General features: G+C 45.2%; 1 protein-coding gene across 1 annotated transcript; it reads right to left on the bottom strand.

Moving 5' to 3' along the window:
• Positions 1-5,711: 5,711 nt before the first annotated feature.
• On the bottom strand, positions 5,712-44,943 carry LOC123486330 (calcium/calmodulin-dependent protein kinase type II delta 2 chain-like). The gene is made up of 10 exons (XM_045217619.1): positions 44,934-44,943; positions 44,478-44,671; positions 35,923-35,967; positions 34,971-35,019; positions 34,029-34,127; positions 21,083-21,158; positions 13,364-13,458; positions 9,119-9,181; positions 8,315-8,480; positions 5,712-5,773 (listed from the first exon to the last, which is right to left on the bottom strand). The coding sequence occupies exons 1-10, from the start codon at positions 44,941-44,943 to the stop codon at positions 5,770-5,772; spliced, it is 801 nt and encodes a 266-aa protein (XP_045073554.1). The 3' UTR covers positions 5,712-5,769.
• Positions 44,944-72,089: the final 27,146 nt, after the last annotated feature.

Raw genomic sequence — 72,089 nt, forward strand, 5'->3', positions numbered from 1 at the left:
ATGCCACCTTTCCAGCAAGTCTATGGAGCCTAGTGATCACTGACAGATCCTTCCTTCCTCCTGTCTGCAGTCTAGTGATCACTGACAGATCCTTCCTTCCTCCTGTCTGCAGTATAGTGATCACTGACAGATCCTTCCTTCCTCCTGTCTGCAGTCTAGTGATCACTGACAGATCCTTCCTTCCTCCTGTCTGTAGTCTAGTGATCACTGACAGATCCTTCCCCTTCCTCCTGTCTGTAGTCTAGTGATCACTGACAGATCCTTCCTTCCTCCTGTCTGTAGTCTAGTGATCACTGACAGATCCTTCCTTCCTCCTAGTGATCACTGACAGATCCTTCCTTCCTCCTGTCTGCAGTCTAGTGATCACTGACAGATCCTTCCTTCCTCCTGTCTGCAGTCTAGTGATCACTGACAGATCCTTCCTTCCTCCTGTCTGCAGTCTAGTGATCACTGACAGATCCTTCCTTCCTCCTGTCTGTAGCCTAGTGATCACTGACAGATCCTTCCTTCCTCCTGTCTGCAGTCTAGTGATCACTGACAGATCCTTCCTTCCTCCTGTCTGCAGTCTAGTGATCACTGACAGATCCTTCCTTCCTCCTGTCTGGAGTCTAGTGATCACTGACAGATCCTTCCTTCCTCCTAGTGATCACTGACAGATCCTTCCTTCCTCCTGTCTGTAGTCTAGTGATCACTGACAGATCCTTCCTTCCTCCTGTCTGTAGTCTAGTGATCACTGACAGATCCTTCCTTCCTCCTGTCTGTAGTCTAGTGATCACTGACAGATCCTTCCTTCCTCCTGTCTGCAGTCTAGTGATCACTGACAGATCCTTCCTTCCTCCTGTCTGCAGTCTAGTGATCACTGACAGATCCTTCCTTCCTCCTAGTGATCACTGATAGATCCTTCCTTCCTCCTGTCTGGAGTCTAGTGATCACTGACAGATCCTTCCTTCCTCCTGTCTGGAGTCTAGTGATCACTGACAGATCCTTCCTTCCTCCTAGTGATCACTGACAGATCCTTCCTTCCTCCTAGTGATCACTGACAGATCCTTCCTTCCTCCTAGTGATCACTGATAGATCCTTCCTTCCTCCTAGTGATCACTGACAGATCCTTCCTTCCTCCTAGTGATCACTGATAGATCGCTTCTTCAGCCTCTCCAACTGTGTGTGTGTGTGTCAGTGTGTGTTGGGTACAGCAGAAGATATTCTTTCAAAACAATATTTATTTCTTTATTTTAAGACAGATATTGATGCCATAAGTCAATGGTGCCACCTGTCAATGATTTTAGAGTAATGATGATTTTCTCTGTCCACATCTGTCTACACTTACAGCTATCTGATCACAATGCCCGCCTGACTACCTCCAGAGGTGGGCAGGAAGATCTGATCACAATGCATCTTAATTGTCTAAAATGAATAAATAAAATGTTATTTTGAAAGAATATCTGTCAAATAACAGTCAGAATGTGGACACATGTTAGAAACAAGTATAAACAGGGCTAATGAAACTAGTTGAAGAGAACAGGAAGGAACAGACAGGAGGACTGGTTGAAGAGAACAGGAAGGAACAGACAGGAGGACTGGTTGAAGAGAACAGGAAGGAACAGACAGGAGGACTGGTTGAAGAGAACAGGAAGGAACAGACAGGAGGATTGGTTGAAGAGAACAGGAAGGAACAGACAGGAGGACTGGTTAAAGAGAACAGGAAGGACAGACAGGAGGACTGGTTGAAGAGAACAGGAAGGACAGACAGGAGGACTGGTTGAAGAGAACAGGAAGGAACAGACAGGAGGACTGGTTGAAGAGAACAGGAAGGAACAGACAGGAGGACTGGTTGAAGAGAACAGGAAGGAACAGACAGGAGGACTGGTTGAAGAGAACAGGAAGGAACAGACAGGAGGACTGGTTGAAGAGAACAGGAAGGAACAGACAGGAGGACTGGTTGAAGAGAACAGGAAGGAACAGACAGGAGGACTGGTTGAAGAGAACAGGAAGGAACAGACAGGAGGACTGGTTGAAGAGAACAGGAAGGAACAGACAGGAGGACTGGTTGAAGAGAACAGGAAGGAACAGACAGGAGGACTGGTTGAAGAGAACAGGAAGGAACAGACAGGAGGACTGGTTGAAGAGAACAGGAAGGACAGACAGGAGGACTGGTTGAAGAGAACAGGAAGGAACAGACAGGAGGACTGGTTGAAGAGAACAGGAAGGAACAGACAGGAGGACTGGTTAAAGAGAACAGGAAGGAACAGACAGGAGGACTGGTTGAAGAGAACAGGAAGGACAGACAGGAGGACTGGTTGAAGAGAACAGGAAGGAACAGACAGGAGGACTGGTTGAAGAGAACAGGAAGGACAGACAGGAGGACTGGTTGAAGAGAACAGGAAGGAACAGACAGGAGGACTGGTTGAAGAGAACAGGAAGGACAGACAGGAGGACTGGTTGAAGAGAACAGGAAGGAACAGACAGGAGGACTGGTTGAAGAGAACAGGAAGGAACAGACAGGACCGATGTTCAATATCATTATCAACAAACATCTCAGTGATTCACAAATATAAACAAGATATTCTCATTATTATTATAATAATTATTATTCTATAATCGTACTCCCGATATCCCCGCCCCCAATGCATTCCTACCACTGTGGTCTTTATTTCTCATAATGACGTAATGCCGCATTCTGTTAGTTCTTATTCAATGATATAAAGGCAAACAAACATATCACACTCACTGTGTATCCCAAATAGCACACGATTCCTTTGATAGTGCACTACTTTAGACCAGGGCCCTGTGTAGGGTTGGATATCTCTGCCGTCTACAGGGGGAACCCATCCGCCATCGCTGCTCTCCTCAGAAAGAGCCTGGTCTAAAGTAGTGCACTATAATAATATTTGGGACGGAGGACACTTCCTTTTAGCTGCTGCTGAGCGTCTCTTTACAGATCATTCTGGGTTTGCAAAATACTGTTAGCTTTCCCCAAAATGTGCAGGTTTTTCCAGAAATCCTGGTTGGAGGGTTCCGGATTTCCTGCTTGTTCCCTCCTGATTCTGGGAGTCTTCCAACTGGGATTTCTGGAAACCTGGGAATTGTGAAAATGTTACCGGAATTTTGCAATCCTATGAGTTAAATAAGGAGTACATATTGCACAAACCCAATTCCTCAAATATTAGCAACTAGCTCAACCAAACATTAGCAACTAGCTCAATCAAACATTAACAACTAGCTCAACCAAACATTAACAACTAGCTCAACCAAACATTAGCAACTAGCTCAACCAAACATTAACAACTAGCTCAACCAAACATTAGCAACTAGCTCAACCAAACATTAGCAACTAGCTCAACCAAACATTAGCAACTAGCTCAACCAAACATTAGCAACTAGCTCAACCAAACATTAACAACTAGCTCAACCAAACATTAACAACTAGCTCAACCAAACATTAGCAACTAGCTCAACCAAACATTAGCAACTAGCTCAACCAAACATTAACAACTAGCTCAACCAAACATTAGCAACTAGCTCAACCAAACATTAACAACTAGCTCAACCAAACATTAGCAACTAGCTCAACCAAACATTAACAACTAGCTCAACCAAACATTAGCAACTAGCTCAACCAAACATTAGCAACTAGCTCAACCAAACATTAGCAACTAGCTCAACCAAACATTAGCAACTAGCTCAACCAAACATTAGCAACTAGCTCAACCAAACATTAGCAACTAGCTCAACCAAACATTAGCAACTAGCTCAACCAAACATTAGCACCTAGCTCAACCAAACATTAACAACTAGCTCAACCAAACATTAGCAACTAGCTCAACCAAACATTAGCACCTAGCTCAACCAAACATTAGCAACTAGCTCAACGCAAAGATAAACTTACATACAGTATTTGACGTAATTTCTTAAGTCCTCTGATATAGCAAGAATAGCAATTTAATGTTTATTTTATTTAATTTTTTTTATCAACAATCACAAGATATAACATATATACATTTCACCAGAACAAAAGCAAGCTCGATTTTAACATTCTGATCTTTAAACGTTTCGTATTGCAACACGTAAACACAAATACAAGTTCAAAGGGGAGGAGGGACAGTTAGTAGATTTTTTAAAACATCTCTATACATTTAAAATGCACCAAAACAGTTTAAAAACCAGATAACCAAACGTCAGTAATATGCTCCAGTGATAACGGCCACGGTGTGCTGCAGGCCTCTCAAATGGCACCCTATTCCCTATAGAGTGCACTACTTTAGACCTGGAACCCTATTCCCTATATAGTACACTACTTTAGACCTGGAACCCTATTCCCTATATAGTGCACTACTTTAGACCTGGAACCCTATTCCCTATATAGTGCACTACTTTAGACCTGGAACCCTATTCCCTATATAGTGCACTACTTTAGACCTGGAACCCTATTCCCTATATAGTACACTACTTTAGACCTGGAACCCTATTCCCTATATAGTACACTACTTCTGACCAGGTCCCATAGGCCCTATATAGTGCACTACTTTAGACCTAGAACCCTATTCCCTATATAGTGCACTACTTTAGACCTGGAACCCTATTCTCTATATAGTACACTACTTTAGACCTGGAACCCTATTCCCTATATAGTACACTACTTCTGACCAGGTCCCATAGGCCCTATATAGTGCACTACTTTAGACCTGGAACCCTATTCCCTATATAGTACACTACTTTAGACCTGGAACCCTATTCCCTATATAGTACACTACTTTAGACCTGGAACCCTATTCCCTATATAGTACACTTCTTCTGACCAGGTCCCATAGGCCCTATATAGTACACTACTTTAGACCTGGAACCCTATTCCCTATATAGTACACTACTTCTGACCAGGTCCCATAGGCCCTATATAGTACACTACTTCTGACCTGGAACCCTATTCCCTATATAGTACACTTCTTCTGACCAGGTCCCATAGGCCCTATATAGTACACTACTTTAGACCTGGAACCCTATTCCCTATATAGTACACTACTTCTGACCAGGTCCCATAGGCCCTATATAGTACACTACTTTAGACCTGGAACCCTATTCCCTATATAGTGCACTACTTTAGACCTGGAACCCTATTCCCTATATAGTGCACTACTTTAGACCTGGAACCCTATTCCCTATATAGTGCACTACTTTAGACCTGGAACCCTATTCCCTATATAGTGCACTACTTTAGACCTGGAACCCTATTCCCTATATAGTGCACTACTTTAGACCTGGAACCCTATTCCCTATATAGTGCACTACTTTAGACCTGGAACCCTATTCCCTATATAGTGCACTACTTTAGACCTGGAACCCTATTCCCTATATAGTGCCCTACTTTAGACCTGGAACCCTATTCCCTATATAGTACACTACTTCTGACCAGGTCCCATAGGCCCTATATAGTGCACTACTTTAGACCTGGAACCCTATTCCCTATATAGTACACTACTTTAGACCTGGAACCCTATTCCCTATATAGTACACTACTTTAGACCTGGAACCCTATTCCCTATATAGTACACTTCTTCTGACCAGGTCCCATAGGCCCTATATAGGGAATAGGGTGCCATTGGAGACGCTGACTAGGTGGTTAGGATGACTGACGACCTTTAAGGGTTGATATCCTTGTCCTGTGTGATGTCATGTTCATACAGAGCGGTCCGGGGTTAGAGGTTAAATGGCGACCAGGGGTTGGCTAGTTGATTGGTGCCTGTCTTGGAGTTTAGACTGAAGCTTGATATTCCATTAACTGTAAAATACACACACAGACACACACACACACACACACACACACACACACAGACACACACACACACACACACACACACACACACACACACACACACACACACACACACACACACAGACACACACACACACACACACACACACACACACACACACACACACACACACACACACACACACACACACACACACACACACACACACACACACACACACACACACACACACACACACACACACACACAGGAAAATTAAATGAGCGTCAACCCAGAAACAGAGCGATATACATGTAGTCAGGGTCCGACGGTAGAGGTTGTTTTAGACTAGTGGGAGAGGTAGAGTTGATTCTAACCTAACGTTTCCTCATCCTGGTCCTGGGAACCGTTTCCTCATCCTGGTCCTGGGAACCGTTTCCTCATCCTGGTCCTGGGAACCGTTTCCTCATCCTGGTCCTGGGAACCCGAAGAGGTGCACATTGTGGTTGTTGCCCTAGCACTACACACCTGATTCAGATCATCAAAAGGCTTGATGAGTTGATTAGTTGAATCAAGTGTGTTAATGCTAGGGCAAAAACAAAAAAAAGTGCACCCATTGGGAGTCCCCAGGACCAGGATTGAAACACTGCACTACACATTACAGTAGCATGGTAAGCGTGTACGTGGCGCCCTCCTGTGGTGGAGATGAGTTATTGCACTACTATACCATTTTCTGGGAAGGAAGTCTACACTGGACACTACAGACTGGGAAGGTAGTCTACACTGGACACTACAGACTGGGAAGGTAGTCTACACTGGACACTACAGACTGGGAAGGTAGTCTACACTGGACACTACAGACTGGGAAGGTAGTCTACACTGGACACTACAGACTGGGAAGGTAGTCTACACTGGACACTACAGACTGGGAAGGTAGTCTACACTGGACACTACAGACTGGGAAGGTAGTCTACACTGGACACTACAGACTGGGAAGGTAGTCTACACTGGACACTACAGACTGGGAAGGTAGTCTACACTGGACACTACAGACTGGGAAGGTAGTCTACACTGGACACTACAGACTGGGAAGGTAGTCTACACTGGACACTACAGACTGGGAAGGTAGTCTACACTGGACACTACAGACTGGGAAGGTAGTCTACACTGGACACTACAGACTGGGAAGGTAGTCTACAATGGACATTACAGATTGGGAAGGTAGTCTACACTGGACATTACAGACTGGGAAGGTAGTCTACACTGGACATTACAGACTGGGAAGGTAGTCTACACTGGACACTACAGACTGGGAAGGTAGTCTACACTGGACACTACAGACTGGGAAGGTAGTCTACACTGGACACTACAGACTGGGAAGGTAGTCTACACTGGACACTACAGACTGGGAAGGTAGTCTACACTGGACACTACAGACTGGGAAGGTAGTCTACACTGGACACTACAGACTGGGAAGGTAGTCTACACTGGACACTACAGACTGGGAAGGTAGTCTACACTGGACACTACAGACTGGGAAGGTAGTCTACACTGGACACTACAGACTGGGAAGGTAGTCTACACTGGACACTACAGACTGGGAAGGTGGTCTACACTGGACACTACAGACTGGGAAGGTAGTCTACACTGGACACTACAGACTGGGAAGGTAGTCTACACTGGACACTACAGACTGGGAAGGTAGTCTACACTGGACACTACAGACTGGGAAGGTAGTCTACACTGGACATTACAGACTGGGAAGGTGGTCTACACTGGACACTACAGACTGGGAAGGTAGTCTACACTGGACACTACAGACTGGGAAGGTAGTCTACACTGGACACTACAGACTGGGAAGGTAGTCTACACTGGACACTACAGACTGGGAAGGTAGTCTACACTGGGCATTACAGAGTGTTGGAAGTGAATGTTCTGAAATTGGTGTATTTATAAGCACTATAACTGATTAATACATTAATTAGTTGATTAATAGATGTTTCTTACTGGGATGGTACGCTGGGCGAGCCAGAGCGGTGGAAGTGAATGTTCTGATATTGATTAGTTGATTAATAGATGTTTCTTACTGGGATGGTACGCTGGGCGAGCCAGAGCGGTGGAGGTGAATGTTCTGATATTGATTAGTTGATTAATAGATGTTTCTTACTGGGATGGTACGCTGGGCGAGCCAGAGCGGTGGAAGTGAATGTTCTGATATTGATTAGTTGATTAATAGATGTTTCTTACTGGGATGGTCCGCTGGGCGAGCCAGAGCGGTGGAAGTGAATGTTCTGATATTGATTAGTTGATTAATAGATGTTTCTTACTGGGATGGTACGCTGGGCGAGCCGGAGTGGTGGAAGTGAATGTTCTGATATTGATTAGTTGATTAATAGATGTTTCTTACTGGGATGGTCCGCTGGGCGAGCCAGAGCGGTGGAAGTGAATGTTCTGATATTGATTAGTTGATTAATAGATGTTTCTTACTGGGATGGTACGCTGGGCGAGCCAGAGCGGTGGAGGTGAATGTTCTGATATTGATCAGTTGATTAATAGATGTTTCTTACTGGGATGGTACACTGGGCGAGCCGGAGCGGTGGTAGTGAATGTTCTGCCACTTTCCCTCTCTGCGACACCAGACGCGGGTCTCCTCCGACTGCATGGTGCGAGGCATCCCCCCGCCGTCCATATACTGGCTCAGACGGATGTAGGCGATGCATGCAGCGTTCTCACCTAGATATACCTTTTTTATTACTTAACTTTTCCTTGCTTCAAGTCAAACATCATAAACACAATGTACATAAGTACCAGGGTTGGGATCCATCCGGTTTCAATTCAGGAAGTAGCAGGTAGCTTAGTGGTTAAGAGCGTTGTGCCAGTAACCGAAAGGTCGCTGGTTCTAATCTCTGAGCCGACTAGGTGAAAAATCTGTCTGTGCCATTGAGCAAGGCACTTAACCCTAATTGCTCCTGTAAGTCGCTCTGGATAAAAGTGTCTGCTAAATGACTAAAATGTAAAAAAAAATGTAAGTACACTGAAATTCTATTTTCAACGCTTCAGGACAATTTGGAATGGTAATTTGGTAATTTGAATTTGCTTTACTTTCTGAATTGATATGTACATACAGTGTAGATTTGAATACCAACCATAAACAATATTACATAAAACATAACATAGCTAAAAAAAATCAACATAATGTTCAGTTGGTAAAGCGTGGTGCTTGCAACACCATGATAGTGGGTTCAATTCCCGGGACCACCCATATGGAATATGTACGCACACATGACTGTAAGTCACTTTGGATAAAAGCGTCTGCTAAATGAAAGATATTATAATATTATTATAATCATTAGAAATCGCTGATTTCTTACCAATCAGATGGACGTGAGGGTTGAGGAGGATGGTGTGCACTGGCTTGTTACCTTTAGACAGGGCTGGAAGGAGAGGAGGGAGGAGAGAGAGAGAGAGAGACAGGTCTTAGTTAGCTAGTGGTAGGAGGGAGGAGAGAGAGAGAGAGAGGTCTTAGTTAGCTAGTGGTAGGAGGGAGGAGAGAGAGAGACAGGTCTTAGTTAGCTAGTGGTAGGAGGGAGGAGGAGAGAGAGACAGGTCTTAGTTAGCTAGTGGTAGGAGGGAGGAGGGAGAGAGAGACAGGTCTTAGTTAGCTAGTGGTAGGAGGGAGGAGGAGAGAAAGAGAGACAGGTCTTAGTTAGCTAGTGGTAGGAGGGAGGAGGAGAGAGAGAGACAGGTCTTAGTTAGCTAGTGGTAGGAGGGAGGAGAGAGAGACAGGTCTTAGTTAGCTAGTGGTAGGAGGGAGGAGGAGAGAGAGAGAGAGGTCTTAGTTAGCTAGTGGTAGGAGGGAGGAGAGAGAGACAGGTCTTAGTTAGCTAGTGGTAGGAGGGAGGAGAGAGAGACAGGTCTTAGTTAGCTAGTGGTAGGAGGGAGGAGAGAGAGACAGGTCTTAGTTAGCTAGTGGTAGGAGGGAGGCGAGAGAGAGAGACAGGTCTTAGTTAGCTAGTGGTAGGAGAGAGAGAGAGAGAGACAGGTCTTAGTTAGCTAGTGGTAGGAGGGAGGAGAGAGAGACAGGTCTTAGTTAGCTAGTGGTAGGAGGGAGGAGAGAGAGAGAGACAGGTCTTAGTTAGCTAGTGGTAGGAGGGAGGAGAGAGAGACACAGGTCTTAGTTAGCTAGTGGTAGGAGGGAGGAGAGAGAGACAGGTCTTAGTTAGCTAGTGGTAGGAGGGAGGAGGAGAGAGAGAGAGAGGTCTTAGTTAGCTAGTGGTAGGAGGGAGGAGAGAGAGACAGGTCTTAGTTAGCTAGTGGTAGGAGGGAGGAGGAGAGAGAGACAGGTCTTAGTTAGCTAGTGGTAGGAGGGAGGAGGAGAGAGAGACAGGTCTTAGTTAGCTAGTGGTATGAGAGAGAGAGAGAGACAGGTCTTAGTTAGCTAGTGGTAGGAGGGAGGAGAGAGAGACAGGTCTTAGTTAGCTAGTGGTAGGAGGGAGGAGAGAGAGACAGGTCTTAGTTAGCTAGTGGTAGGAGGGAGGAGAGAGAGAGACAGGTCTTAGTTAGCTAGTGGTAGGAGGGAGGAGGAGAGAGAGAGACAGGTCTTAGTTAGCTAGTGGTAGGAGGGAGGAGAGAGAGAGACAGGTCTTAGTTAGCTAGTGGTAGGAGGGAGGAGAGAGAGAGAGACAGGTCTTAGTTAGCTAGTGGTAGGAGGGAGGAGAGAGAGACAGGTCTTAGTTAGCTAGTGGTAGGAGGGAGGAGAGAGAGACAGGTCTTAGTTAGCTAGTGGTAGGAGGGAGGAGGAGAGAGAGAGACAGGTCTTAGTTAGCTAGTGGTAGGAGGGAGGAGGAGAGAGAGAGACAGGTCTTAGTTAGCTAGTGGTAGGAGGGAGGAGAGAGAGACAGGTCTTAGTTAGCTAGTGGTAGGAGGGAGGAGAGAGAGACAGGTCTTAGTTAGCTAGTGGTAGGAGGGAGGAGAGAGAGAGAGAGACAGGTCTTAGTTAGCTAGTGGTAGGAGGGAGGAGGAGAGAGAGAGACAGGTCTTAGTTAGCTAGTGGTAGGAGGGAGGAGAGAGAGAGAGAGAGACAGGTCTTAGTTAGCTAGTGGTAGGAGGGAGGAGGAGAGAGAGAGACAGGTCTTAGTTAGCTAGTGGTAGGAGGGAGGAGAGAGAGAGAGACAGGTCTTAGTTAGCTAGTGGTAGGAGGGAGGAGGAGAGAGAGACAGGTCTTAGTTAGCTAGTGGTAGGAGGGAGGAGAGAGAGAGAGAGACAGGTCTTAGTTAGCTAGTGGTAGGAGGGAGGAGAGAGAGAGACAGGTCTTAGTTAGCTAGTGGTAGGAGGGAGGAGAGAGAGAGAGACAGGTCTTAGTTAGCTAGTGGTAGGAGGGAGGAGAGAGAGAGACAGGTCTTAGTTAGCTAGTGGTAGGAGGGAGGAGAGAGAGAGAGACAGGTCTTAGTTAGCTAGTGGTAGGAGGGAGGAGGAGAGAGAGAGACAGGTCTTAGTTAGCTAGTGGTAGGAGGGAGGAGAGAGAGACAGGTCTTAGTTAGCTAGTGGTAGGAGGGAGGAGAGAGAGACAGGTTTTAGTTAGCTAGTGGTAGGAGGGAGGAGAGAGAGACAGGTCTTAGTTAGCTAGTGGTAGGAGGGAGGAGAGAGAGAGAGACAGGTCTTAGTTAGCTAGTGGTAGGAGGGAGGAGAGAGACAGGTCTTAGTTAGCTAGTGGTAGGAGGGGAGGAGGAGAGAGAGAGACATGTCTTAGTTAGCTAGTGGTAGGAGGGAGGAGAGAGAGACAGGTCTTAGTTAGCTAGTGGTAGGAGGGAGGAGAGAGAGACAGGTCTTAGTTAGCTAGTGGTAGGAGGGAGGAGAGAGAGACAGGTCTTAGTTAGCTAGTGGTAGGAGGGAGGAGAGAGAGACAGGTCTTAGTTAGCTAGTGGTAGGAGGGAGGAGAGAGAGAGAGACAGGTCTTAGTTAGCTAGTGGTAGGAGGGAGGAGAGAGAGACAGGTCTTAGTTAGCTAGTGGTAGGAGGGAGGAGGAGAGAGAGAGACAGGTCTTAGTTAGCTAGTGGTAGGAGGGAGGAGAGAGAGACAGGTCTTAGTTAGCTAGTGGTAGGAGGGAGGAGAGAGAGACAGGTCTTAGTTAGCTAGTGGTAGGAGGGAGGAGAGAGAGACAGGTCTTAGTTAGCTAGTGGTAGGAGGGAGGAGAGAGAGAGAGACAGGTCTTAGTTAGCTAGTGGTAGGAGGGAGGAGAGAGACAGGTCTTAGTTAGCTAGTGGTAGGAGGGAGGAGGAGAGAGAGAGACAGGTCTTAGTTAGCTAGTGGTAGGAGGGAGGAGAGAGAGACAGGTCTTAGTTAGCTAGTGGTAGGAGGGAGGAGAGAGAGACAGGTCTTAGTTAGCTAGTGGTAGGAGGGAGGAGGGAGAGAGACAGGTCTTAGTTAGCTAGTGGTAGGAGGGAGGAGAGAGAGACAGGTCTTAGTTAGCTAGTGGTAGGAGGGAGGAGAGAGAGAGAGACAGGTCTTAGTTAGCTAGTGGTAGGAGGGAGGAGAGAGAGACAGGTCTTAGTTAGCTAGTGGTAGGAGGGAGGAGGAGAGAGAGAGAGAGACAGGTCTTAGTTAGCTAGTGGTAGGAGGGAGGAGAGAGAGACAGGTCTTAGTTAGCTAGTGGTAGGAGGGAGGAGGAGAGAGAGAGAGACAGGTCTTAGTTAGCTAGTGGTAGGAGGGAGGAGAGAGAGACAGGTCTTAGTTAGCTAGTGGTAGGAGGGAGGAGGAGAGAGAGAGAGACAGGTCTTAGTTAGCTAGTGGGAGTTGTAGTTCTCACTAACAGACACAAACAGACAGAATTATTAATCAATAGCTAATCAATAACTACTAAACAATACCCGGTCATAAATTATACTAATCAATACATCTACTAATCCATAGCTGATCAATACCTCTACTAATCAATACCTCTACTAATCAATAGTTGATCAATACCTCTACTAACCAATAGCTGATCAATACCTCTACTAATCAATAATGATCAATACCTCTACTAATCAATACCTCTACTAATCAATAGTTGATCAATACCTCTACTAACCAATAGCTGATCAATACCTCTACTAATCAATAATGATCAATACCTCTACTAATCAATACCTCTACTAATCAATAGTTGATCAATACCTCTACTAACCAATAGCTGATCAATACCTCTACTTACCAATAGCTGATCGATAGCTCTACCAATCAATAGCTGATCAATACCTCTACTAACCAACAGCTGATCAATACCTCTACTAATCAATAGATGATCAATACCTCTACTAATCAATACCTCTACTAATCAATAGTTGATCAATACCTCTACTTACCAATAGCTGATCGATAGCTCTACCAATCAATAGCTGATCAATACCTCTACTAACCTACAGCTGATCAATACCTCTACTAATCAATAGATGATCAATACCTCTACTAATCAATACCTCTACTAATCAATAGTTGATCAATACCTCTACTAATCAATAGCTGATCAATACCTCTACTTACCAATAGCTGATCGAAAGCTCTACCAATCAATAGCTGATCAATATCTCTAATCAATAACTGTAAATTATCAATGACTCTACTGATGAATGTGTTACCGTTGTGGAAGTAGAAGCGATGGAAGTCATGTCCCTCCACCAGGTTCCCCAGAGCTTCTGGCTCAAACGCCGTCAGACCCGGATCACAGATCTTCCTGTTGGAAACAAACACAGGCTGCTGTGCTAAATGGCACCCTGTTCCCTATATAGGGCACTACTTTAGACCAGAGAATGGCACCCTTTTCCCTATATAGTGCACTACTTTAGACCAGAGAATGGCACCCTATTCCCTATATAGTGCACTACTTTAGACCAGAGAATGGCACCCTATTCCCTATATAGTGCACTACTTTAGACCAGAGAATGGCACCCTATTCCCTATAGTGCACTACTTTAGACCAGAGAATGGCACCCTGTTCCCTATACAGTGCACTACTTTAGACCAGAGAATGGCACCCTATTCCCTATATAGTGCACTACTTTAGACCAGAGAATGGCACCCTGTTCCTATATAGTGCACTACTTTAGACCAGAGAATGGCACCCTATTCCTTATATAGTGCACTAATTTAGACCAGAGAATGGCACCCTATTCCCTATATAGTACTACTTTAGACCAGAGAATGGCACCCTATTCCTTATATAGTGCACTACTTTAGACCAGAGAATGGCACCCTATTCCCTATATAGTGCACTATTTAGACCAGAGAATGGCACCCTATTCCCTATATAGTGCACTACTTTAGACCAGAGAATGGCACCCTATTCCCTATATAGTGCACTACTTTAGACCAGAGAATGGCACCCTATTCCTTATATAGTGCACTACTTTAGACCAGAGAATGGCACCCTATTCCCTATATAGTGCACTATTTAGACCAGAGAATGGCACCCTATTCCCTATATAGTGCACTACTTTAGACCAGAGAATGGCACCCTATTCCCTATATAGTGCACTACTTTAGACCAGAGAATGGCACCCTATTCCCTATATAGTGCACTACTTTAGACCAGAGAATGGCACCCTATTCCTTATATAGTGCACTACTTTATGTCACGAACAGAAGAGGACCCAAGAGCGCAAGTTCAAATTCAGAGTTCTTTATTCAAGGTTACAGGCGGGAAGAGGAGTCCCAGGGGTGTCAGGGGTCTTTCAGGGTCCTCCTGTGGGTACCTGTGCTCCGGGGGTCACCAAATGTCCGGGGGTGTCCAGTCCAAGTGCTTAGTGTGTGTGTTCCCCAGTGATGGAGCGGGCGTATCGGGCTGAGGGTGGTGAAACGTCTGGGCACGCTCATCTGGTGGTCGGAGACCTGGGGGAACACACACACACAACAGCAATATGAATGGCAGGCAGAAGTACAGATCAGGGCTGGGCAAATATCGTGGTGAGAGACAGAAGGCAGAAACGAGTTACCGGAGGGGCTGAAGATCGGAGAGTAGTCGAGGTCCAGAAGGCAGGTTGGGATAGACGGGGCAGTAGAACAAGGAGGCAGTCAAGAAAGGATCGGTATCACAAACAGGGAGTCAGAGCGCAGACAGGCAGGTTACTGGTCCGGGGTTTGAAGACGATCTGACAGGGCTTGGCTGAAAACCAGGGCTTGATATACTGGGAGAGGTAGTGGGGAAATGCAGTTCAGCTGGCAGAGTAATTAGAACAGAGTGAGGCAAGGTGAGGATGGTGAGTGGGAAATGCAGTGCAGCTGGCCAGGTAACAAGAGCAGAGCAGGGGCAGGTGGAGCTAGTTAGGCTGAGTAGAGAGAGGGAGGTGAGCAGAGTGGAAGATAATTGAATGCAATTAATGTTGCTACCAGGGAGAGAGAGAGTGCTCATGACAGGACCCCCCTCCAAGGGACGGCCCCAGAAGTCCCAAGAACAACATCATGCCGGGAGGGTGGAGGGGAGCAGGCGGCGGGTCAGAACTCCTCCGAGCGGTCCGAGTGAATCTCCTCATCCTCAGAAGGAGCTGGAGGGTCACGGTCGGGAGACAGGACAGGCACTGAGACAGGAGCAGGGCGGGCCGGACGGCTAGGAACCCTCTTGGACTGGCCCCTCACGGATTGCAGGCTGATCAGGATGTAGTCGGTGGAAGTCAGTGATAAGGGTCCGGTCCACTATCCTCCTGGCCGGGATCCAGGTCCTCTCCTCTGGACCATATCCCTCCCAATCAACGAGGTACTGGAGACCCCTACCCCTTCGCCTAGAGCGGAGCAGCCGCCGGACGGTGAAGACAGGACCGCCATCTACGAGGCGCGGAGGAGGTGGCGCCGGAGCTGCAGGGACCAGGGGACTTTCATGGACCGGCTTGACCTTGGAGACGTGGAAGGTGGGGTGGACCCGCATGGAAGCGGGCAACTGAAGTCGGACCGCCGTTGGACTGATGACTTTCTGCACAGGAAAAGGACCAATGAAGCGAGGGGCCAGCTTTCGTGATACAACCCGCAGCGGCAGATCCCGGCAGACAGCCAGACCTTCTGACCAACCCGGTAAGTAGGTGCTAGGGTCCTCCGTCCGGTTGGCACCGACGGCGTAGCTGGTTCCAGACTTCAGGAGCACAGTGCGAGCCTGGGCCCAAGTGCGGCGGCAGCGGCGGGCATACGCAAGAGCAGACGGACAGGTGGCATCCGCCTCCTGGCTGGCAAACAGTGGAGGTTGATACCCGTAGACACACTGAAAGGGGGAGAGCCCGGTGGAGGAACTGGTGAGTGAATTATGGGCATATTCCACCCAGAGCAGGTGTTGAGCCCAGGCCCGGGGATTTTGGGAAGCCACACACCTCAGTGCCTTCTCCAGCTCCTGGTTCATGCGTTCAGTCTGGCCGTTTGACTGCGGGTGGAATCCAGACGATAGGCTGGCGGTGGCCCCAAGGAGATGACAGAACTCCTTCCAAAAGGTTGCTGAGAATTGCGGGCCCCGGTCTGACACTATATCCTGGGGTAGGCCATGGATACGAAACACATGTTCCAGGACCACCTGGGAGGTCTCTTTAGCAGAGGGTAGTTTGGGAAGGGGCACGAAGTGGGTCATCTTACTAAAGCGGTCAACAATGGTAAGGATGACTGTGTGTCCGTCAGAGGGCGGAAGGCCCGTAACAAAGTCCAGTGAAACGTGGGACCAGGGCCTCTTGGGTATGAGTAGGGGTTGCAGCAACCCAGCAAGAGGCTGGTTGGGAGTCTTGTTTCGGTTACAAGTGGGACAAGCTCGGATGAATTCTCGGACATCCCGTCTCATCCCCCCGCCACCAGAACCGCTGGCGGACCAGATGAAGGGTGCGAGTGATGCCGGGATGACAGGCCAGACGGGATTCGTGGCCCCCACTGAATCACAGGTGACCTGAGATTTGCTGGAACAAACAGACGGTTGGGGGCGCTGGTGCTTGGACCTGGCTGGTCCCGAAGAGCCTCCATGACCTGCTTCTCGATCTCCCAGGTGAGGGCCGCTACGACCAAGTGGCTGGGAAGAATGGGAGCTGTCATGGCGGTGGTCTCGTCCTTCTGAAACATCCGGGGAAAGAGCATCAGGTTTGATGTTGCGAGATCCCGGGCGGTAGGAGAGCGTGAAATTGAAGCGCGTAAGAACAGAGACCACCGCTGTTGACGGGAGTTCAGCCTCCTGGCTGTTTGGATATACTCCAGGTTCTTGTGGTCTGTCCACACTACGAATGGTTCCTTTGACCCCTCTAACCAGTGCCGCCATTCTTCAAGGGCGAGCTTGACAGCCAACAGCTCGCGGTTCCCAATGTCGTAGTTGCATTCGGCAGGGGTTAGCCGACGGGAGTAGAAGGCACAGGGGTGCATCTTGCCATCCTCAGCTGCTCTTTGAGAAAGCACTGCACCCACTCCCACGTCCGAAGCATCTACCTCCACCACAAACTGCCTTGCTGCATCTGGCATCTGGAGGATGGGAGCAGAAGTGAAACATGTCTTGAGGATATTGAAGGCCTTATCAGCAGCTGATGTCCATTGGTACGGTTGTTTAGTGCTGGTTAGCGCCGTGAGGGGGTGCAGCCACTGTGCTATAGTTTCTGATGAATCTCCTATAAAAGTTGGCAAAGCCCAGGAACTGTTGCAACTTCTTCCGAGACTCAGGAACTGGCCAGGAAGTGACAGCCGACACCTTCGTGAGATCCATCTGAATGCTGCCCTCGGTCACCACATACCCCAGGAATGAAACGGTCTTGGCATGGAACTCGCACTTCTCTGCCTTCACGAAAAGAGAGTTCTCAGCAGGCGGCGCAGGACCAACCGGACGTGGTGCGTGTGTTCTGACAGAGTCTTTGAGAATATTAAAATATCGTCCAAGGTACACAAATACGAACGTATTTAGCATGTCCCTGAGGATATCATTCACTAGGGCTTGAAAAACTGCTGGGGCATTGGTGAGGCCGAAGGGCATGACGAGATATTCATAGTGGCCGGTTGGTGTGTTGAACGCTGTCTTCCATTCGTCTCCCTCCCTCATCCGCACCAGATGGTAGGCATTGCGAAGGTCCAGCTTAGTGAATACAGTGGCTCCCTGCAGCAGTTCGAAGGCAGACGAAAGTAAGGGCAGTGGGTAGCGATTCTTAACCGTGATGTCGTTTCAGACCCCGGTAATCTATGCATGGACGAAGAGAACCGTCCTTCTTGCCGACAAAGAAGAATCCCGCTCCTGCGGGGGAAGACGACAGTCTAATTATCCCCGGAGGCAAGAGAGTCATTAATGTAGTCCTCCATGGCCTTTCTTTCCGGGGCTGACAGTGAATACAGACGACCCTTGGGAGGTGCTGTGCCAGGCAGGAGATCAATCGCGCAGTCATAGGGTCTGTGTGGGGGTAGAGATGTCGCCTTGGATTTGTTGAACACCTCTTTCAGGCTGTGGTAACAGGCCGGAACATTGGATATGTCGGAGGTAGCGCTAGATCCTTCCCGGTGAACGGGCAGGGTGGCCCCCTTAAACAGGTCTGGTGACAACTCCTTCCCCACTCACGGACTGTTCCTGTCTCCCAGTCGATGTGGGGGGTTGTGCTGACGGAGCCACGGGTATCCAAGAATGAGTGGTTGGCCAGGTGAGTGTAGGAGGTGAAACTGGATGGACTCCTGGTGGTTTCCTGACAGCAGGATTGTCACAGGGGCGGAGATCTGAGTGACAGTGCCAAGATGATGCCCATCCAGGGCTCGTGCAGGAATGGGTTGTGTCAGTTGATGATGGTTCACGCCCAGTTGCTGTGCAAGCTCAGGGTCCATGATGTTTGCTTCGGCTCCGGAATCCACAAGGGCGGCCAATGTATGAGTCTTGTCAGAAAGCTGAAGGCGGAGATGAAGCAGGGTCTTTCGGATGGAGGGAGACTGAAGGCTTGTTGAGCTCACCCGGATCTCCCCTACACCTGGTGAGCTGCGGCTTTTGCCGGACAAGTAGCGACACGGTGATTCTCGCCACCACAGTAGAGGCAAAGGTTGGAGCTTAGACGGCGCCGACGCTCCTCGGGAGTCAGAGAGGCACGGCCAATCTCCATGGGCTCAGGCTGATTGAGTTGGCTATGGGACTTGACAGGCAGGGGGCTGGACAGAAGCGGTGATCGACCCGAGTACGGATGGCAGGTTGACTGAGACGGCCCCTTCTCCCTCCTCCGGGTCTGTATACGGCGGTCAATGCGAACGGCAAGGTCAATGGCGGCATCAAGCGTTGAGGGCGGGTCATGGGAAACAAGCTCGTCCTTGATATAGTCCGCCAGGCTATGGAGGAAGGCTTGCACCAGTGCCTCTGGGTTAAACGAGCTTTGACTGGCCAGGGTACGAAAGTCAATGGAGAAGTCTGCCACTGTCCGATTGCCCTGACGGATGGTGAGCAGAGCTTGTGACGCTCGGCTGTTGGCGAGCCTAGGTCAAAGACCTTTAACATCTCCTCCTCAAAGGCACTGAAGGAGGCACAGGCTGGGGGTTTGCCGGTCGAATTCCGCCGTTCCCCACAACCGAGCTCGACCGGTGAGATGTGTGATGACATACCCCACCTTGGCTCCCTCTGTTGAGAAAGTCCTGGGCTGTAGTGCAAACTGGATTCGGCAGCTGCTCAAGAATGGTCTTACTTGCTTCTGGTTGCCATCAAAACGTTCCGGGTTCCCAATCCTTGGTTCAGGAGCGTGGGGATCTGGTGGCAGCACTGCCGGACCTGCAGCATTGGGACCTCCAGCGGAGGGATGAAGGAGTATCGGTGGTACAGGAACAAAAGGACCAGGGGGGTGCAGGTGGAGTAGCCGGGCTTGAGAGTAGTTGCAGGGCTTGGGCTAGCTGTTGTTGCTGCAGTTGGAACTGTTGTTGCTGCTGGTTGAATAGCTGGAGAAGGGAAGGATGTCGCCAGCCATCCGATTTATGTCTCCCTCAGAGCGTTCCAGTCGCTGTAGGGCAGTCCTCTCTGGCTCCTCCTCCATCGTGGTCAGGGAGTGCGCTGGGTCCATGATGGTCAGATCGTTCTGTCACGAACAGAAGAGGACCCAAGAGCGCAAGTTCAAATTCAGAGTTCTTTATTCAAGGTTACAGGCGGGAAGAGGAGTCCCAGGGGTGTCAGGGGTCTTTCAGGGTCCTCCTGTGGGTACCTGTGCTCCGGGGGTCACCAAATGTCCGGGGGTGTCCAGTCCAAGTGCTTAGTGTGTGTGTTCCCCAGTGATGGAGCGGCGTATCGGGCTGAGGGTGGTGAAACGTCTGGGCACGCTCATCTGGTGGTCGGAGACCTGGGGGAACACACACACACAACAGCAATATGAATGGCAGGCAGAAGTACAGATCAGGGCTGGGCAAATATCGTGGTGAGAGACAGAAGGCAGAAACGAGTTAACGGAGGGGCTGAAGATCGGAGAGTAGTCGAGGTCCAGAAGGCAGGTTGGGATAGACGGGGCAGTAGAACAAGGGAGGCAGTCAAGAAAGGATCGGTATCACAAACAGGAGTCAGAGCGCAGACAGGCAGGTTACTGGTCCGGGGTTTGAAGACGATCTGACAGGGCTTGGCTGAAAACCAGGGCTTGATATACTGGGAGAGGTAGTGGGAAATGCAGTTCAGCTGGCAGAGTAATTAGAACAGAGTGAGGCAAGGTGAGGATGGTGAGTGGGAAATGCAGTGCAGCTGGCCAGGTAACAAGAGCAGAGCAGGGCAGGTGGAGCTAGTTAGGCTGAGTAGAGAGAGGGAGGTGAGCAGAGTGGAAGATAATTGAATGCAATTAATGTTGCTACCAGGGAGAGAGAGTGCTCATGACACTTTAGACCAGAGAATGGCACCCTATTCCCTATATAGTGCACTACTTTAGACCAGAGAATGGCACCCTATTCCCTATATAGTGCACTACTTTAGACCAGAGAATGGCACCCTATTCCTTATATAGTGCACTACTTTAGACCAGAGAATGGCACCCTATTCCCTATATAGTCCACTACTTTAGACCAGAGAATGGCACCCTATTCCCTATATAGTGCACTACTTTAGACCAGAGAATGGCACCCTATTCCCTATATAGTGCACTACTTTAGACCAGAGAATGGCACCCTATTCCTTATATAGTGCACTACTTTAGACCAGAGAATGGCACCCTATTCCCAGCTGCAGTGTTAAATTGTTGCTGTATGATCATCAAGGTGATTTGTAGTAGATCAGTGAGCTGGCAGTCAGCTGCAGTGGTGGAACAACAAGCCCAAAGAACCAGAGTTACACACACAGGCACATCTCCTAGCCCTAAATATACACACACACACACACACACACACACACACACACACACACATGTCCTCGCCCTAAACACACACACAGCAGGACTCACGCGTAGGCCTCGAAGTCTCCGTTGTTGATGGATTCGATCAGCAGCTCTGTGACTTTGATAATTTCCTGCTTCCGAGCTGCAACACACAAACACAACCACAACATCACCACAACCTCACCACAACATCACCACAACATCACCACAACCTCACCACAACATCACCACAACATCACCACAACCTCACCACAACATCACCACAACCTCACCACAACATCACCACAACCTCACCACAACATAACCACAACCTCACCACAACCTCAGGTCAACATTAGTCCAACATAGGGGTACAACATTCCGGTAGCTTTCCCGAAATCCTGTTTGGAGGGTTCCATTTTTTTCATGCTTATTCTGGATTTCTGGAAATCCTGGGAATTTTGGGAAAACTACTGGAATTTTGCAGCCTTAAACCAACATCAGCCCAACCTAAGTCTGCTAACCAACAGACGTCTATTCAACGTCAATCTTAATGTCAATATAACCTCAGTACAACGTCAGACAAACATCTACGTATTTAACGTCAGTGGGAAGTCGAATAATCTGACATACATTACCTCATGGCTGCTGGTCCCGTTCCAACATAACCCAATCTGACATACATTAACTCATGGCTGCTGGTCCCGTTCCAACATAACCCAATCTGACATACATTACCTCATGGCTGCTGGTCCCGTTCTAACATAACCCAATCTGACATACATTAACTCATGGCTGCTGGTCCCGTTCCAACATAACCCAATCTGACATACATTACCTCATGGCTGCTGGTCCCGTTCCAACATAACCCAATCTGACATACATTACCTCATGGCTGCTGGTCCCGTTCCAACATAACCCAATCTGACATACATTACCTCATGGCTGCTGGTCCTGTTCCAACATAACCCAATCTGACATACATTAACTCATGGCTGCTGGTCCTGTTCCAACATAACCCAATCTGACATACATTACCTCATGGCTGCTGGTCCTGTTCCAACATAACCCAATCTGACATACATTAACTCATGGCTGCTGGTCCTGTTCCAACATAACCCAATCTGACATACATTACCTCATGGCTGCTGGTCCTGTTCCAACATAACCCAATCTGACATACATTACTTCATGGCTGCTGGTCCTGTTCCAACATAACCCAATCTGACATACATTACCTCATGGCTGCTGGTCCTGTTCCAACATAACCCAATCTGACATACATTACCTCATGGCTGCTGGTCCTGTTCCAATATAACCCAATCTGACATACATTAACTCATGGCTGCTGGTCCTGTTCCAACATAACCCAATCTGACATACATTACCTCATGGCTGCTGGTCCTGTTCCAATATAACCCAATCTGACATACATTAACTCATGGCTGCTGGTCCTGTTCCAACATAACCCAATCTGACATACATTACCTCATGGCTGCTGGTCCTGTTCCAATATAACCCAATCTGACATACATTAACTCATGGCTGCTGGTCCTGTTCCAACATAACCCAATCTGACATACATTACCTCATGGCTGCTGGTCCTGTTCCAACATAACCCAATCTGACATACATTAACTCATGGCTGCTGGTCCTGTTCCAACATAACCCAATCTGACATACATTACCTCATGGCTGCTGGTCCTGTTCCAATATAACCCAATCTGACATACATTACCTCATGGCTGCTGGTCCTGTTCCAACATAACCCAATCTGACATACATTACCTCATGGCTGCTGGTCCTGTTCCAACATAACCCAATCTGACATACATTACCTCATGGCTGCTGGTCCTGTTCCAACATAACCCAATCTGACATACATTACCTCATGGCTGCTGGTCCTGTTCCAACATAACCCAATCTGACATACATTAAAACATGGCTGCTGGTAAACTGTGGTGCAGGATTTAAAGTATTAGGAATGGAATGCACAACATAAGTTATTATAACGTAAAAAATGTATTTCTTATTTTATTTTATTTATGTATTTATTAATATATGAAAGGTATTATTTCAGTTGTCTAAAACTCATAGACTGTAGGATAAAAAAAAATCTGTTAATTTCCCAAAAATTCCCAGATTTTCCAGTAATTACGGATGGAAGATTCCCGGAATAAGGATGGAATATGCAGGAAATCAGAAAATCTGGAAATCCTCCAACCAGGAGTTTCCAATTCTTTTTTTGGGGGGTAGGGGGGGAGTTACGAGAATTCTGCAATCCTAAAATCATCAGGCAAAAGTCTGGCAAGAATGATAACGTTAATAATAACAATAACAATAATATGAATACCAATAATAATACCAATAATAATAACAACAATAATATGAATACCAATAATAATACCAATAATAATAACAACAATAATATGAATACCAATAATAATACCAATAATAACAACAATAACAACTACAATAATAACAATAATAATAATAACAATAACAAAAACAACAACAACAACACTAATACTAATAATAACAATAACAATAAGCCTAATACCCATAACTATAAAAATAATAATAAATCATAATATTAACAATAACAACAGCAATGATAATAATAACAATAATAATAATTACAATAATAATCATAATAACACGTTTACTTTCTTTCCATGACAAAGATTGTTATTCAAATCAAGCACTCAGTGCAGAGAAGGGAACAGATCTAGTGGATGTGCCCCGAACGGCTCCCTATTCCCTATAGTACACTACTTTAGACCAGAGCCCAATGGGCCCTGGCACCCTATTCCCTATAGTACACTACTTTAGACCAGAGCCCAATGGGCCCTGGCACCCTATTCCCTATAGTACACTACTTTAGACCAGAGCCCAATGGGCCCTGGCACCTATTCCCTATAGTACACTACTTTAGACCAGAGCCCAATGGGCCCTGGCACCCTATTCCCTATAGTACACTACTTTAGGACCAGAGCCCAATGGGCCCTGGCACCCTATTCCCTGTAGTACACTACTTTAGACCAGAGCCCAATGGGCCCTGGCACCCTATTCCCTATAGTACACTACTGCTGGTAGGGAAGAGGGTGCCATTTGGGGAGAAAAAAAATGACTATGGGAGTTTGAACCGGGTCGGGGGTCAATTCCATTTCAGTCAATTCAGGACATACAATTCCAATTATTTTCAATAAGGAAAATATGGAACTGGAATTTGGTTTACATTCTGAATTGACTGGAATTGAAATGTAATTGACCCCAACCCTGGTTTGAGTTACCTTTACTGGTGTTAGTGCAGACTGGGAGGGGTGTTAGTGAAAAACAAAACCACTTGTCATCTGCTTAACAAACATATCTATGGCCGTGTTCCAGGCCGACTACATTGCAGACGTTGCACTGCATCAACCAATGGTTGTGGGCATCAGATTACTATATATGATGTGGTTAGCTGATATGTTAAATAGATCATCAGATTACTATATATGATGTGGTTAGCTGATATGTTAAATAGATCATCAGATTACTATATCATATGATGTGGTTATCTGATATGTTAAATAGATCATCAGATTACTATATCATATGATGTGGTTAGCTGATATGTTAAATAGATCATCACATTACTATATCATATGATGTGGTTAGCTGATATGTTAAATAGATCAGATTACTATACCATATGGTGTGGTTAGCTGATATGTTATATATCTATCCAGGTGTTGTGAGATCTGGCAGGAGTCTGCAATGTAGTCAGCCTGGAAATGCGGCCATTGACTTAATCACTTCGCCAGAAATATTATGCGTGTTTATGGTTGATCTTGTCAAGGGACAGGGGGACAGAGACAGGGGGACAGAGACAGGGGGACAGAAACAGGGGGACAGACATGTTTCTCCAGAGTGTTTGAGTGGAGGCCCAGGCGGTACAGGGGACATGTTTCTCCAGAGTGTTTGAGTGGAGGCCCAGGTGGTACAGGGGACTGGTTTCTCCAGAGTGTTTGAGTGGGGGCCCGGGGGGTACAGGGGACTGGTTTCTCCAGAGCGTTTGAGTGGAGGTCCAGGGGGTACAGGGGACTGGTTTCTCCAGAGTGTTTGAGTGGAGGCCCAGGCGGTACAGGGGACTGGTTTCTCCAGAGTGTTTGAGTGGAGGCCCAGGGGGTAAATAGATCATCAGATTACTATATATGATATGGTTAGCTGATATGTTAAGTAGATAATCAGATTACTATATATGATGTGGTTAGCTGATATGTTAAATAGATCATCAGATTACTATATATGATGTGGTTAGCTGATATGTTAAATAGATAATCAGATTACTATATATGATGTGGTTAGCTGATATGTTAAATAGATCAGATTACTATATCATATGATGTGGTTATCTGATATGTTAAATAGATCATCAGATTACTATATCATATGATGTGGTTAGCTGATATGTTAAATAGATCATCAGATTACTATATCATATGATGTGGTTAGCTGATATGTTAAATAGATCATCAGATTACTATATATGATGTGGTTAGCTGATATGTTAAATAGATCATCAGATTACTATATCATGTGATGTGGTTATCTGATATGTTAAATAGATCATCAGATTACTATATCATATGATGTGGTTAGCTGATATGTTAAATAGATCATCAGATTACTATATCATATGATGTGGTTAGCTGATATGTTAAATAGATGAGATTACTATATATGATGTGGTTAGCTGATATGTTAAATAGATCATCAGATTACTATATATGATGTGGTTAGCTGATATGTTAAATAGATAATCAGATTACTATATCATATGATGTGGTTAGCTGATATGTTAAATAGATCAGATTACTATATCATATGATGTGGTTAGATGATATGTTAAATAGATCAGATTACTATATCATATGATGTGGTTAGCTGATATGTTATATATCTATCCAGGTGTTGTGAGATCTGGCAGGAGTCTGCAATGTAGTCAGCCTGGAAATGCGGCCATTGACTTAATCACTTCGCCAGAAATATTGTGCGTGTTTATGGTTGATCTTGTCAAGGGACAGGGGGACAGAGACAGGGGGACAGAAACAGGGGGACAGACATGTTTCTCCAGAGTGTTTGAGTGGAGGCCCAGGCGGTACAGGGGACTGGTTTCTCCAGAGTGTTCGAGTGGAGGCCCAGGGGGTACAGGGGACTGGTTTCTCCAGAGCGTTTGAGTGGAGGCCCAGGGGGTACAGGGGACTGGTTTCTCCAGAGTGTATGAGTGGAGGCCCAGGCGGTACAGGGGACTGGTTTCTCCAGAGTGTTTGAGTGGAGGCCCATGGGGTACAGGGGACTGGTTTCTCCAAAGCGTTTGAGTGGAGGCCCAGGGGGTAAATAGATCATCAGATTACTATATATGATATGGTTAGCTGATATGTTAAATAGATCATCAGATTACTATATATGATGTGGTTAGCTGATATGTTAAATAGATAATCAGATTACTATATATGATGTGGTTAGTTGATACGTTAAATAGATAATCAGATTACTATATATGATGTGGTTAGCTGATATGTTAAATAGATCAGATTACTATATCATATGATGTGGTTAGCTGATATGTTAAATAGATCATCAGATTACTATATATGATGTGCTTAGCTGATTTGTTAAATAGATCATCAGATTACTATATCATATGATGTGGTTAGCTGATATGTTAAATAGATCATCAGATTACTATATATGATGTGGTTAGCTGATATGTTAAATAGATCATCAGATTACTATATCATATGATGTGGTTATCTGATATGTTAAATAGATCATCAGATTACTATATCATATGATGTGGTTAGCTGATATGTTAAATAGATGAGATTACTATATATGATGTGGTTAGCTGATATGTTAAATAGATCATCAGATTACTAAATATGATGTGGTTAGCTGATATGTTAAATAGATCATCAGATTACTAAATATGATGTGGTTAGCTGATATGTTAAATAGATCATCAGATTACTATATATGATGTGGTTAGCTGATATGTTAAATAGATCATCAGATTACTATATATGATGTGGTTAGCTGATATGTTAAATAGATCATCAGATTACTATATCATATGATGTGGTTAGCTGATATGTTAAATAGATCAGATTACTATATCATATGATGTGGTTAGCTGATATGTTAAATAGATCATCAGATTACTATATATGATGTGGTTAGCTGATATGTTAAATAGATCATCAGATTACTATACCATATGGTGTGGTTAGCTGATATGTTATATATCTATCCAGGTGTTGTGAGATCTGGCAGGAGTCTGCAATGTAGTCAGCCTGGAAATGCGGCCATTGACTTAATCACTTCGCCAGAAATATTGTGCGTGTTTATGGTTGATCTTGTCAAGGGACAGGGGGACAGAAACAGGGGGACAGACATGTTTCTCCAGAGTTTTTGAGTGGAGGCCCAGGCGGTACAGGGGACTGGTTTCTCCAGAGTGTTTGAGTGGAGGCCCAGGGGGTACAGGGGACTGGTTTCTCCAGAGTGTTTGAGTGGAGGCCCAGGCGGTACAGGGGACTGGTTTCTCCAGAGCGTTTGAGTGGAGGCCCAGGCGGTACAGGGGACTGGTTTCTCCAGAGAGTTTGAGTGGAGGCCCAGGGGGTACAGGGGACTGGTTTCTCCAGAGTGTTTGAGTGGAGGCCCAGGTGGTACAGGGGACTGGTTTCTCCAGAGTGTTGGAGTGGAGGCCCAGGGGGTAAATAGATCATCATATTACTATATATGATATGGTTAGCTGATATGTTAAATAGATCATCAGATTACTATATATGATGTGGTTAGCTGATATGTTAAATAGATCATCAGATTACTATATCACATGATGTGGTTAGCTGATATGTTAAATAGATCAGATTACTATATCATATGATGTGGTTAGCTGATATGTTAAATAGATCATCAGATTACTATATATGATGTGGTTAGCTGATATGTTAAATAGATAATCAGATTACTATATCATATGATGTGGTTAGCTGATATGTTAAATAGATCAGATTACTATATCATATGATGTGGTTAGCTGATATGTTATATATCTATCCAGGTGTTGTGAGATCTGGCAGGAGTCTGCAATGTAGTCAGCCTGGAAATGCGGCCATTGACTTAATCACTTCGCCAGACATATTGTGCGTGTTTATGGTTTATCTTGTCAAGGGACAGGGGGACAGAGACAGGGGGACAGAAACAGGGGGACAGACATGTTTCTCCAGAGTGTTTGAGTGGAGGCCCAGGCGGTACAGGGGACATGTTTCTCCAGAGTGTTTGAGTGGAGGCCCAGGCGGTACAGGGGACATGTTTCTCCAGAGTGTTTGAGTGGAGGCCCAGGCGGTACAGGGGACACGTTTCTCCAAAGTGTTTGAGTGGATTTCCAGGGGGTACAGGGGACTGGTTTCTCCAGAGTGTTTGAGTGGAGGCCCAGTGGGTACAGGGGACTGGTTTCTCCAGAGTGTTTGAGTGGAGGCCCAGGGGGTACAGGGGACTGGTTTCTCCAGAGTGTTTGAGTGGGGGCCCAGGGGGTACAGGGGACTGGTTTCTCCAGAGTGTTGGAGTGGAGGCCCAGGGGGTAGAGGGGACTGGTTTCTCCAGAGTGTTTGAGTTGAGGCCCAGGCGGTACAGGGGACTGGTTTCTCCAGAGTGTTTGAGTGGAGGCCCAGGGGGTAAATAGATCATCAGATTACTATATATGATGTGGTTAGCTGATATGTTAAATAGATCATCAGATTACTATATATGATGTGGTTAGCTGATATGTTAAATAGATGAGATTACTATATATGATGTGGTTAGCTGATATGTTAAATAGATGAGATTACTATATATGGTGTGGTTAGCTGATATGTTAAATAGATCATCAGATTACTATATCATATGATGTGGTTAGCTGATATGTTAAATAGATCAGATTACTATATCATATGATGTGGTTAGCTGATATGTTAAATAGATCATCAGATTACTATACCATATGGTGTGGTTAGCTGATATGTTAAATAGATCATCAGATTACTATACCATATGGTGTGGTTAGTTGATATGTTATATATCTATCCAGGTGTTGTGAGATCTGGCAGGAGTCTGCAATGTAGTCAGCCTGGAAATGCGGCCATTGACTTAATCACTTCGCCAGAAATATTGTGCGTGTTTATGATTTATCTTGTCAAGGGACAGGGGGACAGAGACAGGGGGACAGAAACAGGGGGACAGACATGTTTCTCCAGAGTGTTTGAGTGGAGGCCCAGGCGGTACAGGGGACACGTTCCTCCAGAGTGTTTGAGTGGAGGCCCAGGCGGTACAGGGGACTGGTTTCTCCAGAGTGTTTGAGTGGAGGCCTAGGGGGTACAGGGACTGTTTTCCAGAGTGTTTGAGTGGAGGCCCAGGCGGTACAGGGGACTGGTTTCTCCAGAGTGTTTGAGTGGAGGCCCAGGGGGTACAGGGGACTGTTTTCTCCAGAGTGTTTGAGTGGAGGCCCAGGGGGTACAGGGGACTGGTTTCTCCAGAGTGTTGGAGTGGAGGCCCAGGGGGTAAATAGATCATCAGATTACTATATATGATATGGTTAGCTGATATGTTAAATAGATCATCAGATTACTATATATGATGTGGTTAGCTGATATGTTAAATAGATCATCAGATTACTATATATGATGTGGTTAGCTGATATGTTAAATAGATCATCAGATTACTATATCATATGATGTGGTTATCTGATATGTTAAATAGATCATCAGATTACTATATCATATGATGTGGTTAGCTGATATGTTAAATAGATCATCAGATTACTATACCATATGATGTGGTTAGCTGATATGTTAAATAGATGAGATTACTATATATGATGTGGTTAGCTGATATGTTAAATAGATCAGATTACTATATCATATGATGTGGTTAACTGATATGTTAAATAGATCATCAGATTACTATATATGATGTGGTTAGCTGATATGTTAAATAGATCATCAGATTACTATATATGATGTGGTTAGCTGATATGTTAAATAGATCATCAGATTACTATATCATATGATGTGGTTATCTGATATGTTAAATAGATCATCAGATTACTATATCATATGATGTGGTTAGCTGATACAGTGGGGAAAAAAAGTATTTAGTCAGCCACCAATTGTGCAAGTTCTCCCACTTAAAAAGATGAGAGAGGCCTGTAATTTTCATCATAGGTACACGTCAACTATGACAGACAAAGTTAGGGAAAAAAATCCAGAAAATCACATTGTAGGATTTTTAATGAATTTATTTGCAAATTATGGTGGAAAATAAGTATTTGGTCAATAACAAAAGTTTCTCAATACTTTGTCATATACGCTTTGTTGGCAATGACACAGGTCAAACGTTTTCTGTAAGTCTTCACAAGGTTTTCACACACTGTTGCTGGTATTTTGGCCCATTCCTCCATGCAGATCTCCTCTAGAGCAGTGATGTTTTGGGGCTGTCGCTGGGCAACACGGACTTTCAACTCCCTCCAAAGATTTTCTATGGGGTTGAGATCTGGAGACTGGCTAGGCCACTCCAGGACCTTGAAATGCTTCTACGAAGCCACTCCTTCGTTGCCCGGGCGGTGTGTTTGGGATCATTGTCATGCTGAAAGACCCAGCCACGTTTCATCTTCAATGCCCTTGCTGATGGAAGGAGGTTTTCACTCAAAATCTCACGGTACATGGCCCCATTCATTCTTTCCTTTACACGGATCAGTTGTCCTGGTCCCTTTGCAGAAAAAACAGCCCCAAAGCATGATGTTTCCACCCCCATGCTTCACAGTAGGTATGGTGTTCTTTGGATGCAACTCAGCATTCTTTGTCCTCCAAACACGACAAGTTGAGTTTTTACCAAAAAATTATATTTTGGTTTCATCTAACCATATAACATTCTCCCAATCCTCTTCTGGATCATCCAAATGCACTCTAGCGAACTTCAGACAGGCCTGGGTATGTACTGGCTTAAGCAGGGGACACGTCTTGCACTGCAGGATTTGAGTCCCTGGCGGCGTAGTGTGTTACTGATGGTAGGCTTTGTTACTTTGGTCCCAGCTCTCTGCAGGTCATTCACTAGGTCCCCCGTGTGGTTCTGGGATTTTTGCTCACCGTTCTTGTGATCATTTTGACCCCACGGGGTGAGATCTTGCGTGGAGCCCCAGATCGAGGGAGATTATCAGTGGTCTTGTATGTCTTCCATTTCCTAATAATTGCTCCCACAGTTGATTTCTTCAAACCAAGCTGCTTACCTATTGCAGATTCAGTCTTCCCAGCCTGGTGCAGGTCTACAATTTTGTTTCTGGTGTCCTTTGACAGCTCTTTGGTCTTGGCCATAGTGGAGTTTGGAGTGTGACTGTTTGAGGTTGTGGAAAGGTGTATTTTATACTGATAACAAGTTCAAACAGGTGCCATTAATACAGGTAACGAGTGGAGGACAGAGGAGCCTCTTAAAGAAGAAGTTACAGATCTGTGAGAGCCAGAAATCTTGCTTGTTTGTAGGTGACCAAATACTTATTTTCCACCATAATTTGCAAATCAATTCATTAAAAATCCTACAATGTGATTTTCTCGATTTTTCTTTCTCAATTTGTCTGTCATAGTTGACGTGTACATATGATGAAAATTACAGGCCTCTCTCATCTTTTTAAGTGGGAGAAGTTGCACAATTGGTGGCTGACTAAATACTTTTTTTCCCCACTGTATGTTAAATAGATCATCAGATTACTATACCATATCATGTGGTTAGCTGATATGTTAAATAGATGAGATTACTATATATGATGTGGTTAGCTGATATGTTAAATAGATCATCAGATTACTATATATGATGTGGTTAGCTGATATGTTAAATAGATCAGATTACTATATCATATGATGTGGTTAGCTGATATGTTAAAAAGATCATCAGATTACTATATCATATGATGTGGTTAGCTGATATGTTAAATAGATCATCAGATTACTATACCATATGGTGTGGTTAGCTGATATGTTAAATAGATCATCAGATTACTATACCATATGGTGTGGTTAGCTGATATGTTATATATCTATCCAGGTGTTGTGAGATCTGGCAGGAGTCTGCAATGTAGTCAGCCTGGAAATGCAGCCATTGACTTAATCACTTCTTCAGAAATATTGTGCGTGTTTATGGTTTATCTTGTCAAGGGACAGGGGGACAGAGACAGGGGGACAGAAACAGGGGGACAGACATGTTTCTCCAGAGTGTTTGAGTTGAGGCCCAGGGGGTACAGGGGACATGTTTCTCCAGAGTGTTTGAGTGGAGGCCCAGGCGGCACAGGGGACTGGTTTCTCCAGAGCGTTTGAGTGGAGGCCCAGGCGGTACAGGGGACTGGTTTCTCCAGAGCGTTTGAGTGGAGGCCCAGGCGGTACAGGGGACTGGTTTCTCTAGAGCTTTGAGTGGAGGCCCATGTGGTACAGGGGACTGGTTTCTCCAGAGTGTTTAAGTGGAGGCCCAGGGGGTACAGGGGGCTGGTTTCTCCAGAGTGTTTGGGTGGAGGCCCCGGCGGTACAGGGGACTGGTTTCTCCAGAGTGTTTGAGTGGAGGCCCAGGGGGTAAATAGATCATCAGATTACTATATATGATGTGGTTAGCTGATATGTTAAATATATCATCAGATTACTATATCACATGATGTGGTTAGCTGATATGTTAAATAGATCAGATTACTATATCATATGATGTGGTTAGCTGATATGTTAAATAGATCATCAGATTACTATACCATATGGTGTGGTTAGCTGATATGTTAAATAGATCATCTGATTACTATATAATATGGTGTGGTTAGCTGATATGTTAAATAGATCATCAGATTACTATATCATATGATGTGGTTAGCTGATATGTTAATTAGATCAGATTACTATATCATATGATGTGGTTAGCTGATATGTTAATTAGATCAGATTATTATACCATATGGTGTGGTTAGCTGATATGTTATATATCTATCCAGGTGTTGTGAGATCTGGCAGGAGTCTGCAATGTAGTCAGCCTGGAAATGCGGCCATTGACTTAATCAATTCGCCAGAAATATTGTGCGTGTTTATGGTTTATCTTGTCAAGGGACAGAGACAGGGGGACAGAAACAGGGGGACAGAAACAGGGGGACAGACATGTTTCTCCAGAGTGTTTGAGTGGAGGCCCAGGCGGTACAGGGGACATGTTTCTCCAGAGTGTTTGAGTGGAGGCCCAGGCGGTACAGGGGACATGTTTCTCCAGAGTGTTTGAGTGGAGGCCCAGGGGTACAGGGGACTGGTTTCTCCAGAGTGTTTGAGTGGAGGCCCAGGGGGTACAGGGGACTGGTTTCTCCAGAGTGTTTGAGTGGAGGCCCAGGCGGTACAGGGGACTGGTTTCTCCAGAGTGTTTGAGTGGAGGCCCAGGGGGTACAGGGGACTGGTTTCTCCAGAGTGTTTGGGTTGAGGCCCCGGTGGTACAGGGGACTGGTTTCTCCAAAGTGTTTGAGTGGAGGCCCAGGGGGTACAGGGGACTGGTTTCTCCAGAGTGTTTGAGTGGAGGCCCTGGCGGTACAGGGGACTGGTTTCTCCAGAGCGTTTGAGTGGAGGCCCAGGGGGTACAGGGGACTGGTTTCTCCATAGAGTGTTTGAGTGGAGGCCCAGGGGGTGCAGGGGACTGGTTTCTCCAGAGTGTTTGAGTAGAGGCCCAGGCGGTACAGGGGACATGGCCAGGGTTTTCTACCTCAGCAGAAGGGGACTTACTCTGAACTGAGGAGGAGGGAGTAGAAGGGACACACACCCAGTGGACAGGGGACAGGTTTCTCCACAGTGGTTGATGGGAGACCCAGGAGACAGGGGACAGTGGACAGGTTTCTCCATAGAGGTTGAGGAGAGACCCAGGGGACAGTGGACAGGTTTCTCCAGAGTGCTTGAGGGTAGACCCAGGGGGACACTGGCTGGGGGACAGGGGGGGACACATCCAGGGGACTTACTCTGTCCTGAAGAGGAGGGATTCCGCCTGGGCTCAGAGGACTGGGTGGAACGACCCTTAGAGCTCCACACATTACCCACCAAGTTCCCAAAACAGAGGACTGGCAGAGAGGGCAGGTGTGTATGTGTGTATGTGGGGGGTCCACATGCATTTCAAATGTAGAAAATAATTCAATTTACAGAAAGAAAAAGAAAACAGGTAAGTGTGTATAATAATAATACACATCTATACATCACGTATATGGAGTCTCAATCATCAGGAGGAAGAGGAGGAGGAGGAAGAAGAGGAGGAGGAGGAGGATAGAAGAGGAAGAGGAAGTGGAGGAGGAGGAGGAAGAGGAAGTGGAGGAGGAGGTGGAGGAGGAGGAAGAGGAGGATAGAAGAGGAAGAGGAAGTGGAGGAGGAAGAGGAAGTGGAGGAGGAAGAGGAGGTGGAGGAAGAGGAGGAGGAGGAGGAGGAAAAGGAGGAGGAGGAGGAGAGAAGAGAAGGAGGAGGAGGAAGAGGAAGTGGAGGAGGAGGAGGAAGAGGAAGTGGAGGAGGAGGTGGAGGAAGAGGAGGAGGAGGAAGGAGGAAGAGGAAGGTGGAGGAGGAGGTGGAGGAGGAAGAGGAAGGAGGAGGAGGAGAAAGTAGCTGAGTCAAAGGAGAGGTGGAAAGACAAATGGAAGGAGAGAGAGAGCGACAGACAGACAAAGATAGAGCGAGAGAGAGAGGGAGAGAGAGAGAGAGCGAGACAGAGAGAGAGAGAGACAGAGAGAGACAGAGAGAGAGAGAGAGAGAGAGAGACAGAGAGAGAGAGAGACAGAGAGAGACAGAGAGAGAGAGAGAGAGAGAGAGAGACAGAGAGAGAGAGAGAGACAGAGAGAGAGAGAGAGAGAGAGAGAGAGAGAGAGAGAGAGAGAGAGAGAGAGAGAGAGAGAGAGAGAGAGAAAGAGAAGTGTCCCTACCTTTGACATCGTCGTCCTCGATGATGGTGTTTGCGCTCTCTATAGACTCCTGGAGGAAAGAATGTACAGATTGATCTATAATCTGGTGTGTACACTGAGTGTACAAAGCATTAGGAACACCTTCCTAATATTGAGTTGAACACCCTTTTGCCCTCAGAATAGCCTCAATTCTTCGGGGCATGGACTCTACAAGGTGTCGAAAGCGTTCCACAGGGATGCTGGCCCATGTTGACTCCAATGCTTCCCACAGTTGGGTCAAGTTGACTGGATGTCCTTTGGGTGGTGGACCATTCTTGATACACACGGGAAACTGTTGAGTGTGAAAAAACCAGCAGCGTTGCAGTTCTTGGCACAAACCGGTGCGCCTGGCACCTACTACCATCCCACATTCAATGGCACTTTTGTCTTGCCGATTCACTCTCTGAATGGCACACACAATCCATGTCTCAATTGTCTCAAGGCTTAAAAACTCTTCTTTAACCTGTCTCCTCCCCTTCATCTACACCGTTTGAAGTGGATTTAACAAGTGACATCAATAAGGGACCATAGCTTCCACCTGGATTCACCTGGTCAGTCTATGTCATGGAAAGAGCAGGTGTTCTTAATGTTTTGTGCACTCAGTGTATAATGGTAGTTTATAAGGATCACCATGATCTGTTTCTAAAGCAGCATCTACTCTTCCTGGGGTTTATAAGGATCCCCATTAACTATTTCTAAAACAGAAGCTACTCTTCCTGGGGTTTATAAGGATCCCCATGAACTATTTCTAAAACAGAAGCTACTCTTCCTGAGGTCCACACAAAACATGAAACATGACATATTACAGAACATTAATAGACGGGAAACAGCTGAAGGACAGAACTACATACATTTAATATAAAGTATATGCATTTAATATAAAGTATATACATGTATACAAACAACTATTCCACACACACTGTCAGTGCTGTACCTTGTTCCCATCTATTGGGTTGTGGATCACTGTGGTCTGGGGTTCCTAGGGAGACAGAGAGAGAGAAGAGAGAGAGAGAGAGAGAGAGAGAGAGAGAGAGAGAGAGAGAGAGAGAGAGAGAGAGAGACAGAGACAGAGACAGAGAGAGAGACAGCAGGACAACAAATGGCTGGTGTTTAGAGAGGAGTTCAATGACTGTTATGCTGCATTCTGGGTAAAGAATAATATGGGGAGTGTGACGATTGTCATGTCAACCGTTACTTAATCTAAAGATATGCTTATATGAATGACCAGACATTGTTCATGGAACAGTTCATCTAAAGACATGCTTATATGAATGACCAGACATTGTTCATGGAACAGTTCATCTAAAGACATGCTTATATGAATGACCAGACATTGTTCATGGAACAGTTTATGAGAACCTCATGTATTAATTATATAATGTGGGTTAGCACGGTTATCTATGTGTGCTGGTATATATATATACAGTGGGGAGAACAAGTATTTGATACACTGACGATTTTGCAGGTTTTCCTACTTACAAAGCATGTAGAGGTCTGTAATTTTTATCATAGGTACACTTCAACTGTGAGAGACGGAATCTAAAACAAAAATCCAGATAATCACATTGTATGATTTTTAAGTAATTAATTTGCATTTTATTGCATGACATAAGTATTTGATCACCTACCAACAAGTAAGAATTCCGGCTCTCACAGACCTGTTAGTTTTTTTTTTAAAGAAGCCCTCCTGTTCTCCACTCATTACCTGTATTAACTGCACCTGTTTGAACTCGTTACCTGTATAAAAGACACCTGTCCACACACTCAATCAAACAGACTCCAACCTCTCCACAATGGCCAAGACCAGAGAGCTGTGTAAGGACATCAGAGATAAAATTGTAGACCTGCACAAGGCTGGGATGGGCTACAGGACAATAGGCAAGCAGCTTGGTGAGAAGGCAACAACTGTTGGCGCAATTATTAGAAAATGGAAGAAGTTCAAGATGACGGTCAATCACCCTTGGTCTGGGGCTCCATTCAAGATCTCACCTCGTGGGGCATCAATGATCATGAGGAAGGTGAGGGATCAGCCCAGAACTACACGGCAGGACCTGGTCAATGACCTGAAGAGAGCTGGGACCACAGTCTCAAAGAAAACCATTAGTAACACACTACGCCGTCATGGATTAAAACCCTGCAGCGCACACAAGGTCCCCCTGCTCAAGCCAGCGCATGTCCAGGCCCATCTGAAGTTTGCCAATGACCATCTGGATGATCCAGAGGAGGAATGGGAGAAGGTAATGTGGTCTGAGGAGACAAAAATAGAGCTTTTTGGTCTAAACTCCACTCGCTGTGTTTGGAGGAAGAAGAAGGTTGAGTACAACCCCAAGAACACCATCCCAACCGTGAAGCATGGAGGTGGAAACATCATTCTTTGGGGATGCTTTTCTGCAAAGGGCACAGGACGACTGCACCGTATTGAGGGGAGGATGGATGGGGCCATGTATCGCGAGATCTTGGCCAACAACCTCCTTCCCTCAGTAAGAGCATTGAAGATGGGTCGTGGCTGGGTCTTCCAGCATGACAACGACCCGAAACACACAGCCAGGGCAACAAAGGAGTGGCTCCGTAAGAAGCATCTCAAGGTCCTGGAGTGGCCTAGCCAGTCTCCAGACCTGAACCCAATAGAAAATCTTTGGAGGGAGCTGAATGTCCGTATTGCCCAGTGACAGCCCCGAAACCTGAAGGATCTGGAGAAGGTCTGTATGGAGGAGTGGGCCAAAATCCCTGCTGCAGTGTGTGCAAACCTGGTCAAGACCTACAGGTAATGTATGATCTCTGTAATTGCAAACAAATGTTTCTGTACCAAATATTAAGTTCTGCTTTTCTGATGTATCAAGTACTTATGTCATGCAATAAAATGCAAATGAATTACTTAAAAATCATACAATGTGATTTTCTGGATTTTTGATTTAGATTCCGTCTCTCACAGTTGAAGTGTACCTATGATAAAAAATTACAGACCTCTACATGCTTTGTAAGTAGGAAATCCTTGATTCTGAACTGAATGAAAGTCGAATTTAGCCGCCATAAAAGACAAAGGAAGTGGGAGGAGCAATAAAGAAGCAAAAGACAGTCTCAAAAATGAAAGGCATGGCAATTGGTTGATAAATTACCTAAGTGATTGTTTAGGTAGGTGGTAATATTGACACATGAGCAGAACTATGTGTCAAGAGGGGGGAAGAGGCTAATGGTAGGATTAAATAATATATGAAGGAGAGGACAAAATACTTAAAAAATAAAAATAACATTTTTTTAGATACAGTCTAGAAAGAGAATGCAGTCAGAAATTGTTAGATTAATCTGAACATGTGTGAAGACAGTTTATTAACCACACCCGTATGTCAGAGGTTTTGTCCCCCACAGGTGAACTAAAGGAGAAGGTGACCCACTCTATCTAACCAGGTGACTGGTGAGCATCCAGTCCCTAAAGAAGAAAAACTGGAAGCAGGCCTGTTGGGAAGGGCCCTATCAGGTTATATTGGTCACTGCCTTTGCCATTAGAATAGCAGAGAGAGAAACATGGGTCCATGTTACCCACTGCAAGAGGGTAAGACCACATACAAGCACCACTGAACACACACAGAGTTGGAGAGAAGTACTGGACCAATAAGGTCCGGGGATCACCTCTGTTAACGAAGATCTCCTACCCCGACCTATCATCACTGTAGTGTGTTCTTAGGGTGTGAGTATGGGGTGGTACCAAGCAGAAGGACTAAAGGCAGGAGAGGGTTGGAGGTTTTTGGGAATATGGGTGACCCTGAGCTGCATCATAGTCTCGGCAATAGTCTTGGTATGTCAAGATCCACCACCACCTCGCACCAATTACGCTATGGCCTTACCATTATTAAGAAATAAAAGGGAAGCGACTCGACATACTGACCGTCAAGGACGAGTGATCTACAAAATAGGAGTCAGATAAGGGTGGGGAGTAAGATTCAAAATTAGGATTAGGGATCTTATCAGGGCGGATAAGCAAGGGATTATAAGACCCCTATGTATTTATGTTCAGCTCCCTCGGCGGATTGTTCCTGGGCTCAGGTATTTAGAGATACTGGGGGACGGAGATATGAGACGGGGGGGCTGGACGTCCAGATGGAGGATAAGAAGGTATAACGACATCCCCACGGAGATGGTAGTAACAATAGTAAAGGTCACTAAAGAGGACATGAAAATAACTTACTGGGCTTGCGCGGACGAATACGGACGGGATACTTGTCTAAGATTACATTTGATGGAGTCAAAAGATATGGAGGGCACAGGTACTGTCATTAATCCATTAATAGCAATAGACCGAGTAGATCAGTCAAGGGATGACGGAGTCAATTCGACTAACCCGTCCACTATTAAAGATTTTCTCCTCCAAGAATGGAACCAAGGGGAAGTGGAGGGGGTCCCTGATGAGAATCTCTGGTTAAAGTAGATGAAGTACACCGCTAGGGCCTTTGGGGAGACCAATTGTTATGCATGCTCCATTGGGCGACCGACAATGTTGACCGCCCCAATGCCAAAGGCAATGTTTCCCTGTGTATTAGACCTGGGGTCCAATCAAAAAGAGCCCAATTGCACAGGGATTGGGCAGGCAAAGTTGACTTACTCGGCCAGCCCACCTAGATTCACTTTAACTCCTGGCGAATACCAGTGTTACAGACATAGAAATGGTACCCGTAACTTGGGTGATTTTGATGGCTGTAAGGAGATAATTAATGTGACTGATTTAGATAAGGAAGGGACGGGAAAAATGTGGAACCTTACCATCCCTCTGACTGATGTGTGGTGGGCATTTACTAACAAAGGGAGCATTCGACAGACATTACCAGAAGGATGGGTGGGTACTTGCGCACCAGTATTTTTGGTCCAAACCTGTAAGAATTAGTCATCAAAGACCAGTGACAGGAAGAATAATCAGGAGGAGGAGAAATATAGGTCAGGAAGGAAATAGCCCAATTTGGATAGATGGTATAGGCATCCCCAGGGGTGGTCCAGACGAATACAAAGCTATGAATCAAATATGGGAGGGTTTTACCACAACATTTTTCTGGTGGGTGACAATAAACAAGAATGTGGATTGGATAAATTATATCTATTACAACCAACAACGATTTATTGACCAGACTAGAGATGCAGTAAAGGGGATCTCTGAGCGATTATCCGCCATCCCGCTCATAACTTAGTAGAGGTTGGTTCTAGATCAGGCAGGAAGGGCCGGTGTCTATAGAATGATAAGCCATTGTTGCACATTTATCCCTAACAACACCACACTGGATGGGACAGTCACCAGAGCTCTTACAGAATTAACTGCACTAAGTGAAGAATGAACTGAGAACTCAGAAGTTAGTACATTGTGGATAGGGTGGTTTGATGAAATGTTTGGTAAATGGAAAACCATAGCAGCCACCATCTTAGGAGCGGTCAGTGTTTGTATGGGTATTCTTGTATTATGTGGTTGTTGTCTTGTTCCCTGTGTCCGAGGATTGGGGAGTCAGGCGTTGGTGAAATGCAGTATCAAAAAAATGATGAGAGATGGACTGACTCCGGACTCTGACCAGGGGAATGTGAAAAACCATCCTCCAGGCTTGGTGGATGACGAGGATTTGGACCCTGAAAGACCGCAATTGGATGAAATGTTTATTCGTTCTGACGTGATCTCTGAGATTAATCATGCTTGTAAAATACATTTATCCTGATGGGAAGACATTTAGTCAAAGGGGTGGATTGTTAGATTAATTTGTATTTTAAGAATAATGACTAAATGATTTCACCCCAAATACAGTATACAGTGGGGAAAAAAAGTATTTAGTCAGCCACCAATTGTGCAAGTTCTCCCACTTAAAAAGATGAGAGAGGCCTGTAATTTTCATCATAGGTACACGTCAACTATGACAGACAAAATGAGAAAAAAATTCCAGAAAATTACATTGTAAGATTTTAATGAATTTATTTGCAAATGATGGTGGAAAATAAGTATTTGGTCAATAACAAAAGTTTCTCAATACTTTGTTATATACCCTTTGTTGGCAATGACACAGGTCAAACGTTTTCTGTAAGTCTTCACAAGGTTTTCACACACTGTTGCTGGTATTTTGGCCCATTCCTCCATGCAGATCTCCTCTAGAGCAGTGATGTTTTGGGGCTGTCGCTGGGCAACACGGACTTTCAACTCCCCTCCAAAGATTTTCTATGGGGTTGAGATCTGGAGACTGGCTAGGCCACTCAGGGACCTTGAAATGCTTCTTACGAAGCCACTCCTTCGTTGCCCGGGCGGTGTGTTTGGGATCATTGTCATGCTGAAAGACCCAGCCACGTTTCATCTTCAATGCCCTTGCTGATGGAAGGAGGTTTTCACTCAAAATCTCACGATACATGGCCCCATTCATTCTTTCCTTTACACGGATCAGTCGTCCTGGTCCCTTTGCAGAAAAAACAGCCCCAAAGCATGATGTTTCCACCCCCATGATTCACAGTAGGTATGGTGTTCTTTGGATGCAACTCAGCATTCTTTGTCCTCCAAACACGACGAGTTGAGTTTTGACCAAAAAGTTATATTTTGGTTTAATCTGACCATATGACATTCTCCCAATCCTCTTCTGGATCATCCAAATGCACTCTAGCAAACTTCAGACGGGCCTGGACATGTACTGGCTTAAGCAGGGGGACACGTCTCGCACTGCAGGATTTGAGTCCCTGGCGGCGTAGTGTGTTACTGATGGTAGGCTTTGTTACTTTGGTCCCAGCTCTCTGCAGGTCATTCACTAGGTCCCCCTGTGTGGTTCTGGGATTTTGCTCACCGTTCTTGTGATCATTTTGACCCCACGGGGTGAGATCTTGCGTGGAGCCCCAGATCGAGGGAGATTATCAGTGGTCTTGTATGTCTTCCATTTCCTAATAATTGCTCCCACAGTTGATTTCTTCAAACCAAGCTGCTTACCTATTGCAGATTCAGTCTTCCCAGCCTTGTGCAGGTCTACAATTTTGTTTCTGGTGTCCTTTGACAGCTCTTTGGTCTTGGCCATAGTGGAGTTTGGAGTGTGACTGTTTGAGGTTGTGGACAGGTGTCTTTTATACTGATAACAAGTTCAAACAGGTGCCATTAATACAGGTAACGAGTGGAGGACAGAGGAGCCTCTTAAAGAAGAAGTTACAGGTCTGTGAGAGCCAGAAATCTTGCCTGTTTGTAGGTGACCAAATACTTATTTTCCACCATCATTTGCAAATAAATTAATTAAAAATCCTACAATGTGATTTTCTGGATTTTTTCTCCTCAATTTGTCTGTCATAGTTGACGTGTACCTATGATGAAAATTACAGGCTTCTCTCATCTTTTTAAGTGGGAGAACATGCACAATTGGTGGCTGACTAAATACTTTTTTCCCCCACTGTATATGATGTGGTTAGCTGATATGTTAAATAGATTATCAGATTACTATACCATATGGTGTGGTTAGCTGATATGTTAAATAGATCATCAGATTACTATACCATATGGTGTGGTTAGCTGATATGTTATATATCTATCCAGGTGTTGTGAGATCTGGCAGGAGTCTGCAATGTAGTCAGCCTGGAAATGCGGCCATTGACTTAATCACTTCGCCAGAAATATTGTGCGTGTTTATGGTTTATCTTGTCAAGGGACAGGGGGACAGAGACAGGGGGACAGAAACAGGGGGACAGACATGTTTCTCCAGAGTGTTTGAGTGGAGGCCCAGGCGGTACAGGGGACATGTTTCTCCAGAGTGTTTGAGTGGAGGCCCAGGGGGTACAGGGGACTGGTTTCTCCAGAGTGTTTGAGTGGAGGCCCAGGGGGTACAGGGGACTGGTTTCTCCAGAGTGTTTGAGTGGAGGCCCAGGGGGTACAGGGGACTGGTTTCTCCAGAGTGTTTGAGTGGAGGCCCAGGGGGTACAGGGGAGTGGTTTCTCCAGAGTGTTTGATTGGGGGCCCAGGGGGTACAGGGGACTGGTTTCTCCAGAGTGTTTGAGTGGAGGCCCAGGGGGTACAGGGGACTGGTTTCTCCAGAGTGTTTCGGTGGAGGCCCCGGCGGTCCAGGGGACTGGTTTCTCCAGAGTGTTTGAGTGGAGGCCCAGGGGGTAAATAGATCATCAGATTACTATATATGATGTGGTTAGCTGATATGTTAAATAGATCATCAGATTACTATATCATATGATGTGGTTAGCTGATATGTTAAATAGATCATCAGATTACTATACCATATGGTGTGGTTAGCTGATATGTTATATATCTATCCAGGTGTTGTGAGATCTGGCAGGAGTCTGCAATGTAGTCAGCCTGGAAATGCGGCCATTGACTTAATCACTTCGCCAGAAATATTGTGCGTGTTTATGGTTTATCTTGTCCAGAGACAGGGGGACAGAAACAGGGGGACAGACATGTTTCTCCAGAGTGTTTGAGTGGAGGCCCAGGCGGTACAGGGGACTGGTTTCTCCAGAGTGTTTGAGTGGAGGCCCAGGGGGGACAGGGGACTGGTTTCTCCAGAGTGTTTGAGTGGAGGCCCAGGGGGTACAGGGGACTGGTTTCTCCAGAGTGTTTGAGTGGAGGCCCAGGGGGTACAGGGGACTGGTTTCTCCAGAGTGTTTGGGTGGAGGCCCCGGCGGTCCAGGGGACTGGTTTCTCCAGAGTGTTTGAGTGGAGGCCCAGGGGGTAAATAGATCATCAGATTACTATATATATGATGTGGTTAGCTGATATGTTAAATAGATCATCAGATTACTATATCATATGATGTGGTTAGCTGATATGTTAAATAGATCATCAGATTACTATATCATATGATGTGGTTAGCTGATATGTTAAATAGATCATCAGATTACTATACCATATGGTGTGGTTAGCTGATATGTTATATATCTATCCAGGTGTTGTGAGATCTGGCAGGAGTCTGCAATGTAGTCAGCCTGGAAATGCGGCCATTGACTTAATCACTTCGCCAGAAATATTGTGCGTGTTTATGGTTTATCTTGTCAAGGGACAGGGGGACAGAGACAGGGGGACAGAAACAGGGGGACAGACATGTTTCTCCAGAGTGTTTGAGTGGAGGCCCAGGCGGTACAGGGGACATGTTTCTCCAGAGTGTTTGAGTGGAGGCCCAGGGGGTACAGGGGACTGGTTTCTCCAAAGTGTTTGAGTGGAGGCCCCGGGGGTACAGGGGACTGGTTTCTCCAGAGTGTTTGAGTGGAGGCCCAGGGGGTACAGGGGACTGGTTTCTCCAGAGTGTTTGGGTGGAGGCCCCGGCGGTACAGGGGACTGGTTTCTCCAGAGTGTTTGGGTGGAGGCCCAGGGGGTACAGGGGACTGGTTTCTCCATAGTGTTTGGGTGGAGACCCCGGCGGTACAGGGGACTGGTTTCTCCAGCGTGTTTGAGTGGAGGCCCAGGGGGTACAGGGGACTGGTTTCTCCAGAGTGTTTGAGTGGAGGCCCAGGCGGTACAGGGGACATGGCCAGGGTTTTCTACCTCAGCAGAAGGGGACTTACTCTGGACTGAGGAGGAGGGAGTAGAAGGGACACACACCCAGGGGACAGGGGACAGGTTTCTCCACAGTGGTTGATGGGAGACCCAGGAGACAGGGGACAGTGGACAGGTTTCTCCATAGTGGTTGAGGAGAGACCCAGGAGACAGTGGACAGGTTTCTCCAGAGTGCTTGAGGGTAGACCCAGGGGGACACTTGCTTGGGGACAGGGGGGACACATCCAGGGGACTTACTCTGTCCTGAAGAGGAGGGATTCCGCCTGGGCTCAGAGGACTGGGTGGAACGACCCTTAGAGCTCCACACATTACCCACCAAGTTCCCAAAATAGAGGACTGGCAGAGAGGGCAGGTGTGTATGTGTGTATGTGGGGGGTCCACATGCATTTCAAATGTAGAAAATAATTCAATTTACAGAAAGAAAAAGAAAACAGATAAGTGTGTATAATAATAATAATACGTACATCTATACATCACGTATATGGAGTCTCAATCATCAGGAGGAAGAGGAGGAGGAGGAGGAAGAGGAGGAGGAGGAGGAGAGAAGAGAAGGAGGAGGAAGAGGAGGAGGAGGAGGAGAGAAGAGAAGGAGGAGGAGGAAGAGGAAATGGAGGAGGAGGAGGAAGAGGAAGTGGAGGAGGAGGTGGAGGAAGAGGAGGAGGAGGAAGGAGGAGGAGGAGGTGGAGGAGGAAGAGGAAGGAGGAGGAGGAGAAAGTAGCTGAGTCAAAGGAGAGGTGGAAAGACAAATGGAAGGAGAGAGAGAGCGACAGACAGACAAAGATAGAGAGAGAGAGAGAGAGAGAGAGAGAGAGAGAGAGAGAGAGAGAGAGACAGAGAGAGAGAGAGAGAGATACAGAGAGAGAGAGACAGAGAGAGACAGAGAGAGAGAGAGAGACAGAGAGAGAGAGAGAGACAGAGAGAGAGAGAGAGACAGAGAGAGGAGAGAGAGAGAGAGAGTGAGAGAGAGAGAGTGAGAGAGAGAGAGAGAGAGAGAGAGAGAGAGAGAGAGACAGAGAGAGAGAGACAGAGAGAGAGAGACAGAGAGAGAGAGAGAGAGAGAGAGAGAGACAGAGAGAGAGACAGAGAGAGAGAGACAGAGAGAGAGACAGAGACAGAGAGAGACAGAGACAGAGAGAGAGAGAGAGAGAGAGAGAGAGAGAGAGAGAGAGAGAGAGAGAGAGAGAGAGAGAGAGAGAGAGAGAGAGAGAGAGAGAGATATGCTTATATGAATGACCAGACATTGTTAATGGAACAGTTCATCTAAAGACATGCTTATATGAATGACCAGACATTGTTCATGGAACAGTTCATCTAAAGACATGCTTATATGAATGACCAGACATTGTTCATGGAACAGTTTATGAGAAGCACATGTATTAATTATATAATGTGGGTTAGCACGGTTATTTATGTGTGCTGGTATATATATATATACAGTGGGGAGAACAAGTATTTGATACACTGCCGATTTTGCAGGTTTTCCTACTTACAAAGCATGTAGAGGTCTGTAATTTTTATCATAGGTACACTTCAACTGTGAGAGACGGAATCTAAAACAAAAATCCAGAAAATCACATTGTATGATTTTTTAAGTAATTCATTTCCATTTTATTGCATGACATAAGTATTTGATCACCTACCAACCAGTAAGAATTCTGGCTCTCACAGACCTGTTAGTTTTTCTTTAAGAAGCCCTCCTGTTCTCCACTCATTACCTGTATTAACTGCACCTGTTTGAACTTGTTACCTGTATAAAAGACACCTGTCCACACACTCAGTCAAACAGACTCTAACCTCTCCACAATGGCCAAGACCAGAGAGCTGTGTAAGGACATCAGGGATAAAATTGTAGACCTGCACAAGGCTGGGATGGGCTACAGGACAATAGGCAAGCAGCTTGGTGAGAAGGCAACAACTGTTAGGGTTAGGGTTAGGCGCAATTATTAGAAAATGGAAGAAGTTCAAGATGACGGTCAATCACCCTCGGTCTGGGGCTCCATTCAAGATCTCACCTCGTGGGGCATCAATGATCATGAGGAAGGTGAGGGATCAGCCCAGAACTACACGGCAGGTCCTGGTCAATGACCTGAAGAGAGCTGGGACCACAGTCTCAAAGAAAACCATTAGTAACACACTACGCCGTCATGGATTAAAACCCTGCAGCACAAGCAAGGTCCCCCTGCTCAAGCCAGCGCATGTCCAGGCCCGTCTGAAGTTTGCCAATGACCATCTGGATGATCCAGAGGAGGAATGGGAGAAGGTCATGTGGTCTGATGAGACAAAAATAGAGCTTTTTGGTCTTAACTCCACTCGCCGTGTTTGGAGGAAGAAGAAGGTTGAGTACAACCCCAAGAACACCATCCCAACCGTGAAGCATGGAGGTGGAAACATCATTCTTTGGGGATGCTTTTCTGCAAAGGGCACAGGACGACTGCACCGTATTGAGGGAGGATGGATGGGGCCATGTATCGCGAGATCTTGGCCAACAACCTCCTTCCCTCAGTAAGAGCATTGAAGATGGGTCGTGGCTGGGTCTTCCAGCATGACAACGACCCAAACACACAGCCAGGGCAACTAAGGAGTGGCTCCATAAGAAGCATCTCAAGGTCCTGGAGTGGCCTAGCCAGTCTCCAGACCTGAACCCAATAGAAAATCTTTGGAGGGAGCTGAAAGTCCGTATTGCCCAGTGACAGCCCCGAAACCTGAAGGATCTGGAGAAGGTCTGTATGGAGGAGTGGGCCAAAATCCCTGCTGCAGTGTGTGCAAACCTGGTCAAGACCTACAGGAAATGTATGATCTCTGTAATTGCAAACAAATGTTTCTGTACCAAATATTAAGTTCTGCTTTTCTGATGTATCAAATACTTATGTCATGCAATAAAATGCAAATGAATTCCTTAAAAATCATACAATGTGATTTTCTGGATTTTTGTTTTAGATTATGTCTCTCACAGTTGAAATGTACCTATGATAACAAATTACAGACCTCTACATGCTTTGTAAGTAGGAAATCCTTTATTCTGAACGGAATGAAAGTCGAATTTAGCCGCCATAAAAGACAAAGGAAGTGGGAGGAGCAATAAAGAAGCAAATATATTTGTGCCCCACAGGTGAACTAAAGGAGAAGGTGACCCACTCTATCTAACCAGGTGACTGGTGAGCATCCAGTCCCTAAAGAAGAAAAACTGGAAGCAGGCATGTTGGGAAGGGCCCTATCAGGTTATATTGGTCACTGCCTTTGCCATTAGAATAGCAGAGAGAGCAACCTGGGTCCATGTTACCCACTGCAAGAGGGTAAGAACACATACAAGCACCACTGAACACACGCAGAGTTAGAGAGAAGAACTACACCAATAAGGTCTGGGGATCACCTCTGTTAACGAAGATCTCCTACCCCGACCTATCATCACTGTAGTGTGTTCTTAGGGTGTGAGTATGGGGTGGTACCAAGCAGAAGGACTAAAGGCAGGAGAGGGTTGGCGGTTTTTGGGAATATGGGTGACCCTGAGCTGCATCATAGTCTCGGCAATAGTCAAGAGTCAGATAAGGGTGGGGAGTAAGATTCAAAATTAGGATTAGGGAACTTATCAGGGCGGATAAGCAAGGGATTATAAGATCCCATTGTATTTATGTTCAGCTCCCTCGGCGGATTGTTCCTGGGCTCAGGTATTTAGAGATACTGGGGGACGGAGATATGAGACGGGGGGGCTGGACGTCCAGATGGAGGATAAGAAGGTATAACGACATCCCCACGGAGATGGTAGTAACGATAGTAAAGGTCACTAAAGAGGACATGAAACTAACTTACTGGGCTTGCGCGGACGAATACGGACGGGATACTTGTCTAAGATTACATTTGATGGAGTCAAAAGATATGGAGGGCACAGGTACTGTCATTAATCCATTAATAGCAATAGACCGAGTAGATCAGTCAAGGGATGACGGAGTCAATTCGACTAACCCGTCCACTATGAAAGATTTTCTCCTCCAAGAATGGAACCAAGGGGAAGTGGAGGGGGTCCCTGATGAGAATCTCTGGTTAAAGTGGTCCTCTGTGGTCCTCTGTAGCTCAGCTGGTAGAGCACGGCGCTTGTAACTCCAAGGTAGTGGGTTCGATCCCCGGGACCACCCATACACAAAAATGTATGCACGCATGACTGTAAGTCGCTTTGGATAAAAGTGTCTGCTAAATGGCATATTATTATTATTTATTATTATTAAAGTGGATGAAGTACACCGCTAGGGCCTTGGGGGAGACCAATTGTTATGCATGCTCCATTGGGCGACCGACAATGTTGACCGCCCCAATGCCAAAGGCAATGTTTCCCTGTGTATTAGACCTGGGGTCCAATCAAAAAGAGCCCAATTGCACGGGGATTGGGCTGGCAAAGTTGACTTACTCGGCCAGCCCACCTAGATTCACTTTAACTCCTGGCGAATACCAGTGTTACAGACATAGAAATGGCACCCGTATCTTGGGTGATTTTGATGGCTGTAAGGAGATAATTAATGTGACTGATTTAGATAAGGAAGGGAGGGGAAAAATGTGGAACCTTACCATCCCTCTGACTGATGTGTGGTGGGCATGTACTAACAAAGGGAGCATTCGACAGACATTACCAGAAGGATGGGTGGGTACTTGCGCACCAGTATTTTTGGTCCAAACCTGTAAGAATTAGTCATCAAAGACCAGTGACAGGAAGAATAATCAGGAGGAGGAGAAATATAGGTCAGGAAGGAAATAGGCCAATTTGGATAGATGGTATAGGCATCCCCAGGGGTGGTCCAGACGAATACAAAGCTATGAATCAAATATGGGAGGGTTTTACCACAACATTTTTCTGGTGGGTGACAATAAACAAGAATGTGGATTGGATAAATTATATCTATTACAACCAACAACGATTTATTGACCAGACTAGAGATGCAGTAAAGGGGATCTCCGAGCGATTATCCGCCATCCCGCTCATAACTTAGTAGAGGTTGGTTCTAGATCAGGCAGAACGGGCCGGTGTCTATAGAATGATAAGCCATTGTTGCACATTTATCCCTAACAACACCACACTGGATGGGACAGTCACCAGAGCTCTTACAGAATTAACTGCACTAAGTGAAGAATGAACTGAGAACTCAGAAGTTAGTACATTGTGGATAGGGTGGTTTGATGAAATGTTTGGTAAATGGAAAACCATAGCAGCCACCATCTTAGGAGCGGTCAGTGTTTGTATGGGTATTCTTGTATTATGTGGTTGTTGTCTTGTTCCCTGTGTCCGAGGATTGGTGGTGGGGAACATTACAGAATGTTCTTTAGCTCTAGTGGGTCTTTTTTTTATGTAGCAGTTCATCTCGTTTTCCCCAATGCCACATCAAGAGCTTCACCCACACATTGTGGAGAGTAGCCTCTTCTTAGAAACCTATTGCGCATCTCCGCTGCTTTTTCTAGATAGTCCTCTGTGGAGTGGCATATATACGGCGCAGTCTGAAAAACGGGCTTCCTGGAAGTCTTCTTTTTAACGGCTCAGGGTGGAAGCTGTCCCCCTGTAATAGAGGCTCAGGGTGGAAGCCTGTCCCCCTGTAATAGAGGCTCAGGGTGGAAGCTGTCCCCCTGTAATAGAGGCTCAGGGTGGAAGCCTGTCCCCCTGTAATAGAGGCTCAGGGTGGAAGCCTGTCCCCCTGTAATAGAGGCTCAGGGTGGAAGCCTGTCCCCCTGTAATAGAGGCTCAGGGTGGAAGCCTGCCCCCTGTAATAGAGGCTCAGGGTGGAAGCCTGTCCCCCTGTAATAGAGGCTCAGGGTGGAAGCCTGCCCCCTGTAATAGAGGCTCAGGGTGGAAGCCTGTCCCCCTGTAATAGAGGCTCAGGGTGGAAGCCTGTCCCCCTGTAATAGAGGCTCAGGGTGGAAGCCTGTCCCCCTGTAATAGAGGCTCAGGGTGGAAGCTGTCCCCCTGTAATAGAGGCTCAGGGTGGAAGCTGTCCCCCTGTAATAGAGGCTCAGGGTGGAAGCCTGTCCCCCTGTAATAGAGGCTCAGGGTGGAAGCCTGCCCCCTGTAATAGAGGCTCAGGGTGGAAGCCTGTCCCCCTGTAATAGAGGCTCAGGGTGGAAGCCTGCCCCCTGTAATAGAGGCTCAGGGTGGAAGCCTGTCCCCCTGTAATAGAGGCTCAGGGTGGAAGCCTGTCCCCCTGTAATAGAGGCTCAGGGTGGAAGCCTGTCCCCCCTGTAATAGAGGCTCAGGGTGGAAGCTGTCCCCCTGTAATAGAGGCTCAGGGTGGAAGCTGTCCCCCTGTAATAGAGGCTCAGGGTGGAAGCCTGTCCCCTGTAATAGAGGCTCAGGGTGGAAGCCTGTCCCCCCTGTAATAGAGGCTCAGGGTGGAAGCTGTCCCCCTGTAATAGAGGCTCAGGGTGGAAGCCTGTCCCCCTGTAATAGAGGCTCAGGGTGGAAGCTGTCCCCCTGTAATAGAGGCTCAGGGTGGAAGCCTGTCCCCCTGTAATAGAGGCTCAGGGTGGAAGCCTGTCCCCCTGTAATAGAGGCTCAGGGTGGAAGCCTGTCCCCCTGTAATAGAGGCTCAGGGTGGAAGCTGTCCCCCTGTAATAGAGGCTCAGGGTGGAAGCCTGTCCCCCTGTAATAGAGGCTCAGGGTGGAAGCCTGTCCCCCTGTAATAGAGTATTTATGTCCGTTTATTTTCTGGACACAGTTGGAACAGGGTTCCATTTGATTTCTCAATCCACATGTCGAGGTAATGAACACATTTAGTGTCACATTCAATAGTGAATTGGAGATTGGGGGTCAATGTCATTGATTAATGCCATGAAGTCTGACAGCTTTTCTCCCGTTCCTCCCCATAAACAAAAAAATGTCGTCAATATATTGATACCACTTCAGCGTTTTTATTCAAAAATTTATTTTCATTTTCATTGTTAACAAAACGTTCTTCAAAATGACACACATAAAGGTTAGCATAACTTACACAAAGATTATTTGATTTCGAATTTTAGGACCCCTTTAGGTATAAAAAAAATATGTATTTGATAAAAATTGAATTAGTCCTTTACTACTATAGCCCATAGGAACACTTTGAATAACACATTAATAAATGGAAAAAAAGACAGTCAAAAAATAAATCATAAGGAATAAGGTTTGGAAGTCCTATATCTAGTACATATAAGAAAGTTCAGGAAATATGTATATATATATATTTATTTTTTTACACATATTTAACCCCTTTTTTGGGTAGGCACAAAACTACCTCCATACTTCCATTCACTTTTTAAACCTATACCTTCACCAGATGCGATCAGGACACGCAGGTTGAAATACCAAAACGAACTCTGAACCAACTATATTAATTTGGGGACAGGTCGAAAAGCATTAAACATTTATGGCAATTTAGCTAGCTAGCTTGCTGTTGCTAGCTAATTTGTCCTGGGATAGGTCATGACTCTCCCTGGGTGAGGATCAAAGGCCTCACATCAGCTTGGCAAATGGCCGACCACAACCAGACCCTCTTACCCAAAAACGTCAACATCCAACAATGAACATTGGGATAATACATTTCAACATCCAAACATTGGGAATGATGAGAAATGGAATATGGAAAATTAATGACTATTTTGTGATGTCATTAAAAATGGTATAAGGACGTTATAATGAAAACATTGTGACTTGAAGAGCTTTTCCACTGTGTATATCAGGTCTACATCCTCTATGCTGGGTAGAAAATATCAAGGAGGAAGACAATGTTTTCGTGAAGATAGGAATGAGATTTTAGCTTTCTAACAAAATCATAGTGATGATAATACTTTTGCCTCGTAACTAGCCACGCCCGAGGCAGCTCAGAGAGCGTGTCAGTATGACGGAAACGCCCCTCTTTACCAGAGTGCATAAAAGACTGAGATAAGAATTATCAGATCAGACTAGACGGACCTCAAGCTGCAGCTTTTGTCCATATTGGTCCCGACCCTGAAAATCAACACGAGGTGAAGACGACAAAGTTGCCTCCACTAACAATCAACGTTACGGCTGAGTAGCTGTTCTAAGGACTGTATCTAAGAAGGGGGATTTAAGTGGGACCATCCTGTTACTCTCTTCAAGCCATCGTCTACTACACTGCTCTCATCACTGTTATGATTTAACTGGATAGAACCCAAATGCAGACAAGTACACCAAGCCAGAGAAGTTTTAACAGGTTTATTATAATGTTCAATAGTCCAGGTTTCCAATAAATGGGGAAGAGCAAATCCAGGTTACAGGGAGGGTAACAGATCCAGGTCAGGGCAGGTGTGGTACCGTAATGTCCTAGTGTCCGTGGTGAGTCCAAAGGAGAGGTCCGATAGTGGAGAACAGGATGGTGGTGGCAGGAGTGAAGCGGAGGCAGGAGTCAGGTTCCAAATATCTGTGGCACAGGAGAAAAAGTAAATAGACAGGCCAAAAAACACAAGAGCGAAAACAGACAGGTTGAGTCGGCAGCGAGACTAACATGGTTGTCTTGACTATGATCTGACGATGAGTGGTAAGTTTGACCGGGTCTTAAAGGCTGAGGTGATTATGGTGAATGAGCTGCAGCTGGAACCCTGACTCCCGCACACCAGACTTCACTCCTGCAATCAAGGACAGACAGAGGGGAGGGAGAGAGCAGAGAGAGAGCTACCTAGCAGCAGTAGGCCTAACAGTACCCCCCCCTCTACGGACGCCACCTGGCGGCCGACGGGGTTTATCAGGATGTAACCTATGAAACTCTCGGACCAGAGCAGGATCCACAATGAAGCTCCTGGGCACCCAGGAACGTTCCTCAGGACCATAACCCTCCCAATCCACCAGGTACTGGAAACCACGACCCCGGCGGGCGAACATCCAGAAGTCACCGGACAGTGTAGACCGGACCCCCACCCACGATCCTGGGCGGAGGAGGGGGACGAGAGGGCGGGCACAGAGGGCTAACCGACACAGGCTTAATCTGGGAAACATGAAAGGTGGAATGAACCCGTAGGGAGGCAGGAAGCTGTAGCTTAACCGCGCAGGGGTTAACAATAGACAGTATCCTGAACGGTCCTATAAAACGAGGCGCCATCTTCTTAGACTCCACCTTCAATGGAAGGTCACGTGACTTAAGCCATACCTCTTGACCAGGAGAGTAACCGGGAGCCTGGGACCGGTGACGGTTGGCTTGCCTCTGCATGTACGCCGAGCTTCGGGACAGAGCTACCCTGGCCTTCCTCCAGACCTTGAAGCAGCGTCGCATGTGGGACTGCACCGAGGGTACTGCCAGTTCCCTCTCTTGAGAAGGGAACAGGGGAGGTTGATAACCCAGAGCACACAGAAAAGGAGACAAACCAGAGGAAGCGTTAGTCAAGGTGTTATGAGCATATTCCACCCAGGGAAGCATGGTGCTCCATGACCCAGGGTTAGACCCTGTGACACAGCGGAGAGCGGTCTCCATCTCCTGGTTCGCTCTCTCGGCTTGCCCGTTGGTCTGGGGGTGATATCCAGAGGACAGGCTGGATGTGATGCCCAAAGCTTTACAGAAAGCTTTCCACACCTGGGAGACAAACTGGGGACCCCTGTCAGAGACAATATCCGTGGGTAGACCATGAGAGCGGAACACATGTTCAACCAAAATATCAGCCGTCTCTCTGGCAGTGGGCAGTTTAGGTAGGGCCAAAAAATGAGCGAACTTAGAAAACGATCAATCCCGTAAGAATGACAGTCTTTCCAGACGAAGGGGGAAGTCCAGTGACAAAATCCATAGCGATGTGCGACCAGGGCCGGCTGGGTATAGGTAGAGGTCGTAGATGACCAGCGCTGGCCTGGGTGGAGTTCTTACTTCGTGCACATACCGTACAAGCAGCAATGAAGGCTCGAGTGTCCGCCTCCATCGTGGCCCACCAGAACTTCCGTCGCACAAAGTCAAGGGTCCGCGAAACTCCAGGGTGACAGGTAAGGGGAGACGAGTGAGCCCACTGAAGTACCTGGGAGCGAGCAGACTCAGGGACAAACATCCGGTTAGGAGGACCCCTCCCAGGGTCAGCTTGATGATGTTGAGCCTGTCTAACAATCCCCTCGATGTCACATGTGATGGCCGCAATACTGCAGGTAGGAGGCAAAATGGGTTCAGGGTTACTACCAGTATCAACAGCCGAATGAACACGAGACAGGGAAGCGTCAGGCTTGACGTTGCGTGACCCAGGACGGTAAGACAGAGAAAAATTGAATCTCCCAAAAAATAGTGCCCACCTGGCTTGACGGGGGTTGAGCTGCTTCGCTGACTGGAGGTAAGCCAGATTCTTATGATCCGTCCAAACGATGAAGGGTTGTTCCGCCCCTCCAACCAATGTCGCCACTCCTCGAGAGCCAACTTAACGGCGAGCAGTTCACGATTGCCAACATCATAATTCCTCTCTGCCTGAGAAAGTTTCCTTGAGAGAAAAGCACAGGGATGCAGTTTATTATCTTCAGGTGAACGTTGTGACAACACCGCACCTACCCCAGTGTCGGATGCATCCACCTCCACGACAAACTGGCGGTCGGGGTCCGGCTGCATCAGAATGGGAGCCGAGGCGAAGCGATGTTTCAGTTCTTCGAACGCTGATTCGGCCCCTTCATTCCAAGCGAACGGTCGTGAGATGGAGGTGAGAGCGGTGAGTGGCGCCGCAATGCGGCTGTAGTCCTTGATGAACCTCCTATAGAAGTTCGCAAACCCCAGGAATCGTTGAAGTTGTTTGCGGGTGGAGGGGGCTGGCCAGTCCGTGACAGCAGAGATCTTAGCTGGGTCCATCCGCAACTCCCCCTGAGCTATGATGTAACCCAAAAAAGAGGTCTCAGACACATGAAATTCACATTTCTCCATCTTCACAAACAGTTTGTTCTCCAACAACCTTTGCAACACCTGGCGCACATGCAGTTCATGTTCCTGGGAGGACTCTGAGAAAATTAAGATATCATCCAGATAGACAAAAACAAACCGATTCAACATGTCCCGAAGGACATCATTGACTAGTGCCTGAAAAACAGCAGGGGCATTGGACAACCCAAAAGGCATAACCAGATACTCAAAATGTCCCAAGGGTGTGTTGAAGGCAGTCTTCCATTCATCCCCTTTACGAATGCGCACCAGGTGATACGCATTTCGTAAATCCAGTTTCGTAAAAATGGTAGCACCATGAAGGAGGGGAAAAGCAGAATTAATCAAAGGCAGAGAATACTTGTTCTTAATGGTGATGTTGTTAAGTCCACGGTAATCAATACAGGGTCGGAGGGTCTTATCCTTTTTAGCAACAAAAAATAATCCCGCTCCTACAGGTGACGAGGAAGGACGAATAATACCTGCCCCCAAGGAGTCCCGAATGTAGTTCTCCATAGCCTCCGTCTCCGGGCGGGAGAGATTGTACAGGCGACTGCTGGGGAGCGGGGCTCCTGGCTGGAGGTCAATGGCGCAGTCGTAAGGCCGGTGAGGAGGAAGAGAAGTAGCTCTGTGTTTGCAGAAAACGGATGCCAGGTCATGATACACGTCAGGAACAACAGAAAGATCCATGGACTCCAGTGGAGGTTGAGGCACAGTACTGGCAGGAGTCTGAGCAGAACACAAACAATTCACAAAACAAAATGTGCTCCATGAAACAATGCTACCTGTCACCCAATCAATGTGTGGATTGTGTCTTATGAGCCAGGGGATACCAAGGACCAGGGGAGTCTGTGGGCAGTCGATAATATGGAATTGAATGTTCTCCTGATGATTTCCCGACACTCTAAGACAAACAGGAACAGTCTGATGGGTAATACGGTTCAACAATTGTCCATTTAGACCCTTAGCCTGCAGCGGACAGTCCATAGGAACAGTCTCCAAATCCATTTGTTGAGCCCACTCTCTATCCAAAAAGCTTTACGTCGGCACCAGAGTCAATCAGCGCACTAACAGAGAAATTCTGGGACTGCCACTGGAGGGATGCCTGGAGCAGAATGCGGGGAGAAGAGGAAGAATCCGCTGCTCGGCTCACCAAAACTTCTCCCATTAATGATGAGCCGGCCCTTTTCCCGGACGAACTGGGCAGGAAGGAACGAAATGACCAGCTTCTCCACAATACAGGCAGACCCGAGCCTGAATACGACGTGCACGCTCCTCTGAGGACAACCGTGCACGACCCACCTCCATGGCTTCGGGTTCAGTGCTCCTCGTATCGACTCGGGAAGACACGGCTTTCTCCGTAGGGACGATGCAGGGAGGAGTTTGTTGATGACAGACAGGTTGCTTGGAACTAACACTCCTCTCCGGCGGCGCTCCCGAATCCGATTATCCAACCTGATAGTGAGTGAAATAAGATTATCCAGCGTAGGCGATTCATCATATGACACCAATTCATCTTTTAAAGTCTCAGACAAAGCATTGATGAACACTCCTTGTAATGCCTCGTCATTCCAACCACTCACTGCTGCTAAAGTCCGAAACTCCACTGCCATCTCCGCCACACTATGAGCCCCCTGCCGAAGAGAAAACAACCGTTTCGCAGCCTCTTTGCCTCGTACTGGGTGGTCAAAAACCTTCCTCATCTCCGTGGTGAAGGCAACGTAAGCGTTGCAAATGTCCGACTGACTCTCCCATACCGCGGATCCCCAGGCACGAGCGGAACCGCTAGTAGAGTTGATAAGGTAGGCAATACGGGCTCTTTCTGAGGCGTAGGTGAGGGGCTGTTGTTCAAACACTAGCGAGCATTGAGTCAAAAAATCGCCACAGGTTCCCATGTTCCCGTCATAGCGCTCTGGAGCAGGAACAAAAGGCTCTCTGATCTGGGCTGAAGGGGTAGTAAGGGCAGACACTTGATTGGAGAGTAATTGAACCTGATTAAGCAGCACCTGACTGTCCTCAGCAATCGTCTTAAACAGGGTATCATGTTGGCCAAGTAAAATGCCCTGATTGGCTAGGGCAGTCCAAATTTGAGTGCACTCTGGGGTGGTATCCGAGCTACTGTCTGCTGGGTTCATGTTGGTCAGATCATACTGTTATGATTTAACTGGATAGAACCCAAATGCAGACAAGTACACCAAGCCAGAGAAGTTTTAACAGGTTTATTATAATGTTCAATAGTCCAGGTTTCCAATAAATGGGGAAGAGCAAATCCAGGTTACAGGGAGGGTAACAGATCCAGGTCAGGGCAGGTGTGGTACCGTAATGTCCTAGTGTCCGTGGTGAGTCCAAAGGAGAGGTCCGATAGTGGAGAACAGGATGGTGGTGGCAGGAGTGAAGCGGAGGCAGGAGTCATGTTCCAAATATCTGTGGCACAGGAGAAAAAGTAAATAGACAGGCCAAAAAACACAAGAGCGAAAACAGACAGGTTGAGTCGGCAGCGAGACTAACATGGTTGTCTTGACTATGATCTGACGATGAGTGGTAAGTTTGACCGGGTCTTAAAGGCTGAGGTGATTATGGTGAATGAGCTGCAGCTGGAACCCTGACTCCCGCACACCAGACTTCACTCCTGCAATCAAGGACAGACAGAGGGGAGGGAGAGAGCAGAGAGAGAGCTACCTAGCAGCAGTAGGCCTAACAATCACCCCACAGGGGATGTTGTAGCAAATTGTCTTTGTCCTCAGTCAAACACAAAGTATTTCAGAGTTTTTGTAGAATTAAGATAGACTTTATTTCACAAGCAATAGAGCCGAGGTGGTCTGCAGAGCATCTGATTGTCCACCTCCCAGCTCTCAGTTTATATAGTAATTTTACATACATTTTTATCTTAACCTCTCCCTCTTTGGTTCCACCACCACAGTCTTCAGTTTCCCCTCTTGACCGCTCCGACCACTTCCTCAGTTTATGATAGTGGCACAATCTGACTTCTATTCAGTTTGGAAACAATGGTGGTGTGACCAATCAAGCTTTGTCATGCACAAATAACAGCCCTGTCATGTAAAAACAATCATGTTCAGTTTGAACTTTGTTAAACCCTGGCTCACCCTGGCTTGACCTGGAGATGGATTGTGGACAACATGGCAATCAATCTCTCAAACATACCCAAGCCTAACCCCTCTGTCCCAGCCCATCACGCTATAATGTAATCAGGAAGACGCTCAAGGAGAGACAAAGGGTTCAGCCTGGTTTCAGTCACTGATAAGATAAGACAACCGAAGACAGGGCAGATGACCAGAGAACAAACACATAACCCCAGTGAGAGAAACCAATTACGTTCTTGCCTAGCAACAGGGACGTTCTTGCCTAGCAACAGGGATGTATCAGTGTTTCACCCTAGCTCTGTGTTTGTTGATTAACCATGTCTATCACATAGTTCACTGAAAAATCCTAATCATATGGTTAAAATCTCAATTTCCTGGCTCTGTTTCACAATTCCCTGAGCTATTTCCTTGCTTTGTTTCACAATTCCCTGAGCTATTTCCTGGCTCTGTTTCACAATTCCCTGAGCTATTTCCTGGCTCTGTTTCAGGCCTCTTCTTGTCATGTTGTGATGAACTATTTAACCATACATTGTTAGCTTGTCGTGATGTAATTAACTATGCTTACTATGCTTAAATAGAAAATCCCCATCAGGGATCATCAACACGGCTGATTAGCCGTCCTCAGAAGACCACTTCCAGAACTCACTTAAATACATGCATTACTTTTCTTGTGTTATCATTTTTAATTAGTTAGTAAATAAATAATTAAATGAATTTGTGTGGTACGGAATGATCAGTAAGACCCGGGTTCATGCAGACTTAAAGAGTCTATGACTTTTCAGAATGATACTGATATGAGGTAAATGATTAATAAATGACTGTTAAATGATAAGTGATATCTAGATATATTTAGAGTTAATTCGGGAAACGGTAACTCGTTAAACAACTTTTTCCTTGGTGCCCCAAATTCCTAATGAGTTAATTGTTACATGATTAATTTAATCTAGTAACAATTAAACATTAAACATAGTAGGTAATTATTCAATAAATAATAGTCATCACAATAATGAGAGTCATGTCACGACAGATATAAACATTGGGTTGTTATTTTACCTGAAATGAACCAGGTCCAACAATTCATCCACAGATAAAACGGTGTAGTGTCTTAGAGTCTAGGATATGCTGACCGTTGCAGAAAGTGTGTTAGAGGAAACTTGGCTCTAAGATTTTGCTGATGTGGCAAAATGGTGTAACAGATGAACTGTATTCTACTCTGCTGAAAACATCTGGAAATCATTACTAAAGTTCATGGAAAATGATAGGGGGAGAGATGTAGAAAAGGCCAGGGATTGGTTTTTAGAATCACACCATATTACGTCATAAATGATATAAAACCATGTCTTGAACAATAGAAGAGGGGAATAGCGAATTACAGAATTTGGCTCTTGCTGTCCCCAGATATCTGCAGGTATCTGTAAAATTCCGATGCTGAATACCCTTTGTTATAATAAACCTTTATAAACAGAGTACAGTGTCGGCGGATTCCTTATCATCACGGCATGGACCAGCAAAGGTGTGTCTTTTAGACACTACATTTAATGGCGACGAGGTTGTTTTATTTTTATTCTTTTTGGGTCGTGCTACATCTTTTCTCAGCATTCCATTCCTGGGCTACAAAGTGACTCCCGCTCAAGAAGCCGGCAAATAAGGTGAGTTTTTTTCACTAATATTGGGCGCTGGCCGTTTTGTGAGTCCAGGGAGTGTGTGCGTTCAAGATGTACCGTCAAAGAATCTGTGCGTGCGTTTTGCTGGTTTTTTTGCTGTGTGATAGGAATTCCGTTCTAAATTTTCTAAATTAGTTTGCGTTGAGAACAACGCAAAAAGTGGGGAGTGTCTATAGGGCACACCAATAGGACACATATTTTGCCTTGGAAAAAGTGTGAGAGAGTGTCCAGGAAAGGCATGAAGAAATAGAAGACAGTATACTTTAGGACGCCGTTAAATTTAAGGAAGCCCTTGAAAACAAGGCATCAATATGATGGCCATAAATCTTGATAGTTATTAGATTAACTCTCAAGTCAGTTCTGGGAACTGCTGGTTTAAGGCAATATATTCAATTGTAAGTTTACCGATCAGAAATCTGTTTGACGAAATGTTTGTCTGACGTAATCCTCTCTTTTGAATGTCTAAAACCTGAAGGTAGCAGAAATTTAGCAAAACGAATATAAAGAAAATTAGGAACGGCGGTAAGCATGCTTTGTATAAACGGATGCATTCCTCTTCAAATGTGTGTGTGTGTGAGAGAAGGACAGCCAATGTCTCTCTGTCTGTTTGTGTGAACCAGAGAAAAAGGGGGGGCTGCGTCTCTGATTACTTCCAGCTGTGTGTCGACTAAGGCTCTGACAACAGGGGTTTACTCTTTTGTAAGGAAATATGGTAGTTGAGGTCAAAACCTTATGAGTCTCTATAAAAAGAGAATGTTCATTAACTATTAGAATAGCATGACCCTACAGGGAGGACTTTTTAAGAGTGTATAGAGATGTTTTGTAATTGATAACAGCATAACTATCAATCTGCAAATTAGGATAAGTGAAAGATAACATAACTTGGAAGTGGGATTTGTGTTCTGTGTGTTTCGTGTTTGTTTGTGTGTTCTGTAGAGTCTTGTTATTGTCTATGGGAGGAGAGAACGGAGCAACAGCGGGTCTGTCTGTTCCTTTCACTCTGAAATCACATTGGTGACTGAACTGCGCACGCGTAGGATTTTATGAGTTTAGCCACTCCCCTGCACTGAACTGACGGGAGAGTCAGTCTCAGAGCAGACAAAAGGAAAAAGGGAGGGGGAATCTTGCACACAAGTGAAATGTTCTGTTGAATTAACTGTTGCTTGACTGTAAAACTGTTTGGTTGATAATCGGTTGAGTTGGTGAATGAGAGATATATTGATGGATTAAAAATAATAATAATAAAATAAATGAATAAAATAAAATGTTATTGAGCTATTTATAATATTCCTGAGTTAAGCTGTTTGCTTATTTCTTAGCGTGAATGTGAAAAATATATATATATATATAAATAATAATGAACTAAATTCTCGTTTGTTCTTTTGTCTTTCTGTCATATGAGAGACGAGAAGGAGGAGACAGAGAGAGAGAGAGAGGAGGTGCTAACATCAGCTGGCATCGATGACAACCACCCAGCCAAATTAAGGCCAGTACTGTACTTATCCACAAAACCTACTTTCCCTTACAGGATTTAATTGATACATTGTGTCTACATAGAATTTTTCATGTTGTGACCATTTCACAGGAACTTGGCAACAGACTGATGAATTGATGTAATTGATAATTGCACATTAGAGTTTTTGTCAATGACTTGTTTTGATTAGAGTTGTGTTGGAAATCCAGCATTGACATTATTCTGTAAAATTAAGGTAATTAGGTGCTTATTAAGCAATTGGGTTGTGAGTAGTTGTGGGTAGTGTTGCTGGTACAGGTCTTTTATTTTTGAATTGCTCTGGAGCTGACTACTTTCCTTTACTCTTCCTCATCGGATGTGGTAAGACTGCCACTAATCAATAATTTGGTAAAATAAAATTCACAGAATAATTGATTGATTGATTGATTTTATTGATTAGTTGATTGATTGGATTAGTTGATTAGTTGATTGATTGGATTAGTTGATTAGTTGATTGATTTGATTAGTAATTGATTGATTGATTGATTAGTAATTCATTGATTGATTTGATTGATTAGTTGATTGATTGGATTAGTTGATTAGTTGATTGATTGGATTAGTTGATTAGTTGATTGATTTGATTAGTAATTGATTGATTGGATTAGTTGATTGATTGATTTGATTAGTAATTGATTGATTGATTTGATTGGTAATTGATTGATTGATTGATTGGATTAGTTGATTGATTCATTGATTTAATTGGTTAATTGATTGATTTGATTAATTGATTAATTATTTTTTAATTAAAAAAAAATTAAAAATAAAAAAAAGAGAGGGAAACAAGAGGGAAACACATAACATAGTCATTACAATGGGGAAAAAGGACATCAAAACTACAAAAGCAATTACTCCTCTTCATGTAGTACAGAATAGTAATCCTCTAGTTAATGGTATAGCAAAATTATCTGAAAAATGGAATAAACGTTGGCCTGACATTGAACAACCATGGCCAGCGGAAGGGACTCTTAACCCAGACGTCATCAAGATAATGCAAGTGCTTGTATCCACGTATAAGGCAGATCAAAAGAAGGGGAAGAAAGGAAAACTTCGTAAAGAAAAAAGACAAAGAGAGCTGGGTGTTCTTAAGCTGTTTGAAAATGAAGGACAAAAACTGATAAAAGATACAAAAGATAAGAGAGACATAGGTACAGAGAAAATGGCCAAAGAGGTGAAGGTGACAGAAAAACTAATTGCAGAAGTCAATACACCTTTCTCATATATGGATTCAGCAAAAACACCCCCACCTTATGAGAAAGAAGCCAAGTTTAAGGACGTTTATCCTCAGCTTCCAGTGATCATTCAGGAGGGTGATTATTGCATCAGAGATGAAGATTAACAAATAATAGAGAGAGGACAAGCAGAAACGACCATAAAGATGAATCCAAACTCCAAAAGCATGAAACAAAACGAGATGTCTGGAGACTAAGGGTAGAGTGAGGTCAAGGAGGATGGAACTTGATGATGACGATGATGATGATGATGATGATCAGAGTGATTCAGAAGAGATCATGGGTGGATATGACCCTGTCATCAGACAGAGGTTGGCCAGAGCGGAAAGAAGGGGCGATGGAAGTTGGAAGAAGAAGAATACAAGTGATTCAAGTGCTGGTGAAAACGAAGATGGAGACAACGATGAAGATTTGGAGACTAAAGGTGCTTCATATTCAAGAGGATTTTATCCTCCAATGACTAACACAGAAGAAATAGAAAGAGATATAGACCGATGCGTATCATACCTGTATAAGGCCAATAATTTAGAAGAAGTAAAAGAACTGGAAGAACAACTCAAGAAGCTGAAGACGAAGGAAAAGAAGCTGCTGAGAAAAGAATCCCAAGAATCTGAGAAGAAATATACATTGAGGCCAAGGAAAGATGGCACTAGTAAGAAAATTATGCCGGTGATCATTCGAGGACAAAACCTAGAATATAAGCCTTTGCAGAATACCGATATGTCAGATATACTTGAGAAACTGCCTACTCTTCAAGATGGAGCATATCCTTGGATTTCAAAGTAGGAAGAAATTACGGTGGGAACACAGTCTGCCATAGGAGACATTAAGAGACTTTTGGCTAATCTCCTTGGGATTCCAGGCATGGAAGAAATTTTTCAGAGAGCTGGACTTCATAGATATGTGGGAACTGCTGTGAATGATCCTGAATTGTTGGCTGCAAGCAGGAATCGGCTGTGGAGAGCACTGAAAGATACGTTTCCAACAAATGTGCATCCTGACAACATTCTGATTGACCCACTAGGACAACAAGAAAATCCGAGAGCCTACGTGTCAAGAGTTCATCAAGTGTGGAGAAATATTACGGAAATGATCCAGATGTGAGTCAAATTGAGCAGTCAATCTTGAGAGCTAAACTACAGATGGGACTGCCCTCACCGGTAAGGAGCAAACTGGCAGAAGTGGTTGGACTTGGGAGCATGACAAAAGGTGTCTATACAGATCATATAGCCCATCAAGTGGATCTGTACCGGAAAAAGGAACACAACCAGAAAGAACAGGACCAAGAAACTCTCAGAAAACTCAATCAAATACAACTGGTGGAGAATAAGAAGGAGAAGAAACAAGCTCTGGTTATGCAGAATCAGGGTAAACCAAATCAACAATCACTGCCACAGCTTCAACCGAACCAGTTCCAACCACAATTGTACCAGACACCAATAGCGGTACCAGTTGTTTCATATCCACAGCCAGTTTCTGGACAGAGACAGAATTGGAGAGGAAGAGGACGAGAAGGTTCAGGAAGAGGAAGAGGAGGAAGATTCAAGCCACACTTCCAGCAATCTTCAGAAGTGTGTTATAATTGTGGACAGGTTGGTCATTTTGCCCGTGAGTGTAATGGGCCAGAAGGAAACACCAGAGGGAATTTCAGAGGAAGATACAGGAGCCAGTCAAGATCATCTGGAGGACCGGTGAACCCTTATAGGGGCCCGGAGCAAGGATTCTAGAGGTGCCCAGAAGATCCGAAAGGGGGGTGTCAGCTGGTAGCATCAGGACCGGAAAAAGATCCAACAATTGAGGTGAAAGTAAACAAACGACCATTGGAAGTGATGGCGGATAGCGGAGCTGCTTTTACCTGTGTTCGGCCTGAAGATGCTACACATCTCCCTATGTCCAATCAACTAATTAGGACAATCGGATTTGAGGGAGTGAAACAGCTGATTCCTCTTACGGAACCAACTGAGCTCTGCTATGAAAATCAGAAAATTACAATACCCATACTAGTATCAGAACATACACCTATTGCATTGTTGGGAAGAGATGCATTGTGTAAATTGAACTGTACAATAAAATGTACACCAGACGGCTGTCTGGTAGAGGTGCCAAAGGAAAATGTTTACCAATTGTCGATGACGACAGAGATGGATTCTTCTTCAGTATTCTGGATTGGAAATCTCAGTGAAGATTTTTGAAGCAGGCTAAGATATGGGAGAAATTCATTGTGACAAACATGCCAGATGCGAGGCTTCCGGAATATCCATCTCATTGTACGCTCAAGTATTTCAAGAATGCTGCCCAATCGGACCAGAGGAATGGCTGAGGTCAACAAAGAAAGTTCAACTTACCTCATGTTGCATAATTTTAGGACCACAAGGAGCAGCTATGAAGATAAACACAGATGATTATCTGGATAAAGAATTTGAGATTGAGAAGAGTGTGCCACATGTGACCCTGTTGGTTTCTGAAGGCTATGAGCAGAAGCAAATAGGAGAAATGATGACAGAAGCAGAGAAAGCTGTTTTCATACCGATGAAAGATAATTTGGCGATCTGGAGGACTGAAGATCATCGATTTCTCAAAATCATGATTTCGGCTCAAGGACAAGGAGAGCCACAAGCTGTACGGATAACACACGAATCTATTTGTAGTGTGAAGATGGATTCAGACCCTATGAAAGAGGAGATGTTGCAACAAGTTCCAGAATTTCTGTGGTCTCAACACAGTACCGATATTGGACTTGTGAAATCAGCCCAACCGGTGAAAGTTGAACTTCGACCAGGAGCCAGACCTCCTTGGAAGAATCAGTATCCATTGAAAGATGAAGCAATCCAAGGGATCGAACCACAAATTGAAGGACTTTCGAAAGCAAGTGTTTTAAGGACAACAAAAAATCCTCAGAGTAACACACCTTTGTTACCTGTGAAAAAACCAGATGGAACTTATCGTGTGGTTCATGACTTGAGAGCAGTGAATGAGGTAGTAACTGACTTTCCAGCGGAAGTGCCAGACCCGCATACCTTGTTAGCCCAAATTCCTCCTGATGCGACACATTTTACGGTGTTAGACTTATGTGGTGCATTTTTTAGTGTTCCACTTAGTGTAGAGAGTCAGGGTTTATTTGGGTTCACATATAAGGGACAGTTCTATGAGTACAATCGTTTACCACAGGGTTTTCGGCACAGCCCGCACATCTTCAATAAAGTATTGAAGGAAGATTTGGTAGGGATAGATCAGATATTGCAAAGCACTGTCATTCAGTATGTAGATGATATAATTATCTGCTCACAGGATAAGGAAACATGTCATAGAGACTCAATTAAATTGCTACAGGTATTGGCAGAAAAGGGACATAAGGTTTCACAGAAAAAGTTGCAATATTGCCAGGAGAAGGTTGTCTATTTGGGTCAGAAAATAACGCACGGAAATCGAAGCATTTCGGATAGTCAACTGGAAGCTATTCGTAAGGCTCCGAAGCCTAGAACTGTCAGAGAGATGATGACATTTCTTGGTATTGCTGGATATTCTTCAGCTTGGGTTGAGAGCTATGCTAGTTTGACAGGACCTTTGAGAGCTATGGTCAAGGATACTGGAAATGGTCAACTCCATAGCAATCTTTCCTGGACACAGGAAGGCCTTGTGGCATTTGAAACGATCAAACAGAGGTTGCAGGAGGCACCTGCACTCACATTACCAGACTACTCTAAGAATTTTTTGCTATATGTGTCTACTTCTACTGGAGGTAAATATGCATGTGCAGTTCTTTGTCAGCCGACAGGCACAGGGACGAATCCTCAGCCTATTTCCTACTACTCTACTGCCTATTCAGAAGTAGAACTAGGACTACCACTGTGCTACAGAGCAATGGTGGGAGTATATTCAATGTATAACAAAGCATCATCTGTTACAATGGGTTACCCAGTAACAATTCTTACCCATCATAGTCTCAGAAATCTTCTGAACTTTGGGAAATATACATTGACTATGCCTAGGCTCAGAGACTATCACAGGCTCTTAGAGCAGGAAGATGTCACCCTAGTAAGGTGTGATACGGTGAATCCAGCCGAGAATTTGCCAACTTCAGAGGATGGTGAGCCACATGATTGTGTCCAGGAAGCAGAGAAATACTCAAGGCTTCGATCAGATTTGCAAGCCTTTCCATTACGTGAAGCAGACCTGGAGTATTGGACTGATGGGTCTTGTTATCGTGTGGGAGACAAATTGTGCGCTGGCTATGCAGTAGTCAAAGCCCAAGGAACTGGATTTGTCGTCGAAAAGGCTGAAGTAATACCACAGCCTGCGTCTGCACAACTTGCTGAACTTGTGGGGCTAACAGAAGCATGTTTGTTAGCAGAAGGAAAGCGAGTGACGATATACACTGATTCAGCATATGCACATAGTGTATGTCATCTGTTCGGAGCAGTGTGGAAAGGTCGAGGGTTTAAGAAAACGGATGGTTCTCCGATACAACATCATGCGCAAATAATGAAACTGTTACACGCTATGATGAAGCCTACAGAGATAGCGATAGCTAAGTGTGCAGCTCATAGGACAGATGTGTCGAAAGTTACACAAGGGAACAAAGCTGCTGATGAAGCTGCTAAAGCCGTCACAGGAGCGGACAAATTGGGCAAAGTTTTTCTGGTCACTCATGCAGTGGACTTGGAAGACAAAATTACGCTTAAGGATGTGATTTTGATGCAGGAAGCTGCTTCTACGATCGACAAACAGTTATGGCTTGACCGAGGTGCCGTCAAAGATGCTACTGGTCTGTGGAGAAACCATGAGGGGTTGATAGTAGCGCCTCCAGACCTATTAGGTCTGATGATTCAGGAAGCACATGGGTTAGCTCATGTTGCAAGGGGGGAGGTTAAAAGAAAGATCACAAAGGAGTATGGTTGTTGGGCACCATATTTGCTTGAACAAGTTGACTATGTCATAGGCAGGTGCACAATTTGTCTGAAAAACAATGTTCGCCGGGGTGTGACTGTTCTTCCTGGCCACATTCCTACACCAAGAGGTCCTATGCGTGAGTTGGTTATCGACTTTGTTGATATGATAAAACCAGTTGATGGGAAAAGATACATGTTGGTGGTTGTAGATAGATTTTCACGATGGCCGGAGGCCTGTCCAACCAAGCGAAAAGATGCTCAGTCGGTTGCTAAGTTCTTGTGCAAAGAAGTCATAAGCAGGTGGGGATTTCCCGACCGAATATCCTCAGACAATGGCAAAGAATTTGTGGATAAATCAGTGAAATTGACGTTGCAAAAAATTGGGAATTAAGCAACGTCTAGGAGCAGTTTATCACCCACAAAGTCAAGGGATTTGTGAAAGAATGAACGGTGTCTTGAAAAATCGCATTATCAAAATTTGCCAGCATACGGGTCTAAACTGGATAGCGGCGCTTCCTTTAGCATTAATGGTGTGTCGCTCAAGTGAGTTGCGTGATCTACGTATGACACCCCATGAACTGGTCACAGGAAGAAGGATGCCTACGCCTTGTTTGCGAACAAGCGGAAAGGGTCCAAGCTTGGCTCTCCTGGAAGATGAAATGAGAGCATACGTTACATATATGGCCAATTTTCATAAAAAGCTGTCCACGTATGTTTCTGACAGGCAAAGAAAAGAAGAGGTGCAGGAGAAGCTTGATGAGCAAAAAAGGAGTACAGTGCAACCGGGGACAAGGTGTTCGTGAAGGTATTTAGAAGGAAGTGGTATAACGAACGTCGTGAGGGACCATTTGAAGTTGTTCGTAGTACTGGAACAGCTGTCCAGGTTAAAGGATCTCCAACGTGGTATCATTTGTCACATTGCGTTAAAGCGCCTGGAGAAGTGGTGCCACGCACAGAGAGACAGGATGTTGAAGGCTCAAGAGAGCAGGATGACGATAGGGAAGAACAGGTGGAAGGAGAGATGCCTGACAATATCCAGAGTCAACACCCAGAAGGAGAGATTGTTCATGTTGTGGACAACATTGATGATAATGTGTACACTTCTGATGATGCCAGAGATGACTCTGCAATGGATGGGAAGGAAAAGAGATTTGGGGACATTGACTTTCAATACGTCCCAGACACAACAGGGAATATTTCAGTGGAATGTGAAACCACGGAGATCACCAAGGGCAACTCTGTTACAGGAGAAGCTGATGATTCAGTTAGACAAAGTAGGCCCAGACCAGCTAGGAGAAAAGTCAGACCAAAACGTTACGAAAACTAGGGTAGAAGTAACCCTAGGAAAGTCAGCTCAGCTTCCATGCCAGTGCACGAGGGAGAACAGTGGTGAAGGGAAATTTAGAGTTCAGTGGGAAGACAACCATGGCAGGAGTTTAGATCTGTTAGGAGCAGTTGCATTGAGAAAGTATGCGTTGCTGAATGATAAGAGAAGAATGAAGATTGAGGGTGATTGTACTCTCTATGTGTACAATTCCCAGCAGGAGGATCAAGGTGATTATAAATGTATTTTTTATAATCCACAGTTTGAAAGTGAGGGATTAGAGTCGGGACTGAGAGTTAATGTAGTGACACTAGTGGTGATAGATGGAAATATAAGTAAAGAGCTCCAAGGTATAGGGAAAATAGATTAATCCACAACTATTACATCAACACTCCAACCTAATGCAACAACAATAAGAAGCAATTCAACTCTTTCAACATTGACAGCTGTTAAAGCTATAAATGTATCACATTTCATTACAATGGCGCCTCAGAAACTCGCTCCAACACCAATTTTAGACAAAAATATTGTCATTAGGGCTAGGATGGGTGGTACAGCTCATCTTCCTTGTAGATGTGAGAGACGGAGTGGGGGTGGTGATATTCCTCCCACGTGGAGAGATAATTATGGAGAAGAATTGTTGCTATCAGGACTAGAAGTAGAAGCTGTGCCACCTAGCCAAAGGAAGTATATTTTGTACAACGATATGAAATGGAAAAGGGTTATGAGTGATTGCTCACTCATTTTGCGTAATATTACATGGGAAGATCAGGGAGAATATACTTGTACTTATTTAGAGCCAGCATTCAAATTTGTTCCGGTTAAGAATTACTGGTTAGAAGGCTATGTAACCCGTAAGGTGACGCTTATGATAGAAACTTTAAAGTCTGTTGAAGTTTCCACAGTTACCAAAGGAGTTCAGGAGCAGCATACTACAGTAGCTACTCCAACAATAAATAATACACAGAGGACATCTGTAACTTTGCCACTGGACCTAATCAAAAGTGTTAATACATCAACTAAAGCCACTATTTTAACAATAACTTTGGAAGAAATGAATGTTACAACAGCGATAACACGCCCCGGAAATGTGACACAGACACCAATAACAACTTTCCTGAAACTAAAGGATGTAGTAAACGTGACTCAGAAGTCTGTGATACAGATGGAGAGTGCTGTAAATGGTAGTAAGGATAGTGTTGAAATAGGAGAACAGATGGTAGCAGTGAATCATGTACATTCATCTGAAATAGTGGAGAATACTATCCCGGGGGTACAGGATGAGTTCTTGGATTTTGATGGAAGACAAGAACATATATCTGATCAATACCGCTCGTTAGGGAAGAGAGAAACTAAATGGAAAGCATATGGATTTGACTCTTCTGTTTTGCAAATTAAAGACGGATGGGCAGGTAGGAATCTATGGATCCAGCAGTTAACTCATTCTGTAAGATCAGTGAGGAATCTTGAGGGATGTCTGCTGAGAATTCCATCACCAGGCACGTGGGGTTCAATCTTAGAGACAGTGGCTCAACCTCTATCAACCGCGTGTCAATCTTATGCTTTATCATGGTTGTTGTATCAGCAACAATCAGTAACAGATATGATGATGTCATTGTCGAGGCATTTGTTTAGGCCTAAGTTTAATTGCTCTTGGTTAAATGAATTACCCTATGTCAATTTGTTAGATCAGAATGAAAATCAGTTAACAGCGATTCCTGAAGCATTGGAGGTGAAACCAATAAGGGCTAGAAGCTGTTTTGGTTCAAATAAAACATATGATGGACCAGGTATGTTTATGGGAATATCAGATTGTGATGAGTATATGATGACTTTGGGTAAGCATGAACGTAAGGTTAGTGGTGAGACATATAAAGTAACTTTTTATGTTCCATTTAGTAAGAACAGAAGGACTTTGATGGTAAAAGATCAGCTTTTGCCTGGAAATGTGACTATTGGGAATTTTCGAGATATTTGGTGGGTTTGTGGTGATAAAGCATATATATTCTTACCCTATGGATGGACAGGATGTTGTTACATGTCGACGTTGAAACTTCCATATGAGGTTTATACTATCCAAAAGGGAAAGGCATCGGACACTGCTAAATCTGATTCTAGGTCTGGAAATAGGGTGAAAAGGGAAATGGCACAATTTAATAGTTTGGAGTCCTACCATTGGAGGATAAGTCTAGGAGAGAAGTGGGGACTTGGACTTTTTCCATGGTATGGTGTAACATTTTTGGCAGATCACATTGATAATATTACCTATACTTTGCAGGGTTTTGCAAATGAAACGATACGAGGGTTTGATCTTCTGTCTAATACTCAGAGAAGTCACAGACTGACGTTGTTGAAACATGACATGGCTCTTGACTATATTTTAGCCAAACAAGGTGGCTTATGTGTGGCTATGAATCTGACGGGAGATGATTGTTATACTTTGATCCCCGATAGTTCCGATAATATCACTAGTGTTATAGATGCATTGAAGAGTATAAGGGATGCGTTTGGTCAATCCGAAGGAGCTGGATGGTCAGCGAAGGCTTGGTTGCAAGATCAGTTGGGCCCAGTGGGAGCAGTGATAGTTCAGATTTTAGTAGCAGCTCTTATAGCGCTGTGTGTAATGTTTTGTTTTTGTACTCTGTTGTTGACTTTTGCGAAGGCTATGATATTGAGATGGGTTGGAGTTGTGATGCCTGGGGACAACACTCAGATGCCGTTGTTAGCTGTTACTGAACTGGATGGAGATAAACAAGTAGGGCTAGATGGAGTATTGATGGATAGATATCCATTTTAAATATCCGATCATTTTTCACGTCTTTACATATTATTGTGATATTTAGTGTTTTGTTATGAATCAAAGGGGGGAAATGGAATGTGATTCATTTTATATCTAATTTTATATATCATTTTAGTTGACATTGATGTTTTAATTTGCATGTGTTGTTTTGCAAAAGATACTGTTTGGTATTTTCTTTTCTTCCAGAAGCATATGGGGGAATATGTAGAGGGACTCAAATACTCAAACATGGACAATATGAATGGACTGGAGGAAGTGGAACAAGGAA

This window comes from Coregonus clupeaformis, unplaced genomic scaffold, assembly GCF_020615455.1.
Source record: "Coregonus clupeaformis isolate EN_2021a unplaced genomic scaffold, ASM2061545v1 scaf1149, whole genome shotgun sequence".
NCBI lineage: Eukaryota > Metazoa > Chordata > Actinopteri > Salmoniformes > Salmonidae > Coregonus > Coregonus clupeaformis.

What these genes read in the sequence shown, in the direction of transcription:
- LOC123486330 (XM_045217619.1), bottom strand. An exon ending in GGAGACTTCGAGGCCTACGC is followed by an intron (nt 13,459 to 21,082) that starts GTGAGTCCTGCT and finishes TGTTTCCAACAG; the next exon opens with GAAGATCTGTGATCCGGGTC. An exon ending in CCCTCACGTCCATCTGATTG is followed by an intron (nt 8,481 to 9,118) that starts GTAAGAAATCAG and finishes AGGTATATCTAG; the next exon opens with GTGAGAACGCTGCATGCATC.